At 43.5% G+C, this 72089-nt stretch overlaps 1 protein-coding gene across 1 annotated transcript; it reads right to left on the bottom strand.

Annotated features, from left to right (window-relative positions):
- Positions 1–31058: 31058 nt before the first annotated feature.
- Positions 31059–60094, bottom strand: LOC148519332 (uncharacterized). The gene is made up of 4 exons (XM_088476618.1): positions 60010–60094; positions 58986–59326; positions 34302–34367; positions 31059–32105 (listed from the first exon to the last, which is right to left on the bottom strand). The coding sequence occupies exons 1-4, from the start codon at positions 60092–60094 to the stop codon at positions 31059–31061; spliced, it is 1539 nt and encodes a 512-aa protein (XP_088332744.1).
- Positions 60095–72089: the final 11995 nt, after the last annotated feature.

The raw sequence follows: 72089 nt of genomic DNA, 5'->3' as shown, positions 1-72089 counted from the left end.
ACTATATCGTCTGTAGTGTAGTGATTAGAATAATTACAAAATATCCAATAAAACACCAAGAGGCCAAAAACTCACATTATCACTGGGTTGCGTACTATAATCACTACACTAGAGGGCACCTTTCTCTTTAGATTTATACATGATTGAACATCAGGCTTTGGAGAAACGACAGTCACCTGCGTCAGAGCTGCCGTCTTATCAGTGAAGTCATCTACTGCATAAACTGACCGGTGTGATGTAATCAGTGGTGATAAAGCAACAAGCATTGGGCTTTACAGGGGTATTCAATTTGGAGCGAAAAGTTCGTCATTTTCACCGATTTCAATTATCCCCGTATTCAATTTCAAAGACTGTTCGCAGGTGCGTAAAAAACGAGGAAAACTGTTCACCATGTTTTACATGGCGAAAAAAAGTGCAGAATTGGGGTTTAGGGGTGCAGACTTAAAAAAATAGTCTGCACCCCTGGGAATGAGATTTAAAAAATAACTGTGTAAAAAAAAGTTTTTTTAAAAAAATAGGGACACCCCTAAAAAATTATGTAAAAATTTGGGGTGAAAAAAAAAAAGTGTTTAAAAATAGGGAAATAGGAGGGGCGTGGCCTGGCCGGTGGACGAGGTGGATGTGTGGCATCTGGGCTCCGGCTGTAACAGGACCTGTAACGCCAACTTTTGGGTGACTCCCGCCCTTCCCATAGCCTACCTATCTCCCGCAGCCTTACCTGACCCTGGGGCTGCTCCTGGCTGCTCTCCGCGAGCTCTGCAACTTCCGGCGCCGGACGAAAAGATCGGGGCCTACCCCCGTGTAGAAGCCGCGACCTCTAGTAGCGGCGCTTCTGATCCCTGCCGCCGAGACCTCTCCTTGCCTGCCGCTGCACAGCTTCCTGAGGGGAGAGCGGAGGGCAGATTGCTCTCACAGCTCACACCTGTGGACACTTCCACTGGGCTGCGCGGAAGGCCCCAGCTGGGGAGTACACAGGCCCTGCGACAGCACACCTCCGCCATCTTGCCTGCACATGTGAAGAGACAGGCAGTGTGTCTCCTGACTTCCTCAAGTGGCTTCCCCATGACAACCTCACAGCTAGCCATTACAGCAGGGAAGTAAATCCCTTATACTTTATTTCTTTACTATATTTTTACAATTTTGCTGGGATATCTCACTACTGACTTTTCTCTGGGGACTGTCCTTTATTTGGGAATTGGTGCCCCATCTGGTGGTTGGCTGATGCAACTGTTCTGGACATCTCACAAAGCTCTCAGTTATAAGACATATATATGAGCCTGCCTTTGATTTCACACACCAATTCTTATGCCCTAATGATGCCCAGTTTTTCTGTTGGTGCTACCAACACCCAATGCCGGGGATCATCCTGTTACACTTAATGATGCCGGCCTAGCTGCTTTTTGGGGGGAAGGTGGCGACGGTGTCCCTGGTGGCCTTACACTCTACTTGCGCAACTTTTCACGGATATTGAATTTTACTCCTACGTGCTGCCTTACTGCTATCTAGTATCTTGATTATATTTGCTCCATTGTGAAAGGCAAGCAGAGCTCCCAGAAAACAGGGAGAAAATCCCAAAGACAAGACTCTACACATCATTCGGACAACTCGTCATCCTCTATTTTATGTCAGTTTCTCCTCCCGCAGGGATCGGCTCCTACAGAAGACACATCGGCTCCTTCCACACCCGATCTATCTCAGGCTCCTGATTTCCTGTCTCAGATGGAGGAACAGTTTTCTGATCATGCTCCTGTTGCGGATACAGAGGGGATTTCTCAGATCCTGAACATGCTCCGCTCCATGCCCACGAAACAAGACTTTGAGCAGTTGGAGAACTGACTTTGTGATACTGTCAGATCAGAGATTGCCTCTATCCAATCAGAAGTGACCCAGCTTGGCTCTAGACTGGTCTCCCTGGAGGAATTTACTTCTGACTCGGCAGCTGCCCACAACGCTCTCCGTGCTGTTGTCCTCCGTCAAGCTGCTGATTTTCAACAACTACATGATCGCTTGGACGATTTGGACAACCGTGGAAGACGGAATAACCTACGGATCAGAGGAGTTTCGGAAGATATTCCACCTCAGGGTATTATTGACTTTCTCACTAAAGTCTTCAATGAGCTCCTAGGTGCAGATCCTGATTCCCGAATTGAATTTGACAGGGCTCATCGTGCCTTGAGGCCTAGAGGCGCCCCCTCAGACCGTCCGAGAGATATAATCTGCCGCCTACACTATTTTTCCCAGAAGGAGAGCATTCTTCGCACAGTACGCCAGAGAGATGTTATCAATGTGGATGATCAGCATATCCAGATATTCCAGGACCTGTCCTGGTTGACTTTACAGAAATGCAGAGCTCTTCAGCCGTTAACTACAGAACTCCGCAAGCTGGGGATCAAATATAGGTGGGGCTTCCCTTTTAGCCTTCAAGTTTCTCACAATGGCAAGATGTATACCTTCAAGGAGTCAGCGGATCTTGCTTCCTTCTGTTCAAACTTGGGTCTGCCTTTGATTGTCTTACCGGATTGGCAGGAGCCTCTCCTACGTTCCATTCCAGAGGAACTTGCTCACCCAAATAATGATTGGCAGAGGGTACATCGTAACCCTAAACCTCCTAAGGTCCCACGTGCTCTCGGGTCCCTTACCTAAACACGATGGATCCCCTATGGGCAAGCTACTTGATTTACCTTCTTGCCAGAGGGGAATGAATATTACATTCTGCCTTAGGTTGGAGTGGTTTAGTTCCATTCCTTTATTGTCTCACAAACATGCCTTTTTTCCTCAGGGATGATTATTCGTTAACTCTTGCTCAGTTTAATGTTCTGTGGTTTGTTTAACTTCTAACTGATGTAACATACTATTAGGCTATATATCTTGTCGATAGCGGCTAGCTTAATTTCTCTAACAATGTTACGGCTATGTAAAATTTTTGATCTGTTCTACTGTAGATCAACTATCATAGATAATTTGTTTAGTTATTGTATACTTTATTGGGTTGCGTATATTTGAGTGTACTCACTATTTACTAGTTTCGTTTAATGTTCAGGGATGCTGTGGTCACTGACCCCCGGTGACCCCCTTACCACCTACTATATCTTGGTCTCGGCCGTGTCCTTCACGCCTGAGCTCTCAAGTGGCGGTTCTATCATATTTGTTTGTGTATTTGTTTGATTTTCTATCTTTGTTCACGGCGCCCCTTGGGATACTGGACATGTATGGGTTCGGGCTTTCAGGGGGTGCCGTTTATATTATTCTTTGCATTTTAAGTTTATTGCAGTGTATGATTGTTCATTTCTATATGTTGTGTGGGTTGCTTGTTGTCTGCCTTTTTTCCCCCTTGTACTTTTTTTTTGTGTCTTTCCCTCACCTTGTCCACATAGTGTTTTTTGATTTTTATGATGATGGCTAATGCACGAATGCAGACTATTAAGATAGTCTCTATCAATGCCAAGGGACTCAATATTCCAGAGAAACGTTCTAGGGCTCTCCGAGACTTTTATGCAGCTAAAGCAGGGGCGGTGTTTGTTCAGGAAACGCATTTTAAATCAGATTCAGCTCCTCGATTTTCAGATCGTAATTATCCCAATGTCTTTCTTAGTAGCAATAGTAGTTCTAAATCATTAGGTGTGGCCATGCTGTTCTCAAAGACACTCCCTTTTCAGGATTTTTCGCATACTGTGTTGATAGAGGGTAGAGTGCATATGGTTAGATGCTCTTTGTATGGCCAGTCATACTCTTTTATTAATGTTTATGTACCCAACCAGAACCAGTCGGTGTTTCTTTCTCAGATTCTCGATCGCATAGACCCTCTGGTGTCTGGTATCCCTGTTATGGGTGGGGATTTGAACTGGTCTGTCCAACCTGAACTTGATATTTCCAGACCTTCCATTAGACACTCCACAAAGAGACATAGGCAAATAAGACGTACCCTACATGAACATCAGCTAATAGACACCTGGAGGCTCCAGCATCCCAGTGATAGGGACTATACATTATTTTCAAAACCACATAATGTATATTCTAGAATTGATTATTTGTTTTTACCGCATAGGTTCCTTCACCTTCTTCAGCATTCTGACATTGGGCCCACTACATGGTCGGATCATTCTCCTATTTCCGTGACACTGTTGACCTCATACCCCTTTGTTAAACAATGCTTATGGCGATTGAATGAACAAATTCTAGCTGACCCTCGTTGTAAGACTCAACTGGAGTTGGCTCTACAGGAATATTTTTCAATTAATGAAACTCCAGAGGTCTCCAGTGTTACGGTCTGGGAGGCTCACAAATGCGTCCTCAGAGGTAAACTGATCCAGTTGGCGTCAATGCTGAAGAGGGAAAAAATGGAAAAGAAAGAGGTTCTTTTGCAGAAGCTTAGGTCATTAAAGACATCTCACAAGAAGTGTCCCTCTCCCCAGCTTCTCACTGACTTGACAGCTACCAGAGTTGCCCTGAATAAACTTCTCTTTGATTCAGTAAGACGCGGTTTTCGCCTTTGTAGAGGTCACTTTTTTCAGTGGGGGAATAAGCCAGGCAAGTACTTAGCTAGGGCCCTCAGAGCACAAAGAGCCTGTCTATTTATCCAGTCTATTAATGCTCCCTCGGGCGAGACTCATACACTTTCTCGGGATATCGCCTCTGATTTTCAATCATACTATACTAAGCTATATAACTTAGGAGACCCTAAGTCACCAGATGAGATTAACACGTTTTGAGGGTTGGTAGCCCAATATCTTCGCGACGTACAGTTCCCAACTATCACAAATGAAAACAGGGTCTGGCTGGAATCTCCCTTCTCCCTCTCTGAGCTAGAAGGGGCACTTAAGACGACCCCATCTGGGAAAAGCCCGGGCCCAGATGGTTTCTCTGTTGTATACTATAAATCGTTCCAGAAACTACTGCTCCCCAAAATGCTCCTGGCTTTTAACGCTATTACAGACGGCAAATTTTTCTCGCCTCAAACCCTTGAGACCCACATTACCGTTATCCCTAAGGCGGGAAAAGATCCAGCCCAATGTTCGAGCTATCGCCCCATATCATTGCTCAATGTAGATATTAAACTATTTGCTAAACTCCTGGCCAATCGGCTTAAAATTTTACTTCCAAATCTTATACATTCAGATCAGGTGGGCTTTGTCCCTGGGAGGGAGGTGCGGGACAATACCACTAAAGTAATAGATCTGATACATTTGGCCACAGGTGACTCAGCTCCAGTTATCCTCCTATCCACTGATGCCAAAAAAGGATTCGATAGGGTTGAATGGTTGTTTATGCAGGGTGTTCTATCACACATAGGTCTGGGTCCTGAATGTCTACATCGAATAATGTCGCTTTACCACCTCCCTTCGGCTCGGGTTAGGATTAATGGGGTATTATCTGATACGGTTAGGATTAGTAACGGTACTAGACAAGGCTGTCCTTTATCCCCTCTTATCTTTGTGCTCTGTATAGAGGCCCTGGCGCGTGCTATTAGGATTAATCCCAATGTGACGGGTATAAGGGTTAAGGAAAATGAATACAAATTGGCTCTATTTGCGGATGACCTCTTGGCGGTGCTTTCCAACCCGGTTACTTCCGTCCCTAATTTAGTAGCGGAATTTAGTAAATTTGGTGCTCTGTCTAATTTCAAGGTCAATTACTCAAAATCTGTAGCAGTAAACCTAACAGCCAGCTCACACTCCATAGCTCCGCTGAAACATGCATTTGCATTTTCCTGGCACACGTCTAGCCTCAAATACCTTGGAGTCACCCTAGATAGAGAACTCTCTAAGTTATTTGACCACAATTTTAAACCATTACTCCAGACTTTGCGATTAGAGTTAAAGACCTAGACAAATAAAACCCTCTCTTGGTTGGGACGGGTTAGTGTGATTAAAATGAATATTCTACCCAGGGTCTTATATTTACTTCAATCTTTGCCAATAAATATACCTAAACAATGGTTCCAGGAGTTACACAATATAGTGAGAGAATTTGTTTGGGGGGTCGCAAACCCCGTTTTAAACATGCTATATTATTTAGACGCAAGACGCAAGACAATGGGGGGGCTTCAACTTCCGCCCTTTCCCACTTACTACGATGCAATTATGCTTGGTCGCATAATGGACTGGACGAGGACTGGAGATGCTAGACAGTGGGTTCAGTTGGAATGCCACTCGGTCTCTAAGGTCCTCTCCACATATCCATGGAGATCCAAAGTTCCTGGTCTGTCTCATCCTACAATAGGCCCTACCCTGGTTCGATGGAATAGACTGAGGAGATGTTCATGGATATCTTCTCTTTTTTCACCCCTGACACCGTTGTTTAATAATCCCGACTTCCCCCCAGGTACTTCTGGGCATTTGTTTCACAAATGGATTGAGCAGGGAGTCTCCTGGGTTGGGCAGTTGGTAGAATCCGCTAGGGTCATACCTTTTGGCTCTCTCCAGAACAAATAGACCCTGCCAGCAGCAGAAATTTGGCGATACCTTCAGCTAAAACATTTTGTTCAAAGCAGAGAAGTGCGATTGGCTTGCAATAGACCATTGACCTCCTTTGAGAATATGTGCCTGATGGATACTCGTCCGACCCATTCCCTTTCTTTGTGTTATAGACTATTGATTGAGAATATATACTCCTTACCCCCTAAGTTTCTAGTTGATTGGGAACACGATTTGGGAGTTTCTTTCTCCCCTCAGGACAGACTTAAGATTTTTGATAACTCTTTTGCCAGTTCAGTCAGCTACTCTGTTATTGAAACTCATTATAAAGTGATCACACGCTGGTATAGGTGCCCGCAAATACTAGCTAAAATGTTCCCTACTGTGTCTAACTGTTGTTGGCGATGTAATTCTGCAGAAGGCTCGCCCCTACATATCTGGTGGGACTGCCAAGTATTACGCCCCTTTTGGGAGAAAGTGACTTCTGTTTCTGCATTAATTTTAGGACAGGAGGTTCCCCCAGATCCTTCCTTTTGGCTACTAAACCTATATCCTGGGCCGCTACCAATATATAAAAAATCTCTCCTCAAATTCCTTAACAGTGCAGCGAAAGCTGTAATAACTACTCACTGGAAATCTGTAGCTCCTCCATCACTTAAGGAATGGTTTGTCCGAATAGACCTCTATATGGACATGGAGGATTTACGTCTTGGAGTTGAGAAATACGTTAAATTTACTGCCACTTGGCTCCCTTGGATTCAGTTTAAAACTTTCACTGAATATGCCACAGCTTTAACTTGAATATTTGGTGTTCAAGGTCCTCCTATCCCCCCCATTCCCAATGTGTCTTCCCCAGTCTGGTCTTTTCCGTCTTTTATTTTGGTGTATGTGTGTATGTGTGTGTGTGTGTTTGTTTCGCATATATATATTTTTTCTGATGGTGAATTATTGATTGTATGTTTTTGATTTCTAATATAGGTTTCGAAAATATATCAGTGTATAGTTTTATTCTATATAGCAATGCTGTATAATTTGTTTACATTTTGGAAGTGTTGTCTGTTCTGTCATTTAAAACTAATAAACATATATTGCAGAAAAAATAGGGAAATAGTTTCAGAGGTATTCTGTAAGTATGCGGCAGGTGTTTTCTAGAATAGATTATTAGTGGCAGGTGCATTTTTGCAGAATAAAAAAAAAAAACACTGTAGGGACTTAAAAACATGCTAATACCCATTTTCATGTACCCCAAATTTGATGGGACCACTTAAAAACACAAAAAAATAACCTAAGTGCTCTTCTGCATCACTTCTTCAATGTCGGGAAAAAAACACCTGCCGCAGCTATTTAAAACCCCGACTTTCTTTTGCAGGCTAAAACAGGGGCACCCATAGTGATCCCCCATATATGGACAGCTTTAGGGGGGGTCCTACAATTTATTCCAGATAAATCCCATTTTTTTCGCCGATCCTGTTTCGCCGGCTCCCGTTTTTGTAACTTTTTAATTGAATACGGGGATAAAGCGGGCGCGCCCCCGATACTTTATCCCCAGAAAAGCTCCGATGTGGAGCGAAAAGTCCAGCATGGACTTTTTGCTCCAAATTGAATACGGCTGTTAGTGTTTGGACTAGTGATCCATCTTCTCCCTAACTAGCAGAATGACAGAGGGACCTCTCCTAAGGCCTCTGTACCTATATTATACAGACCCACAAATAAATAACAAGTATATCTGGAAATATGTCACACACACTTAGAGCACCTTTATATTCTAAGTGAGGACGGCTAAGGACAAGGTACACGTGTTACACACTGATGGGGCGAATGTTTACTTTTTCCTTTTCTTTTTTCAGTGTCTTCAGCCAAATTCACCAAATAGAAGCATTGGTTTGGAGCGGCCGTGTACGCTGAGCTGGCTGTGGGGGGAATTACCAGCAAGAGGACGGCTAGAGCTAAAAGTTCTTCCAACCCTACATGGGAGGAAGTGGACATTGTGTAAGACCTATTATTATGTAAAGCTCTGATACTTCTCCTCTATAGTTACAGGACCGGTGTGGGAGCTGGTATCCTACCTCAAATTAACTTTGATAAATGGACCCCTTAATCACTTACTTTGTGTTTCAGTGGAATGAGCTGTAGAGCAATTACCACTCTTATTGGAGGGAAAACATGACGCAGTCCAAACGGGCGAGCTGACCGTTATCCTGGATGGACTGATTGTGGAGCCTGAGTTCTTTACAACATGTGATGCTACAGCCCCAGCAGCCAGTAAGTAATGTGTGTATTTTATGCGGGACGATCCTGCTATAAGTGATTTATTAGAGAGGTAAAACCCTCTCTCCCTCTCTCTCTCTCTCTCTCTCTCTCTCTTCCTTTCTCCCTTTAGATTTAAGGTTAGGGTTAGGCACAAGAGGAAAGGTTAGGGTTAGGCCCTGTAGGGGGAGGGTTAGGGTTAAGCTGTGGGAGGGGAGGGTTAGGGTTAGGCTGTGGGAGGGGAGGGTTAGGAGGGTTAGAGTAAGCATAAGACTAACCAAATTATATTGAGATAATGAATGTCGGGGTGCCACTGTGGGTATTGAGGATACTGGATCAGAACCTCTATATACCCCTGCCTGTACCTTCTAAAATCCTACCTATAAACCTCTAAGGATGACGCTAATTTGCGTACGCAGTCATACAGTAAATAGAGACTCCAGACTTAGAACATGTGGTTCCGAAGCACAAAGTATTATTCAAGTAAAAGTGCAGTCAATTACATGCTATTGATCCAGACACAATTAGACGCAAAGGAATTATACAGACCCCAAGTACAGTATACATACGCAGCGCTTTCTGGTCCAGATGTTAGGCATCAGCAAGAAACCCCGTCGTCATTCAGCATTCAGCAAGAAGACTAAGAACCCAGTGTTGGAGCACACATTTATACCCCCCCAGAATAGACAGGACAATAGAAAAGTTTGTTGCTTATGCCATTGGTACCCATGGGGGAAGCATCTGTTACAGAGCGTTTAACAGGCTGGTTCAAATAGACCCCACCCAGCCTCCAACAACTGGGGGTCTCTGCCCTCCCGCCGCCTGCAACATCCTAAAAGTTGTTCATATTATATACATTTTGTTGCTTGAAGTCTCTGCGGTCCATGAGTTGAGAATGCATGATGCGATCTCCACACTGATAATACCTGAATTCTGTTGAAAGAGTACGCATCAGTACAAAACCAAACACTGCTTACTTAGCATGTATAAAACCCTAGTTACCAAATAATCTTTATTTCACAGCATTTATACTAACTGAACAAACTTAAATCTTATACCTTAAAGCTTATTAAACCTTTTATGTGGATATGTAATGTGTGAGTATGCGGGGTTTGATATAAAGACGCTAGTTAACTTGGGGCAGATGCGTGCACATGAAGCTAATAAAACAGTGTTTTCAAACAAGGTCTTATGCATTCGCTAATATGCGACTAGTTAACAGCGCAATTGTGCGTGTTAATGTGTGTATGAGGAATTATGCACTTAAATCTCACTTACTAAGTGAACACCTAGCAGTGTGAAATGCTGAGCCTGATAGTTCCACATGCCCCCTCTCTCAGCAGCCCCCACCTTTCCCAGGCTCAAAAGAAAAGCTCTTTATTCTCCCAGACTCTTGTGTGGATGCAACTTAACACAGCTACAAGACCCAAACCTAAGATAACACTCTAGGCTTTGAAGTTATTTCATTGCAGGAAGCTTGCTAATGTAAGGTGTGTATTCTAGCTGAGCCACCTGGAGTGAGAGCAGACGTTATCCAGGAAGCTTATCTACACAAGCTAGTTGTCACGTGGCCATTTGCTCTGTTCAGCTAATGCAATCCAATTTTGACATACTGTAAAGCCATTTCTGAAATATATCTTTTATAATACGTAAAGTCATGAAATGGGCTTTTGGTGAATCGCCGTAACTTATGGAGATGGTCACAGATGCATTTGCATGATGCTAATAGTATTATCGCCACATGTACTAAAGTTTGAGCTTATCTAAAATGGCGCTTAGGCGGCCATTCGCAAAATGGCGTCTTGCGGCCAGTCGCAAGATGGTGTCGCTGCAATTCAATTTTAAACTGATCTTGTCTCAGCCAATAATCCAGCTTCGACAGTCCAACCTTTGATAGCGAACAACATGCTATCACAATCTGCTATTAGAATTTAATTTAGGCTTACAGTTACATATTATTTAGTGTTATTATGGGATGGCACAAGGTGGTTCTTAATCCATCAATAATGTGTCTCTGAGTGGGGACATAAAGCTACTATTATACGCACACCGGGGATCTTGGAAGATCATGTGAAAGGTGTGGGGAAGCACCAGTCTTATAAAAGCAGTCTTGAAGGGGAATTTAGACTTTACATTATCTGAGGTGTTTTAAAAATAACATTTCAATAATACATTCTATGCATTTCTAAATATAATACATTAAATGATGGTATTTCCTAGTTCAGGGTTGTAATGCAGTTCTATATGTACCTCGGTATTCATATTGTCATTACTGACCACCATCATAGTTTCGTTCTTTCATTTTACTCTATTTTTACATTTTCCACACTTCAACACAAAAAGGAACACACCAGACGCATATGTCAATTATTATGATGACAATAAGTATAAGGATCAAGAATTTGCCTATGCTGGCGATCACTTCCTGGACCCATTCCCCTAGACCTGTGAACCATTTCACTGAGTTCAGCCATGACACCCATCCTTCTATCTTTTCCCCTACTTCAGCCACTGAAGCATTATGGTTCTTACGAAACTCCCATTTTAGCTGCAGAATTTCTTCCTCCGGTCTATCACCTCCTTAGGGTCGCTGGTATCATTGGTGACATAGGTGCAACATTTTACTCCAAATTGGGTGGCTAACGTTACGCAATACCCTCCAGTAACAGCAGTTAAATAATTCAACACTAGCCTGTGTTGCACCAGTTCTTTCTTGTATGCTTGCAATTCTCTCCCTGTATACCTGAATGTGTCATCGTACATCTCTGTGATATTATCTATCAATTTAGCAAGATCCTGAATATATCTAAAATTTTATGTACCCCGAGCAATTCTGGTGGGATCCAGTGCGACTAAAACTTGAAAGCTAGTTGTCTCACTAATTAACTGAGTGGCTTTATGCACGTCACCAGGTATCATATTTCTTTTGCCTCTATGTTCATATTGCGTGTGAAGATATGGTGATGGTATGTTTTTATGTATACTAAGCATTTCAACATGTGTGAGGGTCATAACTTCTGGAAGTATTCTTCCCAAATAACATAACAATTACAATACTAAGATTGGTCAGACACTCCCCTGATTGGCATTGCACTCCTCCTGACTCCACTCCATCAGCACTGCCATCAGCTCCCATTTCCTCAATCGGTCCTCCATCACAGACACTGAGTATCCCCAAACAGATCATCACGACAAAAACTCTGGAAAAAAAGAACTAGGATGACCACAGCAGACCACTCCATTGCTGGAAGCACTGATCTACACATTTCTTTAGCTCAGATATCTCACCGTCACCTTTTTAATCCTTCCGGCACAAGCTCGCAATTGACAGGTCCACGTTATCGGCCTTGTCTCCGCCTTGTATCTCCACCGGTTGGTTAACCTCCCTATAGTGAGTGGAATGGACCCACGTATCTTCCTCGGCCACCCTTTGAGGATGTGGTATCGTCAGATACGGACCTTTCCACCGATCAGTCAACCAACCTGAGCTAAAAAAATTTGGATCATAACAAATTCTCCAGGTGTGACATCATGACAGTTTGCATTAAATATGTTAGTTAATAACACTTTCAATTTCTGTTATTCGCATTCATCTTCGTGAGACCCTGTACAGTAACCTCATTATCATATTTTCACATGAGGCTGCCTGTTTGAACAGTATCTCCAAGGGGGAGGGGGGCAAATAAAGGAAAAGACAGTCTGAGATAATCTTAGTGTTGTTACCCATCACCTTACACATGTTCTTGGAAATGTCACCTGTAAAATAAGTCCCCCTATCATTTTTAATAATTCTAGGGATATAGCATCTGTATACAGGTTCCTGCAATTAAATCTTGTTATTAATAGCTACTGCTCTAAATAATACCTGGGCCACTGGGTTGGATAGTATTCCGAGTATTCGACCTTAGCCTGGCATGGCTGCCGTTTATCCTTAGCAACCTTGTGTCCTGTGAGTGGGAGATAAAGCACAACAGTTTAATATAATTTAAACATGACCTAAAATACAATGATAAATCGTCCACATTTTAGATTAGAACAGATATATTGGCAGATTGAAAAGATTGTAAACAGTCATGTAAGGCCTGGGAGAAGATACTGGGGTTGCCTATGAACCCATGGGAAACCCGTGTTCATGTGTGGTGTTCTTTACTTTGCAGTACTTACTTATGTGTCCCGCTTGGTTGCAGTTAAAACATGTTTTTTTGAGCGGGGTGGATGAAAAGATTGTTGTGGGATTTGAGCAAGAGGGAAAGGTGGTGGGTATGGGTAAGGATATGGAGGATAAGGGTATGGTGGGAGGTATGAAGTTTGTGGGTAGCATGAGACCTGTGGTTGTGTATGATATGTGGGGTAAGGATGTGTTTGCTGTGGTGTGGGATTGGTGAGGACGTGTAATTGTTCAGGTGCAGGTGTGTGTGTGGGTGCAGGTGTGTCGGTTGGCTGTGATGTTACCGACATTGCTTCCAGAGCTTGGATACTGACAGCCATTAGTTTTTCGCTCTGGGTCTCTCTCTTCTTTGTGATATTTTTATCATGTTCTATGGCAGATTCTATGAGTGTATCTATTGTGACTCCCCTCCAGCCAGGTTGTGAGGTCTGAACCCGAGTCTTTAAGTCGTCTTTCAGACCGTCCATGAGTACCGTGACTATCATTCCCCTATGGTGAGTGCTATCTTTAATATCTTCTATCCCAGTGTACTGGGTGATAGCCTGCAGAGCCTGATCAATAATCCTCTGCAGATTCACTCTCCTTTTGCTTAATTGTGAAAATTTTGTTCCAGTTAACTACTACTGGAAAATATATACCCAATTGAGTTACAATGCGGGAAATGTTACCTTGGTTTACTTGGTCTGTTAAGGGAACGTCACCATCCAATACACAATCCGTGATAAATTTTGTCACATCGGTATTGCGTGGCAGACAGGCCCTTAACACCACACGCTAATCTTTATTAGTTGGCTCATGAGAACTACCCAAATTCCTCAAAAATCTTTGACATTTGGCTAGTTCCTTTTTTGGATCGGGGAAATCATTTATGATGGAATTTAGTTCTGCTCTTGTCCATGGACAATGTATTACCACTTCCCTCGTGGGCACTACACTGTTCGCATCTGCATTTCCATTCGGAACAGTTATCGTCCGAATGGGATGCAGACCGTTGCTACCTCTGACCTGGTTAACTGGCTGGGGGTTTAATCTGCTGCTGCTACGTATGGTTTGAACAACTTCCTCTACGGGTGCAGAGTGTGTTAACACTTCCCTTGCTGTTACCGATGAAGATGGCGGCACCACTCATGATTGTGGTGATGCAGCATCTATCATTTGCACAGCATGGGAAATGGCAGACATTACAATAGGCTCATCATCCACATCATAAACATTTTCTTTATGGTTACTTAAGAGAGGGTACAAATTGCTTGTTACATTTTTATGGGTATTTTTGGTAACTGTACTTGCACCTCCATCCACATAAGGTGGGGGAGGTGAGCGTGAACTGCTGGCAATACTCTCCACAACACTACCTTGCCGTACGTGCGCGCCATTTTGCGGCTCGCTCGCATTGCAATTTAGCGTCGCGGATGTATTTTCTGGCAATGCGCTAGTTTGCGTCGCTTGCACATTTTTAAGCCACGCATCCCCTTCATGCTGCCACAATTTTAAACATTCACAATATTTGACCTTTTCCTCTCGGGAGCGCATCAAACTGGACATTATCTAATGTCCCGGACATTATCTAATACATCCTTATCAAAACAACCAATTCTGGGAAACGGTCTAACACTCTTCATCGTCATTTTAAACCATACATCACAATACCTTATTGCATAAGTACCGTACTTAGTATGCATAATACTACGGGCCGATCCAATCGGAGCTTTCATTAGCAGCACATCATTGTCTAACATCTCTACTGTTTGCATGGCTCCCATTCTGAGACAAAATCCTACGCTTTTCAATAAAGATTTAAACTGGTGAAAGACAATCTAGATACTCTCACTTACCTACGGAAGAAATTTCTAGATGCCCCCGCTCACCTATGGAAGAAATTCTAGATGCCTCCGCTCACCTACGGAAGAATTTCTAGATGCCACCGCTCACCTACGGAAGAAATTCTAGATGCCCCCGCTCACCTATTATCTCTAAGCTCACAATCACACCTAGTGCGGCTCAACTACAATGCTCAAATAACCAACTTTATTATTGAACACTGCAGTCACACTGAGAGCTGGTCCCTAACAAAAATAACAAACCATACACCTGCATCTGCTTACCGAGCGGCTAGCACCTAGCCCGTAAAGGTCATACGGTACCTCTAACTGTAGGGAACAAGTTACCCCTACCAACAAACACTCACAACAAATACTCACTGTTACACACTTTTTCATGCGCAGAAAAATACACGTTAACCCAGATATTGATAACAACTGAAAAATGTAAACCTCAATGGCTTTGTTTAAACACCGTGGCAGCACAACCGGAAGTACGTATACGCTATTGTGCTACCAGTCACATACAAAATAATGTGACTACCACACAACCATATGACAACTTTTTAGCTGCGTACGCAAAAGTTCGTCTTTTACTGTGCGCAAAACTGCGACTCAGCCGCGAACTCAATACTGCGGCACCCCTTTAAACATTAGGTTCTATCAACAAAGGAAAACAAACTTTTTCCTTTCTTGTCCCTGGATTCTAGTTAGCTTCCTTAGCTAACACGAAAACGGATTGCGATTTTTCAGCACAAAGCGGTTGCAGGAAAACCCTGCATGTGGCCACTCCACCCTTTGCTGAGATATCGATAGCCGTATGTGCCGTGTGAGTAGGTAAGTGACTTCACTTGATGAGCCCCCATCTGATGATACTGGATCAGAACCTTTATATACCCCTGCCTGTACCTTCTAAAATCCTACCTATAAACCTCTAAGGATGACGCTAATTTGCGTACGCAGTCATACAGTAAATAGAGACTCCAGACTTAGAACATGTGGTTCAGAAGCACAAAGTATTATTCAAGTAAAAGTACAGTCAGTTACACACTATTGATCCAGACACAATTAGACGCAAAGGAATTATACAGACCCCAAGTACAGTATACATATGCAGTGCTTTCTGGTCCATATGTTAGGCATCAGCAAGAAACCCCGTCATCATTTAGCATTCAGCAAGAAGACTAAGAACCCAGTGTTGGAGCACACATTTATACCCCCCAGAATAGACAGGACAATAGAGAAGTTTGTTGCTTATGCCATTGGTTCCCATGGGGGAAGCATCTGTTACAGAGCGTTTAACAGGCTGGTTCAAATAGACTCAACCCAGCCTCCAACAACTGGGGGTCTCTGCCCTCCCGTCCCCTGCAACATCCAGTTGTTCAATTATATACATTTTGTTGCTTGAAGTCTCTGCGGTCTATAAGTTGAGAATGCATGATGCGATCTCCACACCGATAATACCTGAATTCTGTTGAAAGAGTACGCATCAATACAAAACCAAACACGGCTTTCTTAGCATGTATAAAACCCTAGTTACCAAATAATCTTTATTTCACAGCATTTATACTAACTGAACAAACTTAAATCTTATACCTTAAAGCTTATTTAAACCTTTTATGTGGATATGTAATGTGTGAGTATGCAGGGTTTGATATAAAGACGCTAGTTAACTTGGGGAAGATGCGTGCGCATGAAGCTAATAAAACAGTGTTTTCATACAAAATCTTATGCATTCGCTAATATGCGACTAGTTAACAGCGCAATTGTGCGTATTAATGTGTGTATGAGGAATGATGCACTTAAATCTCACTTACTAAGTGAACACCTAACAGTGTGAAATGCTGAGTCTGATAGTTCCACATGCCCCCTCTCTCAGCAGCCCCCACCTTTCCCAGGCTCAAAAGAAAAGCTCTTTATTCTCCCATGCTCATGTGTGGATGCAAACTAACCCAGCTACAAGACCCAAACCTAAGATAACACTCTAGGCTTTGAAGTTATTTCATTGCAGGAAGCTTGCCAATGTAAGGTGTGTATTCTAGCCGGGCCACCTGGAATGAGAGCAGACGTTATCCAGGAAGCTTATCTACACAAGCTAGTTGTCACGTGGCCATTTGCTCTGTTCAGCTAATGCAATCCAATTTTGACATACTGTAAAGCCATTTCTAAAATATATCCTTTATAATACGTAAAGTCATGAAATGGGCTTTTGGTGAATCGCCATAACTTATGGTGATGGTCACAGATGCATTCGCATGATGCTAATAGTATTATTGCCACATGTACTAAAGTGTGAGTTTATCTAAAATGGCGCTTAGGCGGCCATTCGCAAATGGCGTCTTGCGGCCAGTCGCAAGATGGTGTCGCTGCGATTCAATTTTAAACTGATCTTGTCTCAGCCAATAATCCAGCTTCGACAGTATTCTGACTGTCAGAAATCTAACTGCCGGGATCCCGTACCCAACCCATCCTAAGACTTTAGCAGCCATGTGCAGTCACAGCATGAAAGCTTCAAAATAAACCATGTACTTTTTGTTCCTGGCCCTATAACCTTATTAGATCTTACATGATGTCCTCTGATTCAGTACTCCTGTACCAGAGAGAGAACATGGCTCATCTGCAAGTATAACATCCTTTATTACTAGTGAGCAGTACAGATACACACATAAAACACACAGCAAGAGTATTATGTCCCACATGTTCTGAAAATTAATTATTTCTCTCTTACAGGTGATGGTGCAAGTTCCATTAGTGTGCCATCTGATGAAGCTGTAGCAGCTCCTGCAATATCTTCCATATCAAATGCTGAGGATGCTACAAGCGACACAGCAGACGCACCAGCACCTTCCACATCTGCTGCCAGTGCTGCACCAGGAGGGCATAGTGTGCCATCTGATGAAGCTGTACCAGCTCCTGCAATATGTTCCATATCAGATGCTGAGGATGCTACAAGCGACACAGCAGACACACCAGCACCTTCCACATCTGCTGCCAGTGCTGCACCAGGAGGGCATAGTGTGCCATCTGATGAAGCTGTACCAGCTCCTGCAATATCTTCCATATCAGATGGTGAGGATGCTGCAAGTGACACAGCAGATGCACTAGCACCTTCCACATCTGCTGCCAGTGCTGCACCAGGAGGGCAAAGTGTGCCATCTGATGAAGCTGTACCAGCTCCTGCAACATCTTCCATATCAGATGGTGAGGACGCTACAAGCAGCACAGCAGACGCCCAAGCACCTTCCACATCTGCTGCCAGTGCTGCACCAGGAGGGCATAGTGTGCCATGTGATGATTCGGTACCAGCTCCTGCAGGATCCTCCATATCAAACAGCGAGGACGCTACAAGCGAAATAACAGATGCACCAGTACCTTCCACATCTGCTGCCAGTGCTGCACCTGAACTTGTAACGGCAATGGACTCACCTCCATCTGCTGCTGTCAGTACAATTCCTGATGCCACCAGTACCAGGCAATCAGCTGTTACTGCCCCAGTGAGACCGCAGCCCAGCACCACTGCAAGGCACCTGCCACCTGGGTATGTGGATGGTTTTATCTCTTGTTGCCTGCTTATGATCTGAGAACCTCCTGCTGTCACATCTAATACAGCAGCATCTGCAGTGTGGGGAGAGCTCACAATTGTCATTTGTCTGTATAAATATAGGACAGCACCAAGCGGGAATTTTGGACTCATGTAGATTTGCATGTAAATCATAAGCGTAAAATGTGCCTCCAAAAAGATGCATTGTGCTTACTGTACCCTGCAGAGCAGAACTGGCTATAACACAAGATGTGAGCAGCTCTGCAAGTGTGGTATATATACCTGGGTTACTTCAGGATTGAGCAATAGTATATGGATCTGGTTTACGAAGGTGTTAGTAGTTAATACTATAGTTCAAAATATATAATTTTATTATAATCATGTAATATTTATATGGTGCCACAAGCAGCGCCATACATAGTATACATCATACAGCCAAATTTCATGATACAAGGTTGATCAAAGAGGACAGTAATAGACAAGTTCACAACTTTAAATATGTACATAATAACTTATAGATGACATAATTTATGTACAAACCACAAAAGGAAAGATTGGCCATGATTGCAAGAGCTTACATTCTACAGGGGCTATGGATGGGCACATAGAGGAACAGATACCTCATTCATAGCCTAGGTTATATTGTGCAGCAGCTGCTGAGCACCCACAACTGATTCCCTCCTGATAGGCACACATGCGCATCTTTGCTGTAATCAGCATGAGAGGAATTTATGCAGACACAGACTTATTGTACCATGCTGATGCTCACACACTTCTCTCAGCATCCGTTCTGCTTCTGTAAGCATAAGGAGTCATAATCACCAATTGTATCCCAGTCACCATAGGGATGCATGTGTAAGAAATGTTGGTGCACATGTACACTACAGCAGAAAAACCTTCAGTTTGTGGGATAAAAGCTCACATAGTATTTATGTCCAATTCCTCATGAGCCCCTTTAATAGCAGATTTTGGATCTTCTATGAAAGTCTTTAGTCTGTGGCACATTTCACTATAATTTACTAATTTAAGTTCAAAGTGACCATAGCTAGGTCACAAAGTGTCCATTAGTTGGTTCCTTGAGCACTGTAACATACTGTATATGACCATTATACAATGTTTTTAGTAAGCCATGACATATGTAGACTCATGTTATTGTATCACCAAGTCCTTTTATTATGAAGACCCATTAACTATGTTTTTTTGCTTCTAGTTGGGAGCTGAGGAGGATCCTCATGGTAAATACTTTTACATTGATCACAACACCAAGAGCACAACGTGGGATCCGCCTTTACCACCTGCGTAAGCCCCTGCAATAAAATCCAGCTCGGGAACACTTGGGTCTCCCCCCGTGTTGTGTTGCTTCATCCTCCTCTTGCATTTGCATTAAGGGAAATACAGATAAGGGTAATTTGTATTGGTTCAAGATGAGTTTCAGCTCCTTATATTTAATATTACATGAATTTGCCACATTCTCTGTCATGTTCCTTGCTCCAATGGCCTCTGCACAACACGCAGCATGCACACACAAAGACTGATATGGTATTTCCTGAGTGCTGCCAGGTGCTAAAAGGCCACCTGTTGGGGAGAAACCTGACCCCACCTCCTTATCTGCCATTATATAGAGAGATAACATTTGGCAATAACAGTGGAGTTTATGGGAACCCTCATTTATATACAATAGAGAACTATACTGCTGTTAAGCTTGTCAGATGTTTTAATGAAGGTGCTTCAACTGCTCTGGTGAAGTGCAGAGAAAGTACAAGATGGTGTCTAGGCCCAGCATTGTTCCTCACCCATCTGTATACGTCCTAAACAAAAAAAATCGTGTTTATGTCTTGCAGCTGGGAAAGAAGTGTCACCAGCCATGGACGGCCTTTCTATGTGGACCACAACACCAGGACCACAACCTGGACAAAGCCTACCATAAAGTCTGTGCAGCTCCACCAGCGAGACCTCTACTCGGTAACTGAGACCTGTGTTTGTACAGACTTAAACTCTACAGCTGTGTCACATTTATATGGCATTATTACAGCTGTGTCACATTTATATGGCATTATTTCAGCTGTGTCACATTTATAGCATTATTACAACTGTGTTACAGTTATATGGCGTTATTACAGCTGTATCACATTTATATGGCATTATTACAGCTGTGTCACATTTATATGGCATTATTACAGCAGTCAGTCCGTGCAGTAATCTCATCTAGAGCTTTGTGTCATACGTGACCAGTCTATATTACACAAGACGTATTAGATTTATTGTCACATATAACATGATAAATAAGCACATATATGATTTATAGATCTAATGTATAAGACACATCAATTGTTAGATAACATTCTGTTACATCAGTGATTTTCTGCATTATACTCTTGTTGCTGGAAGCGGCCGCCCGACGTAGTATTGTCATTCACTATGTACATCTATAACTTTGTGTCTATGTTTAGCATTTCCCTATCTTTCTTCATCATTAGAAATACCCCAATAATCAGCATTACACAAGTACAGGTATCCTACACCAGATGTCATCGCCATAGTCACATATATCCCAGTGTTGCGTATTATATACACAAAGTTATATATCATCAGATGACATCACCATCATCACATATATCACTGTGTTCCGTATTATATACTGTACACACAGCTATTTATCATTAGGTGACATCACCATCATCATATATAATGCAATATTCCTGCACACTAGAGACACTGGGCTTTATTCCAAGCTGCACGCAGATCATCTGACTGCGCCTTTTTATGCATTTGTGAGCAATTATGGGTGATTCACAGTTGTGAGCATCTCAGCTTACAGCGTAGTGGGTGTAACTGCCGTGCGTGTGTAGGCGGAATTGTGGACCAATCAGAGGAAAACCTACACAGAGATCCAGCTGACATAAGATGCATCTTCTGCGGCAAAGATAGGGCTGATGGCTACTTCCACAAGCAGATGGATGGGGATAGAGCTGCCTTATAGGTACAGTCAACTATGAAGATAGGCGGATGTCTGCATTTATTTCCCAACATGAGTCTGCTATAGCAAGCAGGTACCTGCATATCTCTGCCCACTTGTGACAATAGCTGTCTCTGTCTGAGAAGTCCAGCATGTACTGCTCACTGATTCCTATAATAATACTATGTGACTTATACATGGCTTTCTAGGATTTGTAGTTGTAGTAGTTCATCAAATTCCGAAAATTATGAATTTTCGGAATTTGATGTAGGTACTATCCGCCACTGTGAGGTGGCGAATAGCAGGTGAAACTTACCTGCTTCCAGCTGGACAGGTCCCCCGGCATCTTCCTCCGGTGCTCTGGTGCGTCCTCTGGCTCCGGAGGCTGGTTGCACACTGTGTTCTCCCAGCAGAACACAATAAAGATTAGAAAAAAAAAAAACTTTTTTTTTTCTAATCTGTACTGTGGTGTGCTGGGAGAACATGTGACAGACCAGCAGGACGGAGCCGGAGGCAGCTGCGCGGACAGGTAAGTGCTGAAGGGGGGGAGGTGAGTGGGGGGGAGGGGGGTAGGTGAGCGGAGGGGGGGACACAAACTTACCGCATGTGTAGGCAGTGCTGCACATGCACTGGGTTAACGAATTTAACAGCTCATGCGCAGAACTGTTTCCAGCTGCGGTAAGGTAATGTAGACAAGGATAACGATCTATTTCCTGAAAAGCTGTCATCGCAAAAATGACAGTTTTTCGGAATAGATAGTTATAGGGAGGAGGAATGATGAATTCCTCTGGTAATTAGGTAGAACTCCATGTGAGTTCTAAACCTACTTACCTCCAGGGAAAGTTTAGTAATGATGAATAGGCCCCATAGACGTGTTGGACTGGCAGAGGAACACGGTCTATCAGCGCTACACATGGAACAGCAAACAGGTCGTCTGGTTCTGGCAGGTAAGTGACCATATGTAATAATGATATTATGTTTCTGCCTAGGCATATCAAATAACTGTATTTATTAACTCACCATGTGATATACATGCCCTGGCCTATAATACATGTGTCTCCTGTTCCATATCCCCCTAATACATGATCTTTAGCACACCAGTCCTAGACACCTAACCTGTGGCCTATTCCCCATCCTCATTCTCCTTTGGGGACATGAGCTGTGAGAGCCAGGATGGTGGGTGATAAAGGCGGTTACATATCACACAGTAGGCGCCCACATCATTACAGACAATGGATCAGTCATCCCTGCTTAGCACAGGCCCATTGGCCATCCCTTTTCCTTCTGTGACAGGCAATCCTTTGTTTGTGGCGCTAATGTTTCTGTAACGCAGATTACATATCTTACATGTGGTTATATGATGGTTGTCTATCTGTCCCAGCTCTATACTGTATGTACCAGTATTTATTTATCATGTATCACTATGACACAGTGACATGTTCTGTGGGAGACAGGTGGTATGGAAGTCTTCTAGATCTGCACATGTACAAATGCATCTGATTTCCCACTATTGGGGGGGATGATGTATAACGATGACTCTTTCATCCTGATGTAGTTTGTCAATGAGATGGACAACCAGGACCGGATACGCCTGCTGCAATTTGTGACCGGCACCAGCAACCTACCACTGGGTGGCTTTGCAGGATTGATGGGTAAGTGTCCGATTGGCTGATTGTAACATGATAAAATATTCTAGAGTTATAGGAAACCTGATGAACAATTATTATCATTGCAGGAAGACATGGCCGCCAGAAATTCTGCATTGCCAAAGGCGGGAGAAAATAATTTCTGCCAGGAGGCCACACATGGTTAGTGCCTATTACCCAGTGCTTATAATATGCAATTGCTTATTGACTTATATGGGCACATATATGTACAGTATTAGTACCATGCCCGTAGTTTCAGTTTAATAGTGGCCGTCTGGCCTGCATATCTGAATTGTGTGACCAACTTTGCCTTTGTATCTGATGCTGGTGATTAATCCCAACCTCTGTAACACATCTTATCTCTGCAGCTATAATCGCCTGTACCTACCTAGATATAAGAACTATGAGCAGGTGAAGGCAATGCTGGTTTTTGCTCTACGGGAGACAGAAGGGTTTGGATTGAATGAAGAGCACCTGGACACTCCTGTAACACCTGGGGCCTCCTCAAACACCTGGGACCTGCTGTAACACCTGGGGCTTCCTCTAACACCTGGGACCTGCTCTAACACCTGGGGCCTCCTCTAACACCTGGGACCTGCTCTAACACCTGGGGCCTTCTCTAACACTTGGGGCCCCTATAACAACAACTTTCCAAGGCAATAACATCAATAAAGCCTTACAGTGACTTCTACATCTGGTCACTTCCTATCTCTGTCTCCTTTTTATTTCTCACTCAATTTATAAATCGCAATTCATTTATTGTTTATATAGTTGTAATATACTATAATTAAACCTGATACAGATGGGAAATCAATCAAGATTAAGGTGTAGCAGACAATGCACATAACACAGTAATTTGGCATATATACAGTAACAAATCTGCATTTTTATAAACCAGTATGAAATTCTCCCCGTTTTAGCAGATGTTACCAGTGTGTGCACACCTGTGATAAGGACTCTCCTAGCTGTATATATATAGACCATCTGCCCACTGACACATACTGTACATACTGTAAGCCATTGTTACAGCCACTAAGCACGGACATCTCGCCATCTCACACTGACATTACACTTACTGATTTCTGCATCAATTACACTTTATGTGCTAAGAAAACTCATCCTACTGTACCCAGGAAGGGAACAACGACCTCAGTTTGTGCATTTTCATGTTCAAAGGGTTTTCCCCAAACTGTTGCCTCAAAGGTTGGATATCCACAATTCTCTCGGATATAATTGTAGCATCAGGATTTACCATCATTGGAACTAAGGAGCCCAGGCCAAACCATGAAACAGAACCCTAGCCTATCATTACTCCCCCACAGAACTGTTGCAGTCGGCAGTACGCACTATAGCAGGAAGCATTCTCCAAACCTATATTTGTCAGACAGAGAAGCGCTATATGTCACTCAGGAGAAGGTGACTCCGCTGCTCCAGAGTCGCGTGGCAGCGTGCCTTACGTCACTCCGGCTGATGTTGTGTGTGGCTGCTCAGCCATGCAAACCTGATCCATGTTGCGGAACTGCTCTTGTGCTGGTGCTGCTCCCAGAGGTGGTTTGGAATTTTGTAGTGTGTAGGGAAGAAGTAACAACCTGCGCTGTGTCAGCTAGCAAATATAAATAAATAACAAGACTCTAAAAGTGCCTCATGATTAATATAAAATGTATTCAATATAACAATACAAAGCAAAGAAAAGCACATAAAATGCTAAATAACCATAACACTCATCCTTCTCATTATACATTCCATAAACCCGTATTTGTGTCCCAGTCGGTGCAGTGATAAATGACCTCTATTTCTCCATAGTGAAGATACATGTAAAACTGCTTTTGCCAGTTTAGGATCAGGCCAATATTAGCTGTGAGGTTCTGAATTTGTTGTGGCCCGGGGTGGTGATAGAAGCAGACACAGGAGCAGACTTAAATGAAAAAGTGGGGTTTTTAATAAGTGACTGAGAAGACATGGGAATGGCACACAAAAAGTCCAGGTATAGCACTAAAGTGCACTTGATAACTGTTGTGAGGGTTAATGAACAAATGTCCAGGTAGTGACAGGCAGAACAGTCCAGTATACAAGTATGGTGAGCTAAAACAGAATGCAGGTATGATGAGCTGTAACAAAATGCAGGTTTGGTGAGCTGTAACTGATGCAGACAGAGGTAGTGAAGTCCAGCTGAGAGTGAAATGAAGCAAGGTGCAGGGAAACAGCAGGTTCAGGTACTCAGGCAGATAAGAAGGTATATGGAGGGTGCAAGGTAAGTCCAGCAGGTTGGAGCAGGCAAGGTTCAGGCTAGTAGTGTAACAAACAGGCAGATAAGGTACAGGTACTCTCTCTCAGCCACAGCTGAGAAACACATTGCACTGGCAAAGTAAGGAAGGCTCTGGACCTTCCTGAATACTCAGTGCCGCGCTGTGACTGGCTGGAATGAGCATATGACCTACCAGGATTGGACAGCTGGGATCACATGGCCGCAGGCAAGATGGCGGCGCCCATGCCAATGGAACGGAAACACCGCCAGACCTCACCAGGCCTAGCAACAATGTGTCCGCACAGGACCACACACAGCCAATGCCCCTCGCCAAACACCAGCACCGCTGCCAGAGACCCCCCGCCACAACGACCTCACAGGTAATACATGGCGGGTACCATGCCGAGAAACCCTGGCTGTGACATTAGCCAACTAATTCTAAGCTAAAATATCTTACAAGCTCTTTTGAGTTTGCAGCAGCTTCCAGCAGCAGTTTCTAAACAGGTGAATCACTCTCAGTAGGAGATTTACGATGGCCGTCTTGGGATCTCCAAGTACATGGCCTGATTCAATGAAGGACACTGCCGATGCTTACTCAGTTGAGCGATGTTTTGCTACTGCAGAAACCCTTATGGTATTCCCAATTGTGTACTGTATCACTAAAACTGGAGAAGGGGTTTGCAATCACTGGGCGATTCAAGGTGGAGACTGGGTGGTGATCTAAGGTGAACGTAAAAAGGGGGCATGTTATGGGAGTGTCACAGGCATATCTGGGAACGCTGCTACATTTCCAATTGCAAAACCAATGTTTCAGAGGCGATGTTTAGGTGGATTAAAGTAGATAGACTAGAGCCTAGTCTACCGCAAATGTAGATGGTGTTACCAATGTTGCATCGAAGTTAGAGTATTTACAATCTCCATACAAATTCACAGACCACGCAGCCTGAAAGTGGGCATCTCACTGGTCGTACACTCCATTGCACCGTGGAGTACAAAGGGAAGGCAGAGAGTAGTATTTGCATATTCCTGTAACCAGGGGCAGATTGGGAAATAAAAGTGGCCCTGGAAATATTTCTAAAAGTGGCCCCCAGTGGGCGGCGCCAAATCAACTGTAGGTGGAGCCACAAAGTAGGCAGGATTACTACATCAGAAATTAATGGTGGGCGGAGTTACAACATTACAAGGTGGACCATGTCATATAGATGGACATAATATTTAAAAAGTTTAGAAAGTATTGTGTTGTATCAGAAGTAGTTAAGAAATGACAACTGGGGTGACATTTAATCCTCTGCACTGATTAAATACATTTTATAGCAATTATAGCTACTTCAAGCTATACTCTTAAAAACAAGGAATGTGATTTCCATATATTGCAATACATGTTAAGCTGACCAACTCACATCAAAGTCTTCCCCTTCTGGTCAGTCCTACACTAAATATAAACATAATATTTAACTGAGTTGGGTCTAATGGTGCATACACACTAGACTATATGCTCAATGAGCGATATCGTCTAGTGTGTCCCCGTCAGGGGTGTGCGCAATGTCCTTAACGACATTGAGCACACAATACTGAATGATATCATGAACGATATTGTTCAGTGCCGGGCTCCCTCCCTCATCCCGACCATGTAGAACCTGACAATATAGTCAGGTTGTCCTGTATGTTCAGGCGATGAACGACGATGACCAACGACCTGCGGGAACGTTTGTCATACAAGGGTACACACTGAATGATATACTGAACAACCGAATGATAACAATATCGTTATTGTTCAGTCATTCAAAATATCGCCCAGTGTGTATGCGGCTTTAGCTGTACACTGCTTTTAAAAGGTAAGTACTCACCAAGCAATAGCAGCTATTAGACTAATGGTGAATATGCAACAGCAGTTGGAGTGGACTTGCAATATGGTTTGACACAAAGCTGATTTACAATTAAAAGAGGCTAAAAAGTATAATTATGTAGCCCAAGTATTTAATGATTGTAAAGACTGAAAACTAAGTGAAAGTGAGCTGTGACAACAGTGTGCAAACAAAGACACAAAGGATCTTCCAAACTTCTCATATACATTATTAATGCAGTCTAACTAATTTAAGATATACTCTATTAAAAACAGGGAATGTTAGTTCCACATATTGCAATACATGTTATTGTTAAGATGACCAACTCACACCAAAGTTGTTCCCTTCTGGCCAGTCCTATACTAAATAAAAATATCACTTCAATCTGAATTTTAATAAGATTATTGCTATGTATTTTAATTGTGTAATTACTCCAAGCAAACCACGTAATATATATGTATACGTATGGAATCAACTAACACAAGTTTATAGGGACCATTATGCACAGAGCAAATAAAGCATTACACTGGTAGGCGTAGAAAACACATTCAGGCAGAGTCAGCACACCAATGGTGAGGAAGTGATAATGCTGAATCCAGATGTAGCTAGTACCAAGGGCTAGCACTAAAGTGATAGTACTTGATTCTGTAAAATCTTTGCTAAAGCATAAAGAATGGTCATCATAAGATATATCGTTATTTTGGTGGTACTATTAAATGTGAATTTTAGACCAATTTCAAATGAGACTAATTTTGAAATCTCCCTCGCAGAAAACATAAAAAATTCACTCTGCCTTTGTTTACATCTAATAAAAATTTAGGACACCCTCCCAGTTTACCTCCTCTTGGGGGCAGTGATGGCTTTCACAGCTAGCTAATTACAGTTATATATAAAAGTTTGTGCTTTTCTCTAACATCAAGTATTCAACACATGCAACATTTATAACATATTAGCCAAAAATACTATTTTACTGTTTTTCAGATTAACCCTTATAACCGAAAAGAATGCCACATATTAGGAAATAAGCAAAAGACTACTTTTAATGTCATATCAAATCAACAGTGACTCTTCACTTGTGTTTGTAGTGGTGTAAAAAATGTAGTGGAGCCTGCGTGGGTGCAGGTGTAGTCTGGAACTTACCATGCTCCACATGGTCTCACCTTCAGTCTGTTGATATGTTCAGACAGTGCTGGATGTCAGCGCTCTCTCTCTCGCTTTCCCTCTGGAAAGAGACAGATGTTAGGGCCAAGCAACTACAAGATGTTTAGACATAGACAACATGGAAGAGTTCGCCAAATAATTAGGTGAGTCGGGTTATCGTCATCCTTGGCGCCAGCGCCTCAGACACCCTTCAGTCACCTATGTGCGGTCACACGCAGAGGTGAACATTGTCAGTAGCGCCCACCTGACAACCCAACAGACCTACAGGAAACGCCCTCAGTCTGTCCTAGCAACCACTTGCTTCAAACAGACTCTGCCTATAAGGAGAGATGAACTGGGGAACACACAGACTGTCTGCCCTAACACACACGTGTGTCAGACAGACCAGGCCTACAAAACACACACAACACAAAGGGATGACACTCACCAGCATCACACTTGTCACATTGATGGATGAGTTATGGTATCTCAGCACCTGGATGGAATGAACACAGCAGCAGCCCGCCCTCAAACCTGCACTACCCCTATCTATAGGATAGTATTCCCATCCACACTAGCCTAACAACACACAGGCCCTAAAACTGACCCCCTAGTGTGTAATACAACTACAGGCTATGTGTGTGTACTATCCTTAACTAAGCACCCTACGCTAACAATGCAAAACACAACACGTAATGCAATGAATTAAATAAATACAGGTACTATAAACATAAAACAAACCGTGACCTCACTGTAGAAGAACCAGTGACGTGATGACAGGGGTATGATCAAGGGAAACAAGTGAGTGCTGCTCTTAGTGAACATCGTAAGCACAGAGGCCACCTCCTATCAGGGATTGGCAGACAGGACAAACATGCACACTCATATACCCACACACACACACACAGGTCTGATGGTATCCGTGCCACCATACGTTCAGTCACAGGATACTTTAGTATTGGGAACCTATCTATGGGCAGAACCTAACTGCATTAAAATTATAGTAAACCTAATGGCCAAACCACATCTATACCATACTGGAAGGAAAATGTGGGCTGATCCTTTGGCGAGTAATCAAGATTGTTTTGGTGTGGGAACTGGTCAGCTCCTTCACAACCTTACGAGGGGGGACCTTGTGGGCACTGGCCAAGTGCCCTAAATTTTTCAAAACAGCAGGTTAAAGTTTGTTATTGATGTTGACTGCAGGCAGTAATGAATGATCAGGGTGGTCTAGGGGTAAGGAGAAGGTTTTGTCTGTTAACACTATTGAAGATATAACTCCTTGCGTAGCAATGGACTTTGCAATGATAGGTTATTGATGATTCTTTTGGTATCCATTTGTTGCAGAATGTCTTTTTCTACAGACATTAGAAGAAATGCTTCTAAATGCTCTGCTCTAAGTGTACTCTTCAGTCTGTTCTTAATAAATTTCAGTGTGGAAAAACTTCTTTCACACGCCACTTGAGTTGTTGACAGTGTTAGGAGATATTTGTAGGCTAGACCTATGGTTGGGTATGCTCCAGAGAACAAGCTGTAACGCTCCAGCATCATGTAAACACACACAGCACAGTTGTTACATCGTTTACACACAGATTTCTTCTCATTGTAAGCTACTTCACAATTTTCCATCAGTATGATGTCAGAATCCTCCACATTTTCCTCAAGGCTGTTCAATGTATATTCTTCAGGTAGAGATCTTTTCAGCCTTTCCCAGTTATTTGCCAAACTCGCCAGCTCTGATTGAAATTGTTCTTTTGTTATTTGCTGATCAAACTTCACAAGGACTTCACTCAACTTTTGAAGTGCATCACGAGGCAATGAGGACTTTAGCTCTTCAAACTGTGCAGGAGACAAACAGATCAGATCCCTATACAATGCCACATTCTTCTCAAATCTTGCCTTTAGGCTTTCTATGGTTGTGTCCAATATTCGGTTATGCACACCTACCTCAAAATCTTTAAATGAATCAGCAATTGGGTCTTCAGATGAAGTTTCTCCAGGCATGCTTTTTCTCTTCCGTAATCTCTTTGGTGGAAAGAACGACTGGATGACAATGTTTTGTGTTGGCCTGCATTGCACAAGTTCCCCTGTTGCCCAGTCGATAAAATCAGAGACTGTAATTTTTATCTCTTCGATATCACGTTGTATCTTTTCTAGCTGGTCCACAGTGCCCATTACCATCTGATGTGCTTTAAGGAGATCAATTCCAACAGTTTGAAGATATTTAGATAATGGCGTTGTCAATTTAAAGATGCGTAGATAAACAAATCCTGTAATTATGGTTTCATATTGAAGAAGTGCTTCTTTGTAATTTCAAGCTTTTGCTCTTAAATCTACATTGTTGTTTTCAGATTCTTCAATTGCACTGAGTGAGAGAATTACATCGACATACATGGAACTTCTTGGGTTCTCAAATGATCCAAATATTTTGCTCACTGCTGCATCCTTAGACTACCATCGTGTTTCTCCAATGGTTTGCAGCCTGCGATGTCGTCCAGCGTCGGTCTGTCCACTTGTCTGATCCCATATATCCATTCTTTTATAAGATTCCTTAAAAAAAACAGCAATCCCATTTATAAGAGAAAAGAGTGATGTTGCAGCAATTGGTGAACGAGTTGCATCACTTATTACAAGATTTAATATATGGCTATAACACCACACATGCACTTGTCCTGGTGATTCATTGGTAAGCTACGTAGAAAAGCCATTGTATATCCCTTGCATATTTGCAGCTCCATCTGTTGCATTACCAATGCAGTGACTTATATCCAAGCCATTTGCCTCCAGTACTCCCTTCAAAAGTTCAAGGAAACCTCTCCCTGTAGAATCTGTACAATTGACAACTGCCAGCAGTCTTTCTTGGATGCCTTTCAGTGTGTCCACATACCGAACTATAATAGAACATTGGTCCCTTGCTGATATATCTTGCGTTGTGTCCAGCTGTACAGAATACATACCAGCTTTCCTTACTTCATCTGCAACAGTCTTCTTAATTAAGCCAGCAGTCACCTGGATGACATTGTTTGTCATTGTTTTTGTCATATGAATGTTAATAAACTTCCACACCCTTTACTTCCCGATGTGTGTGCCGGCTGACTTTTCTTGACTATTTTGTCCAAATGTCTATTCAACACTGGATCATATTTGCTAAGTAGAATCAGCAATTCAAGAAAATTCCCATGGTCTAATATTGAATCATACAATGCATATGCAGCTTTGCTTCCTCTGTAGCTCAAACCTCGTTTTCCAATCAGTTTGATAACTTCAACAACCCTTTCCATTACCTGTATGTTACATTTAATCTCCTCTCTTCTTTTCTGATGTTGCTCTGAAAACAGCAAATCTCCAATGTCTTTGTTCTTCAAAGTTTGCATATGAGCCTCCGCACAAGTAGTGTGATGTTTGCTGGTCTCATGTTCATTGATGCATTGGTAAGTATGCATCCAGTCTTTCATTCCATCTATAAACACACTATTTTCATTGGACTTGCTATATGCCAAGCATACTATGCAGTATAATGCATTTGATGACTTGCTGTAGGATATCCAAGAACGTTTACAACCATTTTTCTGTAGAAATACCTTTTTTCCAGCAAAAGGGAGACAGTTGTCATTCATTGGTTGTATTGGATGTGATTGAAAAAAGAAAGCCCTCTCAATTTCTTTTGGCCTATCAAAAATATTTGCAACTTCATTTGCATTCTGGTTATCCAATGTTCCCTCGGATAACTCAGTTTCTGTCCTCTGAGTTGTCAGTTCCACATCAGAGGAAGAGCTCTCCGATTCCTCTGTTCTTCCTTCTATCAATGTGTTGGTTGCAGTAGGCCATTCTCCACTTGCAGTTTCTTCTCGTCTTCCTTCTTTTGATGCCTGTGTTATTTCTGAAGGTCCAGCCAAACTGCAGCTGTAATCCTCTTCTCTTTCATCTCTTGGTGCCGTTTGCTGTGCCGTTGAAGGTCCACTAGAAGCACTGACCTTAAAAAGGACAGACAACTTGGTACACTTTTCTGCTTCCGAGGCCAGCAGCTGCTTTTTCTTCTCACGTATTTTCTGTGCACCACCTTTCAACTTTCTTTTTCGCTCCATCTGTAAAGTTGAATACAAATGTGCCTTTGTTAGCTGCGGAGGCGCTCTTATCTTGGAATGATGGTGTACAGTTTTTAACTTGCACAACAATAATAAGTCATGTCAGTCAGTCCATGTGCGGTCCAGGCTGTAGTGATGTGTGGAGTGTTTTGCCAGCACTTCCACTCTTATGTGGTCGAAAATCATTTTCCATGTCTTGTCATGAAGATCAAATGTACTTTACTTTTTTAGCGCTGTGTATTTCTCACTCTTTTGGAAACTTCCAAAATTTTCAAAATAACTCCTTTGCTGCTGTCAGAAATTTTGCAATGTGTTCGAATCCCCAAAAACAAAAATTGTATATAGTGAAACACCACCAAGTACATTAAAAATAATATTTAATAAATGCACTTACAGAAACAAATATCAAGAAAAGCATGTAACAAACCTGAACGTGACAGCATACATAAATCCATCCAAGTGTGATCCATACCAAGTTATAAATGTAAGGAAACATATCTGCTAGAAGAAAGTGGCAATCCAAGGATCCTTTCATATCCTGCTCCAGATGGTCAAAGAGCTTGGTCAGGATTACAGTTGTACGTTCACACCCGCTTATGACTTTGGGTTATGTATCTATCTTTTATGCAAGTAAATTATGTGATTGATTTTTATACTTTTAATACCTGGCCAGTGGTTTGGCATGGACCATTTTTATAGTATTGTAAGGCATACTTGCCTACCCTCCCGATTTGGTCGGGAGCCTCTCGAAAATCGGGTGCCGCTCCCGACCTATCGGGAAGGCAGGCAATCCTCCCGGCCCCCGGCGATGTGCCCGCACCCCCCCGCGCTTTTAAGTATAAACCCCGGCAGCAGGGGGGCCGGTGACGCAATTTGCGCTGAATCACGTCATCGTGGCTCCGCCCCTGGCTGCACAATGCCATTAATCACGGCATTGTAAATAGGGGGCGAAGCCACGATGATGCAATCGTGCTGTCACGCCCCCATGCTCCACCCCCAATGCCGCATCATGTGCCGGGCCCCGCCCCCTTTGGCCGCGTCACGCCACCAGCCCTGTAAGCCCAACAGCTCCCTCCCGGAAGGAGGGAGCTAAATGTCGGCAAGCATGTTGTAAGGTTCTAGCTCCTGTTTGTTAATTCTTGTATATACTCCTGTGCTGTGTCATATACTGACTTTGGCCCTGATTCAGAGCCGCTCGTAAGCGGCCGCTCGTTCGTTCTGAGCGATGTTCGCTCATCTGCGCATGTGTACGGATTGTAATACGCATGCGCGAACCAGTCAGTGCGGCCGAAAATCGTTTGTTCGCTATATAGCGAAAGCCTGCTAATTTGAGTGACAGGATGAGGCGTATGTGGGTGGTAACAGGGGAAGGTGCTTGAAAACGGGGAGTGGAATTAGAACGCAGGCGTGCTTAAAGGTCAAAACGGGCGTTTTAAGGGAGTGCATAATTAATACAGCAGCGTCATTGACCACGTCACTTTGGGGTTTTTTTACTCAGAACTGCTCGCAAAATAGCGGTTGAAAAAACCAACCACAAGAATAGCGAGCAGTTCATACGCTGTTCGATGTACTCGATTAATCTAATAAATAGCGGACATGACGTATGGTGCGAGCGGCCAGGGGGCGTATTTTTCAAAATTACAACCGCAAGTTTTGCTTGCTCGTTCAGACTTAGAGGCGTGAACAGACCGCAATGAGCGAACGGTTCATTTGAATAGCCACCCCTTGTTTTTGAACGAACGACCGCAAATAGCGAGCGGCTCTGAATGAGGGCTTTTGCTTGGTCTTCATTCGTGTATACTTGCTTACAAATCTTAACAAAAGCTGTAACCTCACATTGGAACACACACACACACACACACACACACACACACACACACACACACGTGCATATAAAAAATTGTAGCAGACAAGGACATTTTTATTGTTGGTATTGAAGACATCCCACAAGGATATATGTATGCATAGCCACACACACACAAAAATACCCCAAAAACAATATATATATAAATATATATATATACAGACACATACACACACATATATACACACAACATCACAATTATGCACCCACACATACATACACAATGCAGTCATTTGATTTTCGTTAAATAGAAGTCAATATAATTTAAGTTAAATATTGTAGTAATTAAATAACTGGAACAATGTTGACAGACAATGCTGTTTTAATCCTACCTTTTCTTCAGGTTTGTTACCGTTTCCCTGGCTCCTGTAAAGTTGTGGTCCAGTTTTCAGAATTTGCTGAAATGGAATTGAAATAAAACACATTATCAAACCTTGAATGATTTTGAGTAATTAATAATTATAATAACTATTGTTATGAAGTTTAATTTCATTTATAGGGTACCACAAAGTGTCAGCAACCGAGAAAAAGGGTCTACTCTAAACCAACATTTTGTCTAATTACAGATTAATAGAGCTAGTGTTCCTTCTAGCACCCTGCATGTAATCAGTGAGAAAGGCATATTTAAATTTTTTAAGGGCAACATTTGGGGCTTAATATGTCACTATTGTTAGTGTAGCTGTAGCAATACGTTACCACTAAAATTTGGCCTTTCAAAAATAAAATATGCTGTCCTCACTGATTACAGTGTGCTAGAATTAACATTATAAGTGCATTACATAACTAATTACAGCTTAAATACAAAGTATAAGTGCATATTTACTATGATAACATAGTGAGGTATTGGGCAACAACTGGGACAAGGGGAGTGCAACATACTCTAATTTAAATGGTTTGCAGTAGTACAAAGAGCACCTCCCTATTTGTCCAGATAAACTACCCCCTTTGTCATCCCAATCCTCCATCACATAACACCACAATTAGGGAATATCTATTCATAGATATGCAGCTGCTTGCAAAGGCCCACAGAAGTGGCGCTGTGGAGAAAGTTTTAGATTGGAGATGATGGGGAGGAATAGCGTTGAGTAACATAAATGGTATAAACAGCTGTTGGGTGCCAGGAGATTAAGGAAGGTAGCAAATAGTGTTAGTGGATTGTTTTGCTATATCCTACCTGCTATTGCAGTCTTCACAACCTCAATTTTTGTTGTCTGGATCTTGAAATGTTGAGGCCTGTTTAAAAAAATTAAAAAGTCACATTTACTCCACTAATCACTTCCGGGTTCCCGTTGCATGTGTACAGACGATGGGCGGGTCGCCCATACACACAACCAGCAGTCAGCATCAGATATGTCGTTCAGACATATCAGCTGTGCACAACCGGCACCTGGACCCTGTCTGCGGCAAGTGCATACACATTTGCTGATGCCGGGTCCATCAGCAAATGTGTATATATATAAAAAAAAAAAAAACACACAATGGACCTCATTCAGAGCCACTCGCAAAAAGCGAACGCTCGCTCTGAATGAGGGAGGCTGCTTCTTGTTAAGAACCGGCCTCCTGGCTGCTCGCTGAGCTGTGGGTGAACACCCACAGCTTTAGCGAGCGGCCAGGTGATGGTCACGACCATCGGGGCTTGCGACGAGACCCTTGCAGTAGTGTCTCATCTACCGCAAGCCTCTGATAGAGCAGGAAGCTTCCTACTGACATCACTGGTAATGTCAGTGGGGCAGCCCACAAATGGCAGGCGTTCCTTGAGTTTGCCCAGCCACCCCCCCTCCCCGCCTACAAACGGGACGAGCTGTCGATCATCGACAGCCTCCCCCTTTGTAGCGAGCCCCGAAGTGAGAGAATTTCTCTCTCGCTCCGGGGCTTGCACACGTGCAGTTAGGGCCTCACCATTGACCCGCTTGCGAACAGGCCTGAATGAGGCCCTAGGTTTTAAGTGAAACTTGTTGAGCATTTTGAGCATCAGATGAACAGATTTTCCAATTTCCTTCATATATCACCTTGTAGACCTATTGAATTTGTCCTAAATTTAACAAACTGGATCAATTTCTCCCCATAGCACAGAATAGCCATCCTCCACCTCATACAGATCATCTCCCACAGCACAGAAATACCCCCGCAACAGACAGATCATATCCCCTTGCCACAAAATGACTCCTCACAAACTTTATCTCCCCCCTTGTATAGCAGACCCCCTCTCCCCCACAAAAAGACCATCTCCACTTAGCACAAAATGACCCCACCCAACAGACAGATCATCTCCCCCCCTAGTATAGCAGACCCGCCCTCCCCCAAAGAAAGACCATCTCCCCTTTGCACAAAATAACCCCACATACAGATCATATCCCCCCTAGTATAAAAGACCCCCTCCCCCTAGTTCAGTATCTCCCCTGCAGATCTCCCCTCCCCCTTAGACAGAGCAACTCCCCTTCTTCTTAGACAGATGATCCCACCACAGACATCCCGAGTCCAGTCTGTCTGCATCTCCCAGCCAGACCGATTGCCCTGCTGTAGCTAGCCAGATTGTCTCCTTTGCGCTCTTCCCTCTCCCCAGGCTGTGAAATTAAACTTGACACTTCACAGCCTGGGGAGGAAAGAGTGGAGAGGAGATGATCGGGCTAACAGATTGCCTGCGCGTCCCCTAGATCTAGACTTTACTTTTAGGGGGTGCGGTTTAACAATACCAACTCCTCCCCTTAGATCAACCAATTATATATTAATGCTCCACAGAGGCTCCCCCCAGCACCACATGTGCATCAGACCCTCCCATTAATAATATGCTCCACACAGGCTACCCCCAATAATAATATTCCCCACAGAACAGGCTCTCCCCAACCCCACATGTTCACCAGCCCCCCCCCATCCCCCACAATAATATTCCCCACCAAAGAACAGGTTTCCCAGAGTCCCCCAGGCCAGCCCAACATGTGCACCTGTCCCCCGTTTCCCCCCCCACACCCACTCAATAATAATTTGCCGCACAAAGGCTCCCCCCAGCCCCTATGTACACAAGACCCTAACTCCCAACCTCACTGATATACTCCGCAAAGACTCACAGACAGTGACAGACAGCACTCCTCGGATCCTGAATAGTGACAGCCAGGCAGGAGAAGACTCGATCATAGTGTGTCAGCCAGCCCATCCCAGTAGCAGTCTGCACCGCTGCTGAAGTCAAGAAGATGGCGCCTGCCTCGACGGATCCAAGCGCCCTACTGTCCTCACTGCGCATGTTAGAAATCAAATCTCTGACTTTGTGCAAAGGATGACAGGGGAGAGCCAGCTGCGGAGATTATTAACAGGCTGTTAATCTCTGCCGCGCTCCCGGACTGTAGACGGAGACCAGTGGCGGAACTAGAGTGGTGGGCCCAGGTGCAAAAATATGCTTTGGGCCCCCCTATGCAGTGTCCTCAGAAGTGGTCCCCCCCTATGCATTGCCCCCAGTAGTAGTCCACCCTTTGCAGTTCCCCCAGTAGTAGTTCCCCCAGTAGTAGTTCCCTCTGTAGTAGTCCCCCTATTTATGCCTTCAGTAGCAGCCCCCTATACAGTGCACCCAAGTAGCAGCCCCCCTATACAGTGCCCCCAAGTAGTAGCCCCCTTACACAGTGTCCCCAAGTAGCAGCCCCCTTACACAGTGCCCCCAAGTAGCAGCCCCCTTACACAGTGCCCCCAGGTACAGTAGCAGCCCCCTTACACAGTGCCCCCAGGTACAGTAGCAGCCCCCTTACACAGTGCCCCCAGGTACAGTAGCAGCCCCCTTACACAGTGCCTCCAGGTACAGTAGCAGCCCCCTTACACAGTGCCCCCAGGTACAGTAGCAGCCCCCTTACACAGTGCCCCCAGGTACAGTAGCAGCCCCCTTTATACAGTGCCCCCAGGTACAGTAGCAGCCCCCTTTATACAATGCCCCCAGATAGCAGCCCCCTTTATGCAGTGCCCCCAGATAGCAGCCCCCTTTATGCAGTGCCCCCAGGTAGCAGCACACAATAAGTGGGCCCGGGCGGGACTTTTGGCATTTGGGCGGCGGCCTGTGTACGGGGGGCGATTGCCCTTATCGCCCCCCCTTGGATCCACCGGTGCTGATGCCGCTGTCACCTGCTGCAGCTAGTCAGATTGTCTCCTCTCCGCACTGCACTCTCTCCCCAGGCTGTGAAATTAAACTTGACACTTCACAGCCTGGGGAGGGAAGAGTGGAGAGGAAACGATCAGGCCCCCCACCTCCGTCGCAGCTTACCGGCTCCCTCCCTTGATGTCCCGCCGCAGGTCCATGCCAGTGACGCCACCTTCCTTGCTCCTTGTATCTTCCGCGGCGTGTGACACTGACAGTAATTGGGCGGGGTTTAAATAGACTGCTTCCGGCCTCTCTTCTCGAGAGAAAGAGGCTAAGCTAAGGCAGGGCATGGGCCAGACAGATGGTATTGGCTAGATCTTTGTTTGCTTAGGAGAACAAAGTAGATGCATAATGTGAGCTAATATTTAGGTAGAAATATAAAGTGCCTAAAATCGGGTTTAATCAATATTCATTTATGTGTATTATTGGTTATTTTTTTTTATCTTTAATATTGAATATACTAATAGATACAGATATAGTTAAAAATACATTCAGAACTACAGATACACTGACTAGACACTAAAAACATGATATTTGCCATAGATGACCACCTCTTCCTCCTGCAAATCGTTCACTCAGGGCCGGTGCAAGGTGTCTGGGTGCCGTAGGCGACATTTCATCCACTGCCCCTGCTCCCTCCAATACTATGCCACACATTAGTGATGCCGATTTATAAAATGCCACACAGCAGTGTCCCAAATTCATAATATACTATATAGAAATGCCCCAACTAATATGCCACACAGCAGAGCCCCAAAATCATACTGTGCCTCATAACACTGCCCCCAATTCATAATATAATCTGTGCCACAAATTCATTATATGCCACACAGCTGTATCCCCAATTCATAATTATGCTATACATCAATGCCTCCAATACATATGCCCCACAGCTGTGCACCAAATGTATTGTATGACACTGCCATGAATTATGCTATACAATGCTCTAATACATATGCCACACATGCCCCAACTTCTTTATATGCCACACATCCATGCCCCAATATATATTTATGACACACATCTGTGCCCCATTATACCATATGTCAGCACCAATTAACTCCCCCCCCCACAAACACACATACATCACAGCACTCATTAAACCTACACAAACACATACATTTACCCTGTTAGCACTCAATAAAACCACACAGACACACATTACACGCACACAGACACACACACTGACAAAGACAACACACACACACATACATACATACATACAGACACACACACTGATACCTTTTTCGCTTAAAAACTTGAACACAGGCAAACTACTACACTTTGAGCTCTATTTACTACAATCCGCATTTGTAATGCAGATTGTAGTGTGATATTATCGACTGAATTCATATTGCGAATTCAGGCAATATCACAGGGATTTACTACAAATCCTTTGCAGGGACAGAGCTTGCGATAAAGCTCTGTCCCTGTGAATCCCCTTTGGAGCCTTATCACGGTATTTTCGACCGGCCGCCGCTGCTACCCCCCAGCGCTAAGCCCCACCCCCGGGGGTAAGCCCCCCCGTGATCACGGAATCCCCGCGACTCCCCCTCCCCCCTCCACCCTTAATTACACTTACCTGCATGATCCGGGCCTCCAGTGATGTTCTCCATGCCTCCGGTCAGGTGAACTCCCATACTGCTTTGGGACCCGATCACCTGATGACCGGGCAGCAGTGCAGTATGGGAGACCAGCTGACCAGAGGGGAGTCATCACCAGAGCCCCGACCACCGGTCCCTGTAGTCAGGTAAGTGAATTTTTTGTATTACTTTTTTAGCAGAGATCAGCTTGCGGTCTGTTTAGACCACACAGCTGATCACTGGGACCGGTTCCGGGCTCTGCTCTCCCCGTTACAGCAGAGTAGGTGCCTGGTAACCGGGGGAGACCCTGGATAACGCCTCCAGGTGGCGTTATTATCACCTGGCCTCCCTAGGTATTTTTTTCACTTATTCATTTTAGTAACTACCAGGCAGATCACATTTCTCATTACAACCATGGGAAATGCGATCTAATTACTAAAAATAAGTGATAATTAGGGCTTGGAGTAGAATTTTACGAATTCTTCTCCAATTGCCCTGTAATAACTATAGGTGATACTAAAATAATGTGAAAAGGGTGTGAAAACAACCTTTTTCACTTTATGTTAGTAAAAATAATGAAAATAAATAGAGCCCAAAAGCATCATTTATTAAAGAACCCTCCCCACCGGAAACCCCCACCCTCTGGCACCCACTCCCCCCCCCCCCCCCCCCGCTGAGCACCACTCACATGTAACACCTTCACCTCTGGCACCAGGAGAGAACACCAGGAATAGAGTCAGTCTTCAACCCCTGGCGGAAGCTCAGCCACCTCTCACAATGCCCCATCGGAACTGCCTGGGAGGAGCTGCGCGCTTCCGCTGCAGCTCCTCCTACATTCAGCCAGGAGCCCAGCGCCTTCTAGTGGCAAGTCAGCTGAACTCCGGCTGCTCCTTCTATATACAAAAAAAAATTCAGCTGCGCGGCGATGTAGCAGCGGCCAGGGGGGGTTTCTAGATACTCGGAAACCCCCGCTGCATGCACATATGTGCTGGAGGGATGGCACCTTCTCAGTATAAGGCAGACAGGAGTTACCCACTGGCACTGACAGGCCAGAGTCCCCCACTGAGACTGACAGACTGGAGTCTTCCCACCCACACACTGGCAGAAGTGCCTCAGGTTGGTGGTCCAGCATCAAATCTAATTATTTATGGTCAATGTAATGTAAATATGTGGACAAACAAAAGCGCAAACCTGTCACCACCACATAACTGAGCCTCAGGATGACAGGTCAGCACAAATTACTTCAATTTACTAAATATTTTTCTGAATTTCTCAATAACAAACTTGGCTTAAAGGTGCCGTGAAAACAATGCTGATACTCATGGGCGCCATGATTCAAAAACCACTGCAATAATCCCTCACTGGAACTAGCAGACAAGAGTCCCCCACTGGTATTATAGCATTAGAGACACCTCCCGGGGCTTTGGCAATATAGACGCCTTCTGGGGCTGCAGCACTAGAGACTCCTCCTGGAACTTCAGCACTAGAGACCACTTCTGGAGCTTTGGCAATAGAGATACCTCCTGGGGCTGTGGCACTAAATACAGCGCCTGGGGCTGACACACAGGAGCCCCCTCCAGGACCTAAGACAAGCATTTGCAGCAAAAAAACACTGGATGACCTTGGCTGGAAAGACATACCCTTACTGGAATGGAACTGCAAACTGGGTTATCTGCAAGTTCTTTTACAGGTGGCAACTCCATCCTGGCATTCCCTAGATCAGATATGGGCCTGCAGAGAGGGCAAGAGAGAAAAAAGTGTTTGGCACTGGCACAATATAAACACAGCAGATTACATCTGCGAAAAGCTCAATCAGCCTCAGTAAGTTGAGCATGAGGACTACTAACTTAAGTTAACCAATTACGCTTAACACTCCCAGTAATTGGTGTGCTGCATTCAAGGCTGCTATGATGATCGCAAGCAGCCTGATGGTTTGCGTAAGCTCATGCACACGCTTCGTTCTGCGCGTGCGCGAACTACTCTGTGCGATTGCAGTCCGCTTGCCCAGCAAAGACAGCCCAGTGAAATGAGTGACAGGAGAGGCCGTTTGTGGGTCGTAACAGGGGCATGCCACTAATAACGGTGGTGTGGAGGTGCGAACGCAGGCGTGCCTCGGTGTTTCAACGCTGTTTTTAAGGCATGCATAATTAACAGGCAGCGTCATAGTACATGTCACATGCCTGTTTTTTACACTGAAGTCCTCGCAATGCTTGTGACAGGGTAAGGCAACCACAAGCGCTACGATTGCTCCTGATGGTGCTCGATGTACCAATGTTTTAAATCACTTCCTGGAGTTGACGCGCACTAGTGGGCGTCTCAACATACGCTAATGGGTGTCTGCATACACAGAGCAATTGCTCGCACAGCCAAAGTGGGTGTGCTTATGCCTTGGCGACTGCGCGCTTCCCATGGCGTCACTTTGACAAATTTACATACGCTGGATGCGAGTGATTGCATCTAGCGAGCAGGTCTGAATGAGGTCCATAGAGCAGAGACCCTCAGAGAATGGATGTCACAAGAAAATTCCTTTTGTGGTGCAGCCTCCTATCGGTAGTTCTGAAACTGTAGCAGTCTGGAGGAATGCGGCATTTTCAGGAGGAGTTCTCGCAAAAAGCCAGAGTCTGAGTTACTTGAGCATGCAGAAGGATAAAGGCCCTCATTCAGAGGCGGTCGCAAGAAGCGATCGCTCTCTCTGAATGAGGGCGGCCGCTTCTTTTTTTTAGTGCGGCCTCCTGGTCGCTAGCTAAGCTGTGGGTTACCACACACAGCTTAGCGACCGACCAGGTTGATGGTCGCGATGGTCAAGACCATCGCGACCATCGGGGCTTGCGACGAGACCCTAAGGTTGGGTCTCGGCAACCGCAAGCCCCAGGGAGCTCCCCACTGCTGATGTCAGTGCGGCCGCTAACAAAACAGCAGGCGTTCGCTTGGGAATGCCTAGGTTTGTGTAGCACCCCCCCGCCTACAAAACGGGTCGAGCTGTCGATCAACATCGACAGCCGCCCCTTTGGTGACGAGCTCCGGAGCGAGAGAAATTCTCTGTCGCTCCGGGACTTGCGCACGCACGGTGCAGCCGCTGCGTGTGCGCAGGGCCGTAACATCGACCCGGTACTGTTGGTTGAGGGGTTTTTTTCATTGCTTCATAAGCCCATTAGGCTATTTGAGCCATTTGAGTTTATATTGGAACCTTTTTAGATTTCATCTATCTAATTTTTAAATTGAAGTAGTTTTCTCATAAAGATATGTTGAAGATTGTATGAATAATTGTATATATCTAGGTATATTTTGGTTATAAGAACTACCATACTCCTCATTTCTATGTGGCTAAAATAATGATGTGATAATTAAAAACTATATTGAGTCCTAAGCTGGAATTGAACCCGGGTCTCATTAGTAAGTGCTAAATGGCACTAGCCTGCTAGGCTACTTGAGCCCTATTAATTTTCATGGTAATTTCTCTTGATCTTATTTACTCATGTTCTCAACGATTTATCTGGTAGGATGATTAAGTAATTATTTATTTTTAAGATTGTTTATTATGGTTTTTAACTCGATATATGATTGTGATTGTTTATGTCTATTGATGATTGTCTTTTTGGATGCTCATCTATAGATGTTTACATATATATATATATATATATATATATATACAGTATATATACAGTATATATATATGTATAAATTTGAGTTTATCCTATACACATCTGTGGTTTTAATTAAACTAATCTGCAAAAGCTAATGATTGGTTGTTGACCACATAAATATTCTACCTGGTTTGCACATGGTTTACCTTCTGATGAAACCGTATTGGGAATACAGAGAAACGGGTTAAGGGACCTTAAACAGGAATTCTAATAATACCTGCTGCTCCTGCTACTGATTGAGACCCTATGGATTACAACACGGATGCTTAATATTCCAGCATAAGTGGCTTTCTCCCTCCCCGCGATTTTGGCTTTACAAGTGTTGCTCCAACTAGACGCTGTCTAGTACCACTACAGGTGTGTAGCCTTATTCCACCAAACGAGGAGCGTAATACACTGTGGACTTTCTCTATTGCTGTTAATTTCAGCTAGATGCTGTTCCAGCATTATCTTGTTGGATAAATTATTCTAACATATGGAGATCATAAAGCACTGAGGATCTCACCTACTGCTGCCACTCTGTGACTGTGTCTGGGGACAGTCAACTGCGCTAGTGGTGAGCTGATTTCCTAACGGAGGAGGTTGAGATTTATACCTGTTTCCACATTTATTGCTGCTTTCAAGTGACTACTACTTTTGGATTTCTCTTCAATAATCATCACACTGTGGCCCTCATTCAGAGCCGTACGCTCTGAGCAGAGCGCACGCTCTGAATGAGGGCCGCCCTCCATAAAAATGGAGCGTCCTCCTGGACGCTCGTATAGCTGTGGGTCACCACCCACAGCCTGTACGAGCGTGCAGGTTGATGGCCGCGATGGTCGTGACCATCGCGACCATCGAAACAGCGAGCCGGAGCCTGCGTTTGAGGTTCTCAACCGCAAGCTCCAGAGTGATTTTGGCTCTATCAGAGCCAAAATCACTCCCACTGACATCACTAGTGATGTCAGTGGGCCGGCTTCTGATGGGAGGCGTTCCCGTGGGAACGCCCCCATCAGGGAGACACGCCCCCGGCACGCCCACCAAAGGGGGCATGCTGTCAATCAACATCGACAGCACGCCCCCTTTGATAAGACACAACGAGCGAAGGACTTTCCTTCGCTCGTCGCGTCTGGCGCATGCGCACGACGGAGCTCCCTCCGTCGTGCGCATGCTCAGTGCAGAACATCGACCCACTTGCGAGCGGACAGCCGCTCGCGAGTGGGTCTGAATCAGGGCCTGTGGTCCTCTTTAGCAGAGCTAAATAAGCAGACAAATATTTTGTCATTGGAATTTCTGATTGCCGATATACTAAAAGTTTTTAAGCATGAAATATTTCTATATATGTATGTATATGCTTGTATACATTTTATGTGTTATTTAGAATATAAATGTTAAACTGAATGAATGTATTAAATAATTAGTTTCAAGTGCTGCCTATGTGCCTTTATTGGTTATTTAATTTTGTTCAATACTGAGTATCTCCAGAAATACTCTTGGGAGCTGCTAAGTAGGATAAATTTTCAGTTAATTTTTAATATTGTTGCACCTGATTTAGATTTTTAGAATCTTTTAGTGAATAAATAGGTTAGGGACAGAGCTAGGTCTATGTGGGCCCCAAAGCAACGTTTCCATGGGCCACCCTGCTGTGCACTACACAGAAAGTGCGAGCGCTCACCTCCTGAGCCCCGTAGGCAGCTGTTTCTTCTTTCTTAGTAGTGTGCTCGCCCCGTTATGTAGGCGTGGCGGGCGGGTGATTTCACAAACTGAGGCGTTCCCAAGCGAACGCCTGCCGTTTGTGGGCGGCCCCACTGACATCACCAGTGATGTCAGTGGGAGAGCTTCCGGCTCTATTAGAGCCAGAAGCTCTCTGGGGCTTGTGGCCACGGTCTCGTCGCAAGCCGTGATGGTCTTGACCATCGCGACCATCATCCTGGCCGCTCGCAATAGCGCAAAAAAAAAAATGCCCTGATTCAGAGCGAGCGCTCTTTCAGAGCGTCCATCTCTGAATCAGGCCCACTGTCTTTTCTCATTGTTGCTGGGAGAAGGCATGGCCGTTGTTTGGTGATACCTCAGCAGACTCAGCACAGTAATGCCTCCTCGCTGCATCAGTGAGGAGAGATGAAGCTGATGTAGAAACAAAGGAAAAAATTCCGCACAGGATAGTAAATTAATCAGAAATATATAGAAAAAAACAAAATGGACACAATTTACTGGGTAAATAATCCCTGATGTGAATGAATTGGTGGTGCACCACCAGGCCCAGAAATATGGGGGGGGGTAGATTCTAGGGGCCCACAGACAAACCTAATGGAACTGCTGTCTACTCTGCTACTTCAGTGATGCAGGGTGCACTGCAGGCATGTTCTGGCCCCGTCACTGCATGGTCCATAACAGACAGACGGGGCCTGAACATGCCTGCAGTGCACACTACATTAGTGGTGGAATGTCCTGCGGCAGTACACTGCCGTGGGCCGTAACACTGAATGAGGAGGTGGTCTGACCGCCCTCCTCCCCTCATGTCTCCTCCCCTGTTTCCCTCCCATTTGCTCCATCACCTCCTCTTATCTACTCTTTCACACTGCTGTTGCCAGGGGCCTGACATCACACTCTAGTGACCAGCCCCGGCGTAAAATTCCTGTAAGGAGACATACCCTTAAGCGTCTCTGCAGAAGAACAAGGTGAAAGGTAAGAGTCTCTCTCTCTCTCCTCAGCCTTTGTCATGTGAATATGATTACGAACTGCAGATTTTGTTTTGTATGTTTGCGAAAGCTGTGAAATATAAACCTTTCCACCCCATAGAGTAGAGTTGAGGAACTGGAGCTATATTGTGAGAGGGGAGGAAGGTGTGCTTGCAGCATCTATAAAGGGGAGGAAGGGGTGCTTGCAGCATCTATAAAGGGGAGCTTGCAGCATCTACAGAGGGCAGGAAGGAGCACTTGCAGCATCTATAGAGAGGAGGAAGAGTTCCCTTAAGCAACTTTGCAGAAGAACTAGGTAAACGGTAAGAGTCTCTCTCTCTCTCTCCCTTTTACACTTACGATATCACCCTCTTTTTCTCCCAATTACCCTCTGTTTGTCACCCTTTCCCTGTCATCCACTGCTTCTCCCCATCACCCTATAGGTGCATACACACGGAACAATGGAACTGGGTATGGGGGGCCCATAAAAAAAAGTGTGTACAGGGCCCTATGATTTCTGTTGCCAGCCCTGTGCACCCCAGGAGTAACAAAATACTGCAATATGTTCACCTTTTGACTACCCTTTATAGCAGGATAGTAAAGAAGACTCCATATTGGGGGTACTCTTTTGTTTAAATATAGGGAGTGGCTGAGAAAGCCGACAGGCGAAACGCGCGTCTAGGACAGGAAGGAGGGAGACTCAGCTGTGCACGGCTGATCTCCCACTCGTGTCAGGAAAGCTCCTACCACAAACACACATCCCCTGCTGGCATCTAGTCAGTGGTCAGGTATATTTCTCCTCTCCATGCTCGCTCACAGCAACGTAGCCTGCCGTGGACACGCTGCAATGATATAAACAACAGCATACCCTGCCGCTTCCCGGTCTGCAGCAGAAGCATCCTATACTTTTTTCCCACAGCACTAGAACATTCAACTGTGCTCTCATTCTGCAACCAATGTCACACAAGTTGCAGTAAAGCAGATGCAGCGTGGTGTTAGTGGTGCTGTGAGTTTTCACCTATCTTATTTATGCTACAAAACTACTATACTGTGGATAAATTGATGTTTAAATTGCAGAGACCAGGATTCAAGTGCACTGATTTAGTATTCCAGTTTGAATCGATGCTATTGGAGAGAGTTTACAAAAGTGGAATTATTTCCATTTGATAACAAGGAGTCTTCTTTACTATCCTGCTATACAGGGTAGTCAAAAAGCGAGAGATGAAGCTGGCCAGGACAGCAGATGTGCCTGCAGCCACTGCTAAGGAGAAGCTGCCCACGGGGCTCTGGAGATGATCACCCACCCCGCACTTAGTAGGTGTGGTGCACTACTGGGTGTGTCAGGTGTAATTCATGCTGATGACTGAGTAGTCCATCACTCGACACCTGGCTGCAAAACAGAGTCAGAAGAGAAGCAACTCTAGAAAGATCCAGAACTGCAGCTCACATATCAGGAATCTTGGCGACCCCTGGTGACAGGGAAACATACTACCGGGCAGCATAGTAAAACAGAGTCCTAACAAACTTCTAGTTCTTGAGGGGATGGTCTGGGGACAACTGACTGTCCTTTAAGTTTTTGAAAATTCTATGGTTTTCAGATTGATTACAATTGGAAGAGTCTAGTAATCTCCGTGATCGCACCTTACCCCCATTATGTAGTTGATATATACTTGGGGAAAGAATAAATAAGATATATATACACTCAAATGGGATAATAAGTGCCATTTACCTACATTGGTTATAAGGCACAATTTATTTATTTTATTTATTACCAGTTATTTATGTAGTGTATATTCTGCAGTGATTTAAGGAGAATATTTGGCCATTCACATCAGTCCCTGCCCCAGTGGAGCTTATAATCTATATTCCCTACCACATGCACACACATACGCACAAGGGATAATTTTTGTTGAGAGACATTTAATTAACCTGCCAGTATATTTTTGGAGTGTGGGAGGAAACCGGAGCACCCGGAAGAAACCCACACAAGCACAGGGAGAATATACAAAATCCACGCAGTTAGGCACAATGATCGTAAGGCTACATGCATTTTCATTTAAGGTTTCTCCTGGCACTTATCTGGATCCACTTGTAAAACACAATACATGAGCAAGCCCTGAAACTTATCAGTGTGTTTTCATCAACAAATAGATTTTACTAACTGATTTGGGGCTCATTTACATTTGGATGTAAGTAAATTTTGTGGCACGTCTCTCAGATGTAGCAGTACATGCCCACTTTATCGTCACACTCATATGTGTTGCTTTCGTAATCTCCCTGAAATGCTTTTTCAAAAGTAGGCAAGTATGAAAATAATTGATAAAGAAATAGCCAATAAAAAAGCAATTGCATTTACAACATCACTCTCCAACAAGATGACAGGGATTGACTTTTGGCATATTCTATATTATTGATTATTCTGCAAGTGTTATCTCTAAATTCTCTCTCAGGGGTAAACCAAGTTTGATCTGAATTAATAAAATGGGATGACTGGGGCTTTCTAATATTGTAGTATAGAATGTCTTTTCAATGTTAAGTAAAAGTATAAACATGTAGTTTGCTATAGCTTCAAAATATTCATTAAGCTTAGGTAATACATTGACACACACCTTTATTATAAACTGCAAGGGAGTTAAATACATTTCTTAACCATTAAAGGAATCTGTGATTTAAATACTGAATAACATTTCAAGTAAATAATCCCATCCCAGACTTTTCCCACTAGAAGTAAATTTCATTGCTTCCTCTATCACTTCAACTAAAAGACGTTTATTGTTTTTTCTTAGCCTGATGTTGAGGTATTTAGGTTCGGTGTGTATAGGTATTAGGTACTGAGGCCTGATTCAGCAGTGCACACAAGATTATTGGGAATCTGCGCGTGTGTAGGACCCATTCTGCGAGTGTGCAAAATGGGTCCGGCTAAGACACAAGCAAGCCCTTGAATGTCTCTGCCCAATTGACAGTCAGAGGCATTTAAGGTGTGGTGCAGGGGCGGCCAGCGTTCCCAGAGTGGCCAGCCCAGGGACTGCGTGGACATACGCAGTATGCTGGGTTCACAAGCCGGCCAGCCTGAGTAATCTAAGGGTTACTTAACTGGCTGGCACCCGGCGCCATCCACCATTGCAACCATCGATGCTGGTGATGGTCGAGATGGTGTTCCCAGCCTGCGACCTCCATTGCAATGTTGGAATCGCTAATGCAACAGGGGGTGTCATACACCTCCTGCTGCATATGCATTATTGCAAGGATCACAATTGCAAACCTGCGTGCAGCTTTACAATTGCGATCTGATTAATCTCAAATTCCATTGGGTGGAGAAAGTAACATATTATATAGTCTAACAGGGTCAGGGAACTGGTGCCATCTCCTGGGGTAGATGGCACTGTGCAGCAGCTGAGAAATCACACAAAGGCCCTGATTCAGACCCGGACGCAAGTGGCCGAAATATGTAAATTCAAGCGCTCGCTCGTAATTTCGTACGCAGCTAATCTTCCGCCCCAAAGTCTCCCAACCCCTCCTCTAGCTAACGAGCGAGCCAAATAGCGAGCGTACATCCCCAATTTGGCTTGCAGGGAACGCTCGCACAAGTACAAACCGGAAGTGGGCCTGTCAGATTTCGATTACCTGCTCGTTCATTCTGCTTACCTACTTCAATCGTATCATGCCAATCAATATATCAATTAGCTTAATTGCTCTTCACATGTTTTCAAAACGTTTTTTTTTCATTTTCAATAAACTTTACTCTTGTCCGTGTTTTTGTTTACCCGCTGAATACGTACGGTTTAAACAATGGTTTTCTTTATCCAAAATACATGTTTGATCCAATTTTCAAATTGTTTTCCGTGTTTTTACCCACGCATATTTTACTTGTTTCATTTCTTTATTTAAATTAGCTTACGCATGTCACTGCATCAAGCCTATCATAACTCACAATAGATTTTTTTTGCCTGTAGAACACATGACTCATACACTAACCAATAGAATGGTTCCTGTTAATTTACCAACTACATTAGCCAATCAAAATTATTTTCTGGTCTTTATTAAAACTGTTTTATTAAAAATACACCATTGCCATCATGAGAGCCTCTGCGTTCACCAGGCGGGAGCTTCTTGTCCTGACTGAGGTGATGGACCGGCGTATCACCAGCCAGCCTCCCCCCATCAGCAATAGGGAGAAGCGTTCCGCCTATGCGGAGGTTCGCCGCCGCCTGCGTTCCTTCGGCTCACGCCGACAGATCGGCCAGCTGGAGCGCAGGTGGTCCGACCTTCAACGGCGGACGCCCCGCTTGCTGGCATGTTTTCGCCAGCGTATAGCTGAAAGGAAGTTATGTTTTGTTTTCATGTTTTTATTTGCGGCCCTATCTGCGTGTGCATGTTTTCTTGTTTGGCCTGTTTCTTTTTTTCAAACATATCTGCGTGTGCATGTTTTCTTGTTTGGCCTGTTTCTTTTTTTCCAACATATCTGCGTGTGCATGTTTTCTTGTTTGGCCTGTTTCTTTTTTTCCAACATATCTGCGTGTGCATGTTTCCCTTTTTGTTTGTTAACCAATTAGCATTTAGAAAGGGATAAAAAAATTAAACGTCAAATTGTTATCCATCATTTAGGGGCCGAGCGAAGACTACGGCGTCATCGCCAGCGAAGACGTCGCCCTCGTCCCCTATCCCCAACTCCAAGCCAAACCTCCTCTCCCCAACCTTCCCAAAATTCCCCCTCCACCCCAGCCTGGCCAGACCCTGACGCCCCTCCCTCTCCGAGAATTCCCATCCCTCCAAATTCCCCCTCCCCTCAACCCCCCTCTCTCTTTTCCTCACCCTCCCCTCCACCCACCCCTCTCTTGACCACCCCATCACCACTGTCCGAAATTACCCCACCGAAATCAGATGTCATTTGTACCACCTCCGAGGAGGACGATGGTGGGGATCCTGGTCCAGGCGTCATTATGAACGGTATGTTTCCCTTTTAACCATTTTTGTGTTTTTGTTTTTATTTAATGTGTTGATGTAATCCTTTGTCTGTGCCTTTTCCATTTTTTCGGATTTTAAAAGGTTTGTTATATATATCTTTGTCTAAAAATGTCTCTGATGTTTTCCCCATACACATATTACACATGTCCAAACACTCATACTTGTATCTCTTGTTTGCGGTAGCAACAAATGTTTTTTTGGTGTGTACTTGTTTTTTTTTTTGGGGGGGGGGATTCATTATTTTTAATTTTTAAAAAAAAAATGAATTTGTTTGTTTTTGGAATTTTTAAAAAAATTGTCACTCTTTGCTAAGTCGATTTTGCTTTTGAAGTTTTTTAGAATCATAAATTAAGGATTCATTTTATTAAGCACCACAATTTTTTTACCCACAGAGGACCAGAGGCCGTTGGCGGAGCTAGCCGAGTGTGTTCATATGCTGAGGGGGCATGTTATCGGCATGCTGGTGGTCCTGGATAAAATGACGGGGATCCTGTGCCACTAAATTGTTTCTAATTTTTTTTTTTTTGACATATTTTAAACAAATAAACATTTCAAATTTGAATACAGTCTCAATCCTTGTCTGTAAATCTTAGATTGTTTAACCTTACATAAGTAGACTATTGCAGCAAGTATTTGAAAGTAATGTAACTAAGATTGTGTAAAGCTGATTTTTGTAAGCAGGCACATTAAACACCTAACAATAACAATAGGTTTGTAGAGTTACCAGCATTTGTGTTTATAAAATTTTTGTGTGTTCGGTAAATATTAATTTAAACCTGCTTAGGCCTAGATTATAAAACATACTGATTCTACATAATACTTTTTGGTGTTTGTTTTAACCCACAAAGCATAGTAAAATACTGACCAATTTTACACATTACAGGATTAGCCATTAAGCAACTTTTCCTTGGGTGAACCAGGTTACACTTGCTTGTAATGTCGAAAAGAAATGTTTTTTTTAAAATAACCGAAAATTTATTAAACATAAATAATAAACACAAAGTGTTTGGTTACAATCAATACACACAGTGAAAACACTCTCAAAAATCCAGCTTACACCATAATAAAAAAGGAAAAAAACAATCAAGAACTGTTTGACGAATTAGCATGCCAACATGATTCCAAAAATGAGGTGTTGCAAAATTGGGTCCAGAAGTTATATCCAATGTGCCCACATGAAGTACATTTTTGGGAGCAGGAAGTACTCATCGTTTCATCCCAAAATATTATGAAATAAAACACAAGAGGGGAAATAATAATAATTTTAAAAAAAATTACCTTTCTACATTGTGTCAAATAACTTATTTTGGGCCAATAATTACCTAAAGAATCTGGCCACCACATCATCGCGTATGGCCCCCCCACATACTGACCTCCGACCAACCTCGGGGAGGCCATCCTCAGGCAAGGCATCCTCTGGCTGCATTGGGACACCACTCCTTATGGCGATGTTGTGAAATATCCCACACAGGACCACAATTTTTAAAACCATATCCGGCAAATACATGAGCTCGCCACCAAAGCGGTGGAGGCATCTGAATCGGCCTTTTAAAAGGCCGATACAGCGCTCCACCACTTGCCTGGTGGCTGTAAGTGCGGAATTATACTCACTTTGTGGGCCTGGTGTGGGAGCCAAATAAGGAGTGAGCAGCCAGGGCGTGCAAGGGTAGCCACTGTCTCCTGTGAAAAAGAAGTGACAACATCAGGATCACTGTGTATCAAGCTTTGCATTGGTATCTACTAAAGGTCTCCACTTACCCAGAAGCCACGCATCACCAGCTTGTAGGTTGTTTATTTTTGCCAAATCCCTGATTGCCGGATGACAAATGAGTCATGTGCACTCCCGGGTAATTTTGCATTCAGGGACAGGATCTGTAGGGAGGCATCACATACCACCATTACATTCAGTGAGTGATAGTGTTTTCGGTTCCTAAAAATTGCCTCCAGCCGTGCTGGAGGCTGAAGTGGTATGTAAGTACCATCCACAACCCCTATGATGTGTGGGAAGCCAGCTATTTGGTAAACATTGGCCTTGGCCACACTAAGGGAAGCCATATCCAAAGGCATTTTAATAAAATGATGGAGGTGCTTGAAAAGGGCCTCCATCACTGCCCTCAGGATCCGAGAAAAGGAGGATTGGGAGATTCCAGCCACTATTCCCACCGTGGTTTGAAAGGATCCTGAGGCACAGAAATGTAACACCGACATTAATTGTGTGGTGGTATTGCTGTAGGACTGTCAATTTGTCGCTCAAGATCACTCTCTATTAATGAGAGAGTGTCTATGATGATTTGTGGAGGAAGAAGGTATCGTCTTAAAACCTCATCATCGGGCATTCCAAAAAGGGTGACACGTGTTCTATATATCTGGGGCCTTGCACGCCTACGATGCCTATGCCTGGGACGAGATTGAGGTTGGTCGGCTTCCGGAAGCATGGCCAAAATTATACGACCAACATCAACCTGAAAGGGTAAATAATGTAGTTAATGTATGTTGAATGTTAATTTATAAAAAATATACCTATCTTTCCGTTAAAATCCAAAGATGCTTACATGCCGGGGTATTGTCATGATTGCAACAACCTACATTTCAACATTAAAAAATTTGTTTAGAATTTGGGGTGGTCATTTTGAACTCTTCAGAATGTAGAAAATGGACTAAAATATAGGGGGTGATGAAACAATTTGAAAAATTATAAACCTACATTGAGAGGACTAACAAAATTGTCTTAGAAAAAAATCAGCAAAAAAATAATACGCTAAATAGTTCGCATTTTTACAAGGGGGAAGAAGGAAAGAAAAGTGCACTAAATAGTTCGCATTTTTACAAGGGGGAAGAAGGAAAGAAAAGTGCGCTAAATAGTTTGCATTTTTACAAGGGGGAAGAAGGAAAGAAAAGTGCGCTAAATAGTTTGCATTTTTACAAGGGGGAAGAAGGAAACAAAAGTGCGCTAAATAGTTCGCATTTTTACGCTCTGAAAAAAGCCAAAAAAATCCTTACTGAGTCAAAAATATACGAAGAAAAATACATGAACATTTTAAAAACCAGTTATAATCAAAACTTACCAATACACGATAAATAAGTCACAGTCCAAAAACTTCTTTCGGGCCCAGCCAAAAAAAACCTAAAAAAAACCATAAAGAATATTTTAGGAATAATCAAAAACATTTTGTGGAGCCATAATTTAAAACAGGATAACGTAAAAAAACTTACTCCCAAAAGATATAAATTTCAAAAATAACCACAACAAAAAATGCGAACGGAAATTTAGGATAAAAAATGCGCCTCAAAACCACTCCAAAAGAACGCCTCCAAACAGTAATCCCTCCAACAATACACTCCTACACATGAAATCTCCAACAATCAACACCCGCCACCTCGTCTCGAGTCGCAAAAAGCCATAAATAGTGTTTCGTTTCCCGCTCAAATTAAGGACGGATCATTGGAACGCACAATCAATGATGCGGTCGAAAAATAAGGACGCATGTATAAATACGTCACTGAAAAACACAAACGGTCTGGTGTAGTTCAAGCTTTTACAAGCAAAATGGCTACAGACCAGCCAAACAATGGCCAAGAGGCGGCCGGTAAGTATTTCTCTCTTTTGTAATCAAGGATTATTAAGAACCAGAATATATTGAAAGTTTTACATCCAAATTTATTTTAATTTAATGTAAATAGGTGTTGAGGATGACATGGAAGAGGCTGCTGGTCCCAGTGTTCCAGCCAAAGCTGCAAAAAAGAAAAGGCAGCCACAATTCACAAGAAAGGAGATGGAGGTTTTGGTTCAGAAGTGTGTGGACATCCTGCCACAGGCAGACAGGAATATGGGTGTAAGCCAGAAGTGGAGAATGTGGGAGGAGATAGCCAGTGTTGTCAATAGGGTGGGTGATTATGTCCATCTAGCCCAGGATGTCAAGCGCCGGTAAGTAAAAACTTTAACCCAAAAAAAAAAACAGGGAAAAAAAATGCAGGAATAATGCCTACTTTTTCACCCACAGATGGCAAGACTTCAAATATCGCCTGAAGCAAAAAATGGCTGACAGGGCTAATCATGCAAGGGGGACAGGTGGGGGTCCCACCCCTGTGTCATTGGAGTTGAATGATTTGGAAGAGCTGGCACAGGGGTGTGTGCAGGATGTGGAGGTGTTTGGCGTGTCCAACATGGATACGGACATGCCAGACTTTGCGGCTCCTCATGTTGTCCCAGGTAATTGTTGTGATGTAACCAACTCTGAAATGTTATTGTGACAATATGTAGATTGTAATGTTCCTCTTTTCTCTTTTTTCTCACAGAGACACAGGCGGATGAGTCTGCTCCAGAGGGGAGCCTTGGCCGCAGAATTTCTGCTGGCTCTACAGGGGAGGAACCAGTACATCCGGCTGAGGACCCTGCAGAAGCCAGTCCAGGGCAATCCCCCTCGCAGGCAGTGGCACTCCTCACAGAACTCAATTTTAAATCGGATTACCATACGGAGATTCTGCAGAGGATGGACGCCAGTCTGCTACGGGTGGCTGAGGCCCTGGAGCAAAATGCTGCGGCCAATGTGACCATTGGTCAGGCCCTGGCTGAAAATACCAGGGCCAACATCAGAATCACCAATGCCCTGGAGCAGCTCGTTCGCCAGCACATGGTGGAGCCGACCTCCCTTCCTGCCGGAACATCTGGATCCTCCACCTCTGGCACAACAACAGCCATTCCTCCAAATGTGCTTAGCCCTGTGCCTAGTCCAGAGGCCACAACATCTGCCTCTGGACAGGCCAGCCAGATGACATCCCAGACCCGGTCTGGCGCCCACCCTACCCCAGCCAAACAGGGAAAGAAACGATGACAGCACTGGCTACTTTTCCCACACTCCTTCTGTGCTTGCCCCATATTCCTTAAGGGCCAAAACTTCCCTCTCCTTTCTTGTGAATTGTTTTTAATTTGTTGTTTATTTTTGGCCAAAACTGGCATTTTTTTTTATAAAAATGTAAAAAATATTAGTGGGTAACAATGACCCCAAACTTTTAAGGCAAAATGCACATGATTTGTGCAAAAATGTGTTGAGTAAATAAAAAAAATTAAAAATGTTCTCAACTGTATTGTGACATTATTTGAAAAATGGTTTAGAGTTAATCCTGTACCACAAGCCAAAAACGAAATCTTATAGAAAAAAAAGGTTTAAAATAAAAGGTTTAAAAAAAAAGGTTTAAAAAAAAAAGGTTTAAAAAAAAAATGTTTCTTTAAGGAACACTTTGAAAATAAAAAAAGTATGCAAATTCTCCAGGCCAATGCAAAAGGTTAAACTACACACAAACATGATGACAATATTGTTACAATATCACAAAACCCCCCAAAAATTGTAAAGAACATACCTTAAAATATACGCTAATTGATTGTGTAATCCTGAAATTAGCAGCTGAGATTTTCACCTGCATACGGTTTTGTGCTAACCCAAAAAAAAAAATTCAAAACACATTACAAGCTGGTTTTCAATCCAAAGTTGATTGTTTTTCTGAGAAGCCGTGATAAATCGATGAAACACCGAGGAGGCCCGGACCAGAGGACAAGACCATCGCCATTGTGGTCGAGTAATCCACACCCCAAGCTGTGCGAGCAGTTTGAACGGAAAGAGGATCAGCCAGTGACGTATGACTTGGTACGAACACATTTGACGTTCATATGAGCTAATTTATGTACGCCGCAAAAACGCCCCGCCACGCCTGCGTTTTCCCATCTCCACCCCCATCAACACCCAAAAACGGCCTGTTCTGTCAATCACATTTGACATGTCACTTCCTGTTCGCAATTTGCCGAACGAGTGAAAAAAAGCTCGCAAACTGCCGTACGCACATGTGCAGTGTTACACCGACGCATACGCGGTTTCTCAACATCGGAACGCAACGAGCGTACTGCTGCTAACGAGCGGCTCTGAATGAGGGCCAAAGTCCGTTGGTCTGGTGCAAATGGCCCCAACCAGTTTTATTATGGAGAAAAAACAAAATAATAGAAATAAACACCTTGCCATCTGGCACTAACTAAACATAGAAAATGATCCTAGCTCACTAAATAAAAAATACAAGAAGTTTTACCAGCATAATTCACTTGGTTTGAGCAGCATGTTGCTCTTACAGAGACACGATAAACTTTCCTGCTACCAAGGCAGCCTTTAAAACACAGCCACACAGTTGAAAGCCCTAATTAGCCTCCTGTGAGCCAAAATCCCAAAAACCTGAACTGGGCCTAATGAGTGGAGCCTGTTCCCTCTCTCCATTCATAAACCCCAGGAACCCTTTTCCAGCTTTGTCAAAAATCCCACAAAGCTGTTAACAACACAGATTTTCCTGGAGTTTTTAAAATATATAGGTTAGGAACCTAGGAGAAATGTAATGACCTTCCACCACTATACCAGTGACCTTGTCACACATCCCCCTCCCCTGTTTCGACATAAGGGGCAAAAGATGTGGGACAATGCATCTGCATTAGCTAATTGGGACCCGGGACTATGTTCCACAGAGAATGTACATTCCTGCAATGCTAAAAAACACCTTGTTACCCTGGCATTTTGGCCTTTCTTTACTGCCATCCATTTTAATGGGGCATGATCCATTATGATCTTAAACCGTCTGCCCAAGAGGTAATACCTCAAGGTGTCTAACGCCAACTTAATGGCCAACGCCTCTTTTTCAACAACAGTGTACCTTTTTCATGGTCATTTCATTTTCTGCTCAGATAAACAATGGGGTGCTCCTCCCCATCCAAACTTTGGGACAACACTGCTCTTACCCCTACATCTGAGGCATCCGTCTGAACTACAAAACTCTGGTATTATCAACACCGGTTGTGTACACAAAGTCACTTTCAATGCCTGAAATGCTTTTTCATCCTCAGGGCCCCATTTCACCATGTTAGACTGTTTCCCTTTTGTGAGGTCTGTTAGTGGCACTGCTGTGGTGGCAAAATTTAGGATAAACCATCTGTAATTCCCAGTGATCCCTAAAAAGGCTCTAACTTATTTTTTGTTTACGGGACGGGGCCAGTTTTGTATAGCTTCAACTTTGTTTAACTGGAGCTTAATCAGGCCTCTCCCTATAATAAACCCCAAGTTTTGAACCTCTTCCATTGCTAGGCAACATTTTTTAGGGTTGGCTGTTAGGTTAGCCTTCCTAATTGAGTCCAGCACCGCCTGTACTCGGACTAAGTGAGATTCCCAGTCTGGACTGTGGATTACCACATCATCCAGATAGGCCGCTGCATAGTGTCTGTGGGGTTTTATAATTCTATCCATTGCACGTTGAAAGATTGCTGGGGCCCCATGCAACCCAAAAAGCAATATCCTATACTGGAACAGCCCTTCTGGAACAGTAAAAGCGTTTTTCTCTTTCTCCCTATCAGTTAATAGTATCTGCCAATAACCCTTTGTCTGGTCCAGTGTGGTGAGATATCTGGCTGTTCCTAGCCTCTCTATCAACTCATCCATATGAGGCATGGGATATGCATCAAATTTGGAAACTGAATTTAATTTACGAAAATCATTGCAGAAGCAAAGGCTTCCATCAGGCTTCGGAATCAGAATTATGAGACTGGACCACTCACTATTAGACTCCTTGATGACACCAAACTCTAGCATATTCTTAACCTCTTTAGAGACAGCCTCCCACTGTGTTTCAGGAATTCTCTATGACTTTAGGTGAACATTAACCCCTGTAATGATATCATGCTTTATATCAGGCAGTGCTGAAAACAAATCTCTGTTCCTAATAAGGAACTCCTTGGCCTCATTCTTTTGAGCGGCTGACAGGGTTTCTGACACTTTTACTTCTGGAATCAAAGGGACTGAATCTACTGGAGGGCTAGGTTTGGCTGGCAGGGCTAATCTATCCTTCCAGGGTTTTATTAGGTTAACATGATAAATTTGTTCAGACTTCCTCTTGCCTGGTTGGTATACTTTATAGTTAACCTCATTCACTTTCTTCCTGATCTCATATGGACCATGCCATTTAGCCAAAAACTTGCTTTCCACTGTGGGTATCAAAACAAGCACTCCTCAGTTGCAAATGTACGTACCCGGGCATTCCGGTTATACTCTCTCTGTTGGGCTTGCTCCATATGTTCTTTGATAATGGGCACCACGGTCGCAATCCTATCTTGCATCTGCAACACATGTTCAATTACACTTTTATAAGGTGTGGACTGTCCTTCCCATGTCTCCTTAGAAACATCTAGCAACCCCCTGTGGTGTCTCCCATAGAACAGATCAAAAGGAGAGAATCCTGTGGAAGACTGTTGTCCTTCTCTAATAGACAACATTAAATATGGCAACAAGTAATCCCAGTTTTTCCCATCCTTGTCAACAAACTTATTTAGCATACTTTTTAGGGTTTTGTTGAATTTCTCTACCAACCCATCTGTTTGAGGATGGTAAACTGAGGTTCTCAAGTGAGTAACTTTAAACAATTTGCATAACTCCTTCATAATTCTAGACATAAAGGGTCAGTTAAAATTTCTTTTGGTATACCCACACTGCTAAAAGCATGCACCAGCTCTCTAGCTATGACCTTGGTTGACATATTGCGCAAAGGGATTACCTCAGGATATTGAGTATTCCACTATTACGAGGATAAACTGATGTCCCCGAGCAGACTTTAACAAGGGTCTAACCAAAGACATGGCTATCAGGTCGAAGGGAACCTCTATAACAGGCATGGGCACTAGGGGACTCTTGAAATGGGGTCTGGGAGCATGATACTGGCACTCAGGGCAGATAGAGCAAAGTTAAGACACATCTTTATACACCCGGGTCAAAAGAACTGCTGCTAAACCTTTTCAGCTCCTAGGTGTTCTGCTGTGATGTAACCATAAGCTTGGTCCAACACAGTTCTCCTACATGTCAGGGGAACCACAAGCTGTTCTACCACATCTTCACACCTTTTTATCACTTGGTACACGAGTTCATTGTTGAGGGCCATGTGTGGATACCTAAGACTGTTATCTGGGTCTAATGGTTTCCCATTAACAACTTTCACATTTTCTCTGCTCTTATCAATATGGGGTACCTTACCTATTTAGTTGCAAACAGATCCTTTCTCACTTCTTTCAGCACTGTTTACCACTTCTCCCTCCTCTGGAGGAGGTACCTTATTCTGTTCCTCATTATCTATTACTTCCCCAGCCATACTAGCAAAAGGGCAAGGGTCTGAGGTTTTCGGGGTCACACCTGTGGTTAGCATATCACCAGGATAGTCTACTGGCTCTATACTGTACTGGCTCTATAGGGTTTCCATAATTTCCAAAAAGGGGGAAAATCTCTACTTATTATAACATCATGTACTAAGGAAAACACCATTCCCACATTAACCATAGCTGAACCACAAGGGGTCTCAATATTCACTTCGGCAGTATTTAAATAATGGGTGTCACCATGTATGCAAGTTACACCAACAGTTGTTCGCTGGCCCTTTAAAGCATTACCAACCCATCTTTCACAAGTGTGATTAAACTTCCTGAGTCCAACAATGCCTTTACCCAGTTACTTCCCATAACAATTTCACACATTTGTTTTTTGGGCTCAGCCAAAGGTGCAACAGTACAGGCTAACCTGGCAAAGTAAGACATTCTGCGATATTCAAAGACAGCATCACATTCTTGAACAACTGGGCAATTAGCAACAACATGTCCTGGCATACCACACCTAAAACATTTAATCATATAACTATCAAGTCTTTTAGCCAAGTGAGACCTTTCTGGCTGCACTTTGGACCGAATACCCACAGTCTCTTAACTGCCCAGGACCCTTTTGCCACAGAACAGTCTTACCAGGTTTCACAGAAGCGCGCTGTCATGTATCTAGGGGCCGCTGTGGTATAGCCAGTAGTTCCCCTGCCGCTAGATACCTTTCCACCATCTCCACTATCTGGTCTGCTGTCTTAGGATCCCTGTGGCGCAACTACTTGTGTAAAGCCATGGGCAGGGACCTCAAGTAAAGGTCCTGTCATGGCTGCTGACACTTGAGACTCCTGGGAGGAGGCAGGCCTACTAGGCACAATAAACTGGGGTGGCTTTAGAAATTACCTTTTCATGAAATCTCGATAGCACGGAATAAAAGTAAATAGAATTTATTCACAGGAGTAATATAATAGCAACATCTCACATAAAGTCTCAACAACACTGGGGTTCACATAAGCAATAATGAGTATAGGAGAAAACCCTCCATATAGTCTTTAACACAGAAAAGTTAATATGGTAGGGAACCCCGAGTCCAGTATGAGGCTAACACCTCAGGATGGTATAGAGGAGCTTCACCTGGGTGGTACCTTGTAGTGATGGAGGTCTGGAGCAGAGTGAGCCCTGTGATGCTGTAAGGTTGAAGCAGGGTTGAGCCCTGTGATGCGGTGAGGTCGGAGCAGGGTTGAGCCCTGTGATGCGATGAGGTCGGAGCAGGGTTGAGCCCTATGATGCGATGAGGTCAGAGCAGGGTTGAGCCCTGTGATGCGATGAGGTCAGAGCAGGGTTGAGCCCTGTGATGTGATGAGGACGGAGCAGGGTTGAGCCCTGTGGTGCAGTGAAGTCGGAGCAAGGTTGAGCCCTGTGAAGTGGTCTGGTTCTGGAACAGGGTTGAGCCCTGCGATGTAACTAGAATCCAGAGCGGGGTTGAGCCCCGCGATGCAATGAAGGATGAAGCAGGGTTAAGCCCTGTGAAGTGGTGTGGTTCCGGAACAGGGTTGAGCCCTGCGGTGTAACTAGAATCCGGAACGGGGTTGAGCCCCGCGATGCGGTGATGATAACTGTAATGGTGCAGTTGACAACTGTAACGAAGATGGGTTCGATGTCCACAGGAGTGAGAGGCAACAGGCCAAGAAAATAGTGCAGCAAAAGGTGAAACCACAGCAGTGGAGCAGAAAGCAATACTTAGGCAAAGGCTATGCTGAGCTCTGTAGTGTGGCTGGTAACTGGCATCAGAAGTTTAGCTGGAACATGAGCGGAGATATAGCAAAGTCCACAGCAACCCTCAGGCACAGCAGGGATCTGGCAGGAGTCCAAGAAAGACCTGAAAGTAACGTTGTACAGACACTGAGACACAGTTAGTAACAGGCTTTATACTAGAGGTCTGTGATCTATAGGAAGTTTAGAACATGTGACCCAAATGGAATCAGGTTTGAGATAATGAGCAATCTAGGAATCCCACAACCTGACAACACCTTGGAAACAGATGATCACTTTAACTCTCTATTTCCTGTATGTGAAGAACGCCAGCAAGCAGGATAGCTCCTCCAACGACCACAAAGGAACTTTGGAAAAAGTAATCTATCTTTATGTACTGAAATAGTCGCAATCCTGACAGGTCCATGACAACTCTTTCAACAATCTGGGGTCCAGTTAATGTCTCTGGTTGTAACCATTTTTTGGTCAGGTCTATGAGGTCATGCATTTGTGAGTGGGGAGGTTTGTCCATGTAGTACACCCAGTGATGCAGTGACAATGTAACTCCCAGGCGAGTCAGAATTTCTGCTTTTAGCTTTTCATAGTCCAAAGCATCTGCTGTGCTTAAGTCAAAGTATACTTTTTGAGGCTTGCCGGAGAGAAAGGGGGCCAGCAGACCAGCCCACTGTTACTTATGCCAACTCTCCAGCTCGGCAGTCCTCTCAAACATAGTCAAGTACGCCTTCACATCATCAGTCTTTGTAAATTTTGGAAGGAAATTACTTGCCCTCATGGAGCTAGAGCTGGTTTGGACATTTGGAAAAGCATTTCCAGGCTTTGCTGCAAGATGCTGCTCCACCTCTTTAAGGATCTCATGGTCCTGGTGCTGTTGCCTCTGTATCTCCTCAACCACCAGTTGATATTGCCCTGTAGCTCCTTGCTGTACCCTGGTGGCTTCCTGTTGCTTGTAGCAAGGCCCTGATAATATCCTCCATGTTGTCGGGTCTTTCCAGCAACCTTTTAGCCACTTTCACCCAGGACATGTATCAGCACTTGTCTCCAGCAAAACGGAAAGTCTGGCCCTAACTGAACCGCATTCCACAACTGTGCTGACAAAGCACCACCTGGACTTGCTTCTGTGTGTGAGGCACCACAGCTCCCAGCATGTAACACTGTGAAAAAGCCTCTGTAGAGTATTACACTTGCAGTTTTACCTATTTTAACTTCAGTTTAGGTAGACACATACCTGGTTTCTGCAGGGCTCTCAAAGCTGCAGCTCCCTTCACTTATGTGCAGGCCACTATGCCTGCATTCTCCACCACATGTAACAGGGTCGGGGAACTGGTACCATCTCCTGGGGTAGATGGCACTGCAAAGCAGCTGAGAATTCACACAAAGTCCGTTATTCTGGTGCAACTGGCCTCAGCCAGTTTTATTATACAGAAAAAACTAAATAATAGAAATAAACACCTAGTCGTCTGGCACTAACTAAACACAGAAAATTATCCTAGCTCACTAAATAAAAAATACAAGAAGTTTTACCAGCATAATGCACTTGATTCAGCAGCATGTTTCTCTCACAGAGACACTATGGGGCCTATTCATCAAAACAAAATTATCACATGTGATAATTCTGGTCTGAACTCACTGCGAGTTCAAATTAGAGATGTGCGCTGACCCCTGTGTTTTGGTTTTGGATCTGGATTTGGTTTTGCCAAAAAAACGCCCTTGCATGTGTTAGTTTTGGTTCCAGTTTTGGATATGTATTTTTTTTTTAAATATATAAAATCTGCTAAAATCACAAAATTTGTTTTGTTTTTATGTTCCAACAGTATTATTAACCTCAATAACATTAATTTCCACTCATTTCCAGTCAATTTTTACCACTACACAGCTCACAATATTGTTTCATCCGGTTTAGGCCCAAAGTTTGCACCAAGCTAGCTGGCTGGCTAAGCGGCAGCAGTGGGCGGCACAAACACATTGCAGTCCAACTTCCAACATGGCACATCAGGAAACAAATGTTTTTATTATTCAAGAGGCCTGAGGGAGTTGGAGTATGTATGTAGTTGAAGGCAGGAACAGGAAGGGTTGATTGGTAGTAATTTTTATTTAATTTTTTGTTTCCAAAGCAAATGTATGAGTGGGGAGGGGAGGAGGAGAGGCATTTGCAAAAAATATTTTTCTCATTCACATCAGTCCTTGCCCCAGAAGAACCCTTGAGCGCTATGCCTGCTGCTGCTGGGAGTGGATTTTCATCCCAGAAGGGGACCAGGAAGACTACTAATAGTGCTTTCAAAAACAATTGACTGTTAAACAATCCTTTGCAAAGATTACACTTCACTAGAAAAGCATATCCCAACCTGTACAGGGACATTAAAAAAAATTTAATTTGTGGCCTCCAAAATGCCATTGTACCCACTGTCCACTTAACCACAGATATGTGGACAAGCCGAACAGAGCAAATGCAAGATTTAAGGTTTAAGTCTTACGCTGTCTTTCTTGAGAATCCTTGAGTGTTATGCCTGCTGCTGCTTGGAGTGGATTTTCATCCCAGAAGGGATGAAGATGTTGTGTTTTCCTTCCCAACAGACACAGATCTGAAGAGATGCAAAGAGCTGTTGGAAAGCAAATTGTCAGCTCAAGTGGCACATGATGCAGCAGTGGCTTCTCCTTCAGTTTCTCCAGCAAGTGCATCTGCCAGGAAAAAACTAAACTTTCCCAAAAAACCCAACTGGTGATGCAGATGAGTCAACACAACCAAGTTTTTTTGTCTTGTGCCCAGGCATGACAATGGGCTTTTCCTTATCATGGGCAACAATTGATTCATCCACTGGTGCCTAATTTACACAAACAACATCAACAACATCCTCATCATCAACATCCTCATTAGCATCAGCTACACAAATATCCTCATCCTGGTGCACTTCCACAAAAGCATCCTCGATTTCTATGTCAGCATGTTCACTTGTGCTTACATCATCATAAGAGGCAGAACCACCAGTCATAAATAAAGGCCAAGGCCTTAGCCTTTCCTTGCCACTTCATGTGGTGAAACATATTGCCAATTTTATGTCTTTCTGCAGCCAACTTTCCCTTTGATGTTTTCTTCATTACCACTGTAAAAGATTGGTTCTTGATTTTAGATGCCCTGACTTAAGCCCTGTATGCCCTTGGGCATCGGCTTTAGTAGATGATGTAGCTGGACTAGTATTGTCATGACTGGTAGTGCTGGCAGCCGCTCCAGCACTAGTATGTGGTTCCTGCTCTCCTCTCAAGTCTCAAGTGATCGTTCTCCATATCAACAAACCCGAATGAAGTGGGGTACAGCACACACATCAATTTGTGCCACTGCATTTTCCACTTAGTGTCACAATATTTTTTACGAATACACTGTGTTTCAACTAACAGCGTCACAATATTTTTTATGAATACACTGCATTTCCACTAACAGTGTCACAATATTTTTTATGAATTGCCCTTGCATTTTCCTCTTACAGTGTCACAATATTTTTTACGAATACACTGCGTTTCCGTTAACAGTGTCACAATATTTTTTACGAATACACCTCATTTTCCACTTACAGTGTGACTATATTTTGAACAAATACACTGCGTTTCCACTAAGTGTGACAATATTTTTTACGAATTCACTGCGTTTCCACTAACAGTGTCACAATATTTATTATACACTGCTCTACCACTTACAGTGTCACAAACAAAATGTTTATTGGCAGCATCACTGTAAAATAATAATAATAAATTAGGACATTAATTAATTAATTATATTATTAGCTTTTATTTTTTTTTATACGCTGTGCACCCTTGGATGGAAAGAGCACCCCTGGTTGGACACAGCTTCCGCTGGATGGACAACGCAACTCCTGGATGGACACAGCAGACCCTGGATGAACACAGAAGCCCCTGCTTTTGATGGACACAGCAGACCCTGGATGAACACAGAAGCCCCTGTTTTTGATGGACACAGCAGCTCCTGAATGGACACAGCAACCCCTGGATGGACACAGCAGCCTCTGGATAGACACAGCAGCCACTGCCCCTGGATGAACACAGCAGCCACTGCTCTAGATTGACACAGCAACCCCTGGATAGACACAACAGTCCCTGCCCTTGATGGACACAGCAACCCCTAGATGGACACAGCAGCCCCTGCCCTGGACAGATACAGCAGCTCTTGAATAGACACAGCACATCCAATCACTACACTATACACAGCTGGAGTAAAAATGGCGCCAATCGCAGGGACCTTAATATAATCCAAAACTCTGTGTAAATCTGACAGTGGGAGGATGACATTTTGCCTCGTTTTGAGATCCGGGTCACGCTGGAAAACCCGAGCCTAGCTCGGTTCTTGCCTCGGATCTGGAAGTTCAGGTGGATCTGGTTCTCTGAGAACCGAACCCGCTCATCTCTAGTTCGAACACAGTTTAGGAGGCATTCATCATGCCTCCTGCCCTAAACTATCACTTACGAAAAACTGCTGTTTCTAAAAGAGCCGTAACTAGACTTTTTGGTGCCCTGTGCCAGAGAGAGCATTGGCGCTCCAACTCCCTCCTATTTTTTTAAATAGGGACATAAGATAGTGCACCTGAAAATGGGTCATGGCCTCGAAGGGCCAGGGAAGAGATAGGGGAGACCAGGAGACACTGGGGATAAAAGAAGAGGAAGCTACAAGTAAGAAAGATAATAATCAGGAAAATTGACTGGCCCAAACAGCGCCCCCTGCCCTGCGGTGCCCTGTGCCATAGCACTGGGTGCAGTACCCTAGTTACGGCCCTGGTTTCTACAAAGCTGTTTCTCAGAAGTATAATATAAACCTCTGCACTAATTAGATCGTAAGAGAAGACATGGCTGGAAAGAATCACATATTCATCTTATACTTTATCAAACATATATTTAATATCCTAAAACATCAATTTGACCAGTCAAAAAATAAACAATAGTGTAAACAAATTTGAATCCCAAATTGCGCAAATACAAAAACAAGCAGCCTTTTATGAACCGAGGAATATTACCAATCCCTCGAAGATGGGTTCGATGTCCACAGGAGTGAGAGGCAACAGGCCAAGAAAATAGTGCAGCAAAAGGTGAAACCACAGCAGTGGAGCAGAAAGCAATACTTAGGCAAAGGCTATGCTGAGCTCTGTAGTGTGGCTGGTAACTGGCATCAGAAGTTTAGCTGGAACATGAGCGGAGATATAGCAAAGTCCACAGCAACCCTCAGGCACAGCAGGGATCTGGCAGGAGTCCAAGAAAGACCTGAAAGTAACGTTGTACAGACACTGAGACACAGTTAGTAACAGGCTTTATACTAGAGGTCTGTGATCTATAGGAAGTTTAGAACATGTGACCCAAATGGAATCAGGTTTGAGATAATGAGCAATCTAGGAATCCCACAACCTGACAACACCTTGGAAACAGATGATCACTTTAACTCTCTATTTCCTGTATGTGAAGAACGCCAGCAAGCAGGATAGCTCCTCCAACGACCACAAAGGAACTTTGGAAAAAGTAATCTATCTTTATGTACTGAAATAGTCGCAATCCTGACAGGTCCATGACAACTCTTTCAACAATCTGGGGTCCAGTTAATGTCTCTGGTTGTAACCATTTTTTGGTCAGGTCTATGAGGTCATGCATTTGTGAGTGGGGAGGTTTGTCCATGTAGTACACCCAGTGATGCAGTGACAATGTAACTCCCAGGCGAGTCAGAATTTCTGCTTTTAGCTTTTCATAGTCCAAAGCATCTGCTGTGCTTAAGTCAAAGTATACTTTTTGAGGCTTGCCGGAGAGAAAGGGGGCCAGCAGACCAGCCCACTGTTACTTATGCCAACTCTCCAGCTCGGCAGTCCTCTCAAACATAGTCAAGTACGCCCTCACATCATCAGTCTTTGTAAATTTTGGAAGGAAATTACTTGCCCTCATGGAGCTAGAGCTGGTTTGGACATTTGGAAAAGCATTTCCAGGCTTTGCTGCAAGATGCTGCTCCACCTCTTTAAGGATCTCATGGTCCTGGTGCTGTTGCCTCTGTATCTCCTCAACCACCAGTTGATATTGCCCTGTAGCTCCTTGCTGTACCCTGGTGGCTTCCTGTTGCTTGTAGCAAGGCCCTGATAATATCCTCCATGTTGTCGGGTCTTTCCAGCAACCTTTTAGCCACTTTCACCCAGGACATGTATCAGCACTTGTCTCCAGCAAAAAGGAAAGTCTGGCCCTAACTGAACCGCATTCCACAACTGTGCTGACAAAGCACCACCTGGACTTGCTTCTGTGTGTGAGGCACCACAGCTCCCAGCATGTAACACTGTGAAAAAGCCTCTGTAGAGTATTACACTTGCAGTTTTACCTATTTTAACTTCAGTTTAGGTAGACACATACCTGGTTTCTGCAGGGCTCTCAAAGCTGCAGCTCCCTTCACTTATGTGCAGGCCACTATGCCTGCATTCTCCACCACATGTAACAGGGTCGGGGAACTGGTACCATCTCCTGGGGTAGATGGCACTGCAAAGCAGCTGAGAATTCACACAAAGTCCGTTATTCTGGTGCAACTGGCCTCAGCCAGTTTTATTATACAGAAAAAACTAAATAATAGAAATAAACACCTAGTCGTCTGGCACTAACTAAACACAGAAAATTATCCTAGCTCACTAAATAAAAAATACAAGAAGTTTTACCAGCATAATGCACTTGATTCAGCAGCATGTTTCTCTCACAGAGACACTATGGGGCCTATTCATCAAAACAAAATTATCACATGTGATAATTCTGGTCTGAACTCACTGCGAGTTCAAATTAGAGATGTGCGCTGACCCCTGTGTTTTGGTTTTGGATCTGGATTTGGTTTTGCCAAAAAAACGCCCTTGCATGTGTTAGTTTTGGTTCCAGTTTTGGATATGTATTTTTTTTTAAAATATATAAAATCTGCTAAAATCACAAAATTTGTTTTGTTTTTATGTTCCAACAGTATTATTAACCTCAATAACATTAATTTCCACTCATTTCCAGTCAATTTTTACCACTTCACAGCTCACAATATTGTTTCATCCGGTTTAGGCCCAAAGTTTGCACCAAGCTAGCTGGCTGGCTAAGCGGCAGCAGTGGGCGGCACAAACACATTGCAGTCCAACTTCCAACATGGCACATCAGGAAACAAATGTTTTTATTATTCAAGAGGCCTGAGGGAGTTGGAGTATGTATGTAGTTGAAGGCAGGAACAGGAAGGGTTGATTGGTAGTAATTTTTATTTAATTTTTTGTTTCCAAAGCAAATGTAAATGTAAATACAAAAACAAGCAGCCTTTTATGAACCGAGGAATATTACCAATCCCTCACAAATATAACAAGAAAGAAACAGGTGGTCATAAAAATGGCGCTAATTGTCATAAATTCTCTTACATTAGAATGTATCATGAGCGTAAAAGTCCGTCCATACCAGGTTCGCCCCCAGTTATGCCAACCTCTTTATGACATTCTGGGAGGAACAAAATATTTGGCAGGATGGACGACTGGGGGAGGGCCTGGTATCCTGGATGAGATATATAGATGATGTTCTTTTTATCTGGAGAGGTTCAGAAGATGAACTCTCCATTTTTTGTGAGAAACTAAATATGAATGATTTTAATATTAAGTTTACTTTTAGTATAAGTAGCAGTGAAATTGTGTTTTTAGATTTAAATATCTATATTAAAGAAGGTGCTACATATACTAAAAATCATAGAAAGCCCACAGACTCCAATGGCTATATTGAAAGATCAAGTCAGCACCATAGGAATTGGCTGGAAGGTATTCCTTTCAGCCAGTTCTTAAGGGTAAAAATAAATTGTACGGAACAAGATGTTTGTGACTTTCAAATTATTGAAATGGCGAATCGCTTCCTTAAAAAGGGTTATGATGCCAAGACCATTGAACGAGCAAGAAAGAAAGTGGAAACTTGTGATAGATTGAGTCTTCTGACAAATGTTAAGAAACCCGAGAAAGATAATAAATTTGAGTGGGCATTCTTTAGCCAATATAATTCTGAATTTAAGGAAGTTGAGCGAATTTTTAAAGACAACTGGTCTATTTTGAAGAATGATCCAGTAATTGGTACCAAAATTCCTGATTACCTCAAATTCATTTATAGGAGAGCTCCTTCTTTAAAAGATACCCTAGTTAGGAGTAGTTTAGAGGATGAAAAACGAATTAGTATCCGCTGTAGAGGTTTCCATCGCTGCGGAAGTTGTCTAATGTGTAGAACGGTAAAAGGGGACTGGAAAATTTGTGACTTCATTATTAATGGCCATAAATATCTTATTAAAGAATTTATAACCTGTCATATGTAAAATGTTGTCTATGCCCTTGAATGTCAATGTGGACTTGTATACATAGGCAAGACTAGTAGAAGCCTGAAACTCCGCCTCTCTGAGCATATATACAACATTAGAAAAGGATTGGACACCCATACTGTTTCAGCGCATTTTAAAAAGAAACACAATCTAAATGAATGTTGTATTAAGAGTTTTTGGGGTATACAAGCACTTTCTTCTTCTTGGAGGTCAAAAGATTTGAGTGTAAGACTATCACAAGCCGAGATGCATTGGATATACAAATTAAATACTTTGGTACCTAATGGCCTTAATGGGGATTTTAAAATTAAGTGCTTTTTATAATTTTAATTCCTCTTCTTTTTAAAGTTTAGCTAAAAATGCATCTGATTTTTATCCTTACATTGTTGTTTTCATTTTATTTTTAATATGTGCTTTTAAAAGTATGATCGGTCTGAATTTTATGTATTCTTTTTTTCTCTCTTCCTTTTTTATATGGACTATTAATGAATTATGTATGGACGTTACAACGGACTTTTGTTTATATTTGCCCCATTGCCTATCAATGTTCTTGAAAGCTATACTTCTCCTGTCTCCATGGAAACTCTGGATACTAAGTTGGTGTTTACTATTATCCACTTACTGTATATGGAACGCAGAATCTCCCCGAAACCGGAAGTGCCGCGGCCATTTTGGATGATGCACTTCCGGTTCGCGGGACACACGTGATGATGCACTTCCGGTTAGCGGAATTGCGGGAAAATGAATGAACACGCCCCAAAGGAGGGGTTTTTAGGGTATTTAAACCATGCTGTGAAGACTCACCATTAGGCTTCTGAGGAAGGACCAGAGCGTCCGAAAAATGTTAAGCCCATGGTGAGAAAGGACCTTTCCGTTTGTACTACTGGACCACCAATTGATTTACCATCCTCCATTGTCATGTTCGGGGACCCTGGCTGCCAGTTACATGCTGTTTTAATTTTTAAACCATGTGAGTGTAATGTTTGAAGAAATTCCTATATTTGTTTTGGATTACAGTGTTGCACTATGATTTTTTTCTCTTTTCTTCTTTGAAATGAACCATTAAATGAAGAATTGTTGATCCATAAGAACACTGGTTCAATATATATCTACAACAGGGATTTTTTTTTACACCACAGAAATGGACGGACTTTTACGCTCATGATACATTCTAATGTAAGAGAATTTATGACAATTACTGCCATTTTTATGACCACCTGTTTCTTTCTTCAAAAAATAAAAATCAATACATTTTATATATATATATATATATATATATATATAAACAATAGTGTACAAAAATCTATCACTCGTTATATAAAGTAGCAAAATTGCACTATTTATGTATGTAAAGGAGGTGGATCCTAAAAAATCTGGTATATACTAGTAAAAAAGATGTTCAATGGTTTTAGTCCACACTTGCAATATAACTAAAGTCCCATTGTCATTCAATGTTAGTCAGTGTTATACCTCTGTATACCATGTATAGTTCCACAATGTGGGTAGTATTTCCAAAGAGTAAATCTCTTATATTAAACGTTCTTCGGAGACACAAAAGAGATGCAGCAAATCACTTCTCCGGCAGGAGATATCAAGCAGTAGCTAAATGAATATCTTGTAGTAACCGCACGGAGGGGACACAGGAAAGGTGTAGGTGTGTCCAGCTACACAATACAACATCTGTCTCTCCAGAACTCCACAGCTTGATGCAGGTAACCAAGAGTATCTCAACGTGTGCAATATCCCAGTACTGACGCGTTTTGCACCCCAACTTGGGGGCTTTTTTTCAGAAGTGAAAGACTTTTCTCCTCGACTAGGTCAGTTTTCACCTGCGGATGTACAATTCGGCCCCACATCCCACAGGTGTCCTCCCCCCCACATGTGTCTGAACCCCTCCTTCCAGCCGC

The sequence above is a fragment of the Taudactylus pleione genome, unplaced genomic scaffold (genome assembly GCF_031769625.1).
Source record: "Taudactylus pleione unplaced genomic scaffold, aTauple2 ptg000190l, whole genome shotgun sequence".
Lineage (NCBI taxonomy): Eukaryota > Metazoa > Chordata > Amphibia > Anura > Myobatrachidae > Taudactylus > Taudactylus pleione.
The sequence above is the reverse complement of the archived record's forward strand: the minus strand, read 5'-3'. Positions and strand labels throughout refer to the sequence as shown.

Excerpts from the sequence above, each read along its gene's own strand:
- LOC148519332 (XM_088476618.1), bottom strand. The coding sequence starts at position 60,094 with ATGGCTGGGGAAGTAATAGATAATGAGGAACAGAATAAGGTACCTCCT. Across the intron at positions 59,327-60,009 it reads GGTAAACAGTGCTGAAAGAA|ATGGGTTGGTAGAGAAATTC; the intron begins GTGAGAAAGGAT and ends ATCCTCAAACAG. Across the intron at positions 32,106-34,301 it reads GTAACAAACCTGAAGAAAAG|ATGGAGCGAAAAAGAAAGTT; the intron begins GTAGGATTAAAA and ends TCAACTTTACAG.